Below are 70,091 nucleotides of genomic sequence, written 5' to 3'. Positions count from 1 at the left end.
AATGGCTGGCACGGACACCTGCAGGTGGTCACCGCCAGCCCTCGGTTCGGATGGGACAGAGGAGATGCAATTCCCCGGCACGGAGCTGCAGGGGATGGCGCGGGCACCCGGAGCCGCCGGTGCAGGGGCAGGCGCCGCATCCCCTCCAGCCTCGGGGCACCGCCCTGCTCAGGAAATCCCTGGCCACGGAGCCGGGCGCCGGGAAGGACGGCCGTGCTATTCTTACGCTCGCCCCTCGCCTCCCTCCCGGCTGGCTGCGGGAGACAGGATGGGCTGGATGGCTCCGGCTCCGCGCTGCGCACCGTCCGCGGCGGCGAAGGCGTGAGGAGCTCGGCTCCGGGGTGTCCGCCCAATCCCACCCCTAAAATTAGCTCGAACCGTCCCGCAGGCAGCTGTTTCCAGCACAGCCCCAGCTCCCTCCGGGGGTTGCTGCAGCCCTCCCCCACCTCCCCGTTTCCCCCATCATCGCCGCGTTTCTCCTCTTTTCCCAGCCAGCCCATGATTCATGCGCACAGCTCATGGAGCCTCCCTGGAAAGCCCCGAGGAGCGGCTCAGGGACACATCTGGGGGCCGGCACTGTCGCCAGCGCCACTCGCGCCGCCGGGCCGGCCAGCACCTGCCCCGGGGCAGCATCGTCACCTTCCTGCGCCCACGCCATCGCAGCTTCCACCCTGCGAAGCCGTGCCAGCCGGAGGCACCGTGCCGGGCGGGATGCTGGCAGGAAGGGTTTGACTCATGCTGGAGTTAATGAAAACAAAACTGCAAATAAATAGCATTCGCACCGTTTCCTTACCGGAACGGGCCCCTGTTTCCTATGCCGGTGCTCCTCGGGGTGTTTCACCTACAGGGACTGACCCTGCTGCCATGGAACTGCCTCTGGCGCCAGGGCTGTGCCAGCAAAAGCCCTTTCCAAGTTTATCCTCGGCTGAAGGAAGTGAAGGTAGCGGCTGTGTTGGGGGCCCTGTGAGCTGTGAGCAGCCCCCAGACCCGAAGGGTTTAATCACAAACCTGAACCCCAGTCTGGCTTGATATTCTGGCAACCTCCAGCCATGCTCAGTGGAAACCTGGGTGCCATTAGGGGCTTACCTGGGCTGAGTTTTGAGCGAGATAGGCTGTTCCTTGGGCAAGCATTTTGATTTTCAGTTGGAGGGAAGCATATAGGTTTTACAGTGTGGGTTACATCCCTGCTCCACACTGTGCTTCCACAGCTGGGGCCGAGCTTTGCTCCACAGCATTCACACCCAGCACCTCCCACTGCTCGCGCTGGGCCCTGTCAGTCCAGCCAGTCTCTGTCCTTTTGGCAGCCTGTAATCCATGTCCGCAGCTCCCTGGGGAGCGGGCGGGGCTGGGGGATGCTGAGGTGCTTGCGGCAGGGCCGGCAGCTCCACACCCTCAGCAGGATGCTGCTTTTCCCCAGAATCGCATCACAGTGTGGATGGAGAACAGGAATCAGGATTCAGTGTCGGCTTTTCCCATCCTTTGCCCTAATTTCCCGGCTAATTTATTTACCACTTATAAAAGACTGAATGAGACTCTGATGGCAGAAATCCCCATGGTGTGCTGTGAGAGCAGCCTGGCCCAGGGTGGGGTGTCCTGCATCCAGGCTCCTTCCAGGTGCCTTTCTCTTACCCGCGTGAGAAATCAGGTGACTGGGCGTGCGGTGTCCGCGGGTGTGCCACAGCCAGCCCTATTGCCCAAAGCCCCTGCCGAGGATGCTCTCGGTCAGGGCTTCTCTGAGCCTCTTCCCAGGGCCGCGCAGCAGCTGCCAGCGGTCCTGGGGAGCAGCAGCCCCCAGGAGAGGCTGGAGAGCCCCAGGCGTTTCCTGCTGAGGCAGCACATTCCCGGAGGGAGGAAAGGTCGTGGCGCTGGGGCTGTCCTGGTTTCCGCTCCCGCTCCCAGCACGGTTGTCAGCTGCCGCAGCTTCCTCTGGCTCCTGCCCAGTCTTTGCAAGGTGCAGCCCAAACCTGGCACCAGCGGTGGTCCTGCTCACCGGCCCCTCACCCACAGTGTCCCACCCGCGCCAGCAGCCGCGTCTGATCCTTTCTCTCGTGGGTGATTCGGGGGCTGGTCAGGCACAGCTGGACAGGGCGAGCAGTGCCGGCCGCTCGCCGGGCCGGACGCAGGTGGCCTCCCGGCTTCTCCGGTGACACACAGCCTGGCGGTGACAGACACGAGTCACTTCCCTTCGCTTCCCCCCTCTGTTCTTAGTGAAGGCCCTCAAACACCTTTCCCATTCACCCTCAGCTCCCACAGTAGGGGAGCAGGGCCAGGGCTGGCAGGTGATGGGAATGAGGGAGGGAATGAGGTCTCCATGTGGCACCACAGGGATGCTCTCTTCTTCTCATTCCTAGATTGCCATTTTTATAAAATTGAATTTTGTACCATCCAAATGACCATGTCCATGTAATATATTGCATGCACAATGTATTTAGCACATCATTTAAAGGAAAATGTGAAGCAGAAGTATCTAGCACAGTTCTAAGTATAAAAATTGAAGCAAAATTAACCAAAACAATCATGTGGAAATGAAACTTTGAAGCTTATTTAAAAAATCAGGCACGGACCTCATTGTGCCAAAACCCCCATTAGCATGAGTCATTTCAACTCTCCTCCAGGGAAAAAGCACCGAAATGCTCATGTCCTGGTTAAGTGTTTCACTTCTGACTGCCTAGGCAGGTGGGTCCCAGCACCTCAGAATTTCCCCTCAAGGCCCAGGTGATGCTTATTTAGCACCAAGGGAGAAGAAACCCAGGTCAGACCCACTTATCATCCCTGTCCAGTGATTGAATCAGCCACAGGTTTTTCTTGTGTTTCCAAGTACTGAACTTCCCTGGAGCTCAATTTACTCTCAAAGTTCATTCGTGTCATAGGTTTTAATCATAATTTTATAAGAGGTTACAGTAAAGTAGGGGCTGATAGTCCCTCGTGGTCCTTGCAGGGGGGTGTGTGCAGGGGCTGCCACAGGACCCCTGGCTGCTGCTGGGGCTGGCAGGAGGGTTTATCTCCCTGCTGTTATCACCCGCCTGTCTCACGGGCAATCAGCCAGTAGCCCGACCTTCTGCAAACGGGGGGATTTAATAATCTCTGCAAGCAGAGAGGGCTGAGGTGGGAGGGCTGGTGGGTGCCCACAGCACACATCCTCTGGGGCAGGTGAGCAATGGCAGCCAGAGGCTCTGGAGTGGGGGCCCAGGATGAACCCACTGGGGAGGGTCCCATCCCCTTCCCAGGCAGGGAAACTGAGGCACACAGAGCCCCTTGTCCCAGGTGAGCCTGTGCCAGGAGCTGGTCTGGGACCACACGGCTGCCCCCAGCCAGGGCTTCAGCTCCATCTTCCTGGAGGGAGAAAAGGACTTACCTGAGCCTCTTCAGCACTCAGAATGTGTTTACTTTGGCTGCAGGTTAATATATATGGGTTTACTCATCTGATAGAGAGATCAATGGGCAGAGCTGGCCCTGGACAAAGATGTGATAGGCCTATTTCCTGCCTGTTTCAAAGCCTTCAGCCCCGGCAGCAGCACGAGGCTGCCCCTCATTATCAGCGGCCAATTAAAGCATCTGAAATTCAGGCTGAACATTTTTGCACATTTTCCCATCAAACCTCCTGCCTGCTTTGGGAGGAGGTGCTGATGCTGTGTCTTTCCCAGCATTCCTGCCCGAGCACACAGGAGCAGGACGAGCAGCTCCGTGGGCAGGTTGGAGAGGAGGGAAGGAGCTGCCACCCCCACAGCCAGGTCAGGGCTGCACCTGGAGGGAAGGACAAACTTTGCCCAGAACATCCTGCCCAGCTGTGCCTGGCAGTGGCTGCGCCAAGTTCAAGCTCCTGGCTGTCCCCAGCCACACTGCAGCCTGACCAGCCCCCCCCGCTCCTCTCCCTGTCCCCATCATCCTCCCCTGATAACACAGGGAACAATAGCGGCGGCAGCAAACCCAGGGCCAGGGCTTAGGGGGCCGAACGGGTAAACCAGGGGAGGGATGAAAACAAACACAGCCAAAAGGGCTCCTCCAGGCCCAAGGCCAGGGCCCTTCCAGGGATTAGGTCCCCTGGTGCTGGGGTGAAGCAAGTGTTTTCCAAAGCCCTTGCTATCAGTCCCAGCAGCCCTGCTTGCAAGAAGGAGCTGTGTGCGCCCCACGTGTGCTGTGGGGCTGTGGACAGGGCCTCTCCCTGCCCTTGTGTCCTGGGGTGATGTTATGAAGCCGCTTTATTCCTTACCCGTCTGCTCAACGCCCAAGGACGCAGTGCCTTTAGGATGGACCCAGGGCCGGAGCCACGGACCCGAGGGGCAGCTTAACGGGGCCCAGGGGCTCGGGGGGCTCAGCAGGGCTCAGGAGGGAGTGTGCTGGGAGCACTGTGCTGCTTTTTGGGTTCCTTTGTGTTCCAGCTAGCTGGGAAAAGGTTCTGTTGGTTTTTTCCTTGTTCTTTTTCCCCTTTCCTTCCCCTTGCCTCACTGCCTCCCTTTCCTCCTTGCTGGTCCGGGCAGCCCATGGGGTGGCCCCAGCTGGTCCGAGCCCGCATGTCTGTTCCCTCTCCGGGGATGTGTTGTATTTTGAGTTGTTTTTTTTTTATCCTGTTCTACCCTGTTTTGTTCATGTGTTAATAAACACTTTGGTTTCTTTTTCCCACTTTCACTTCTTGTGACCCATTTGTCTCATCGACGGAGGAAATGGGGAGGCCCTTTTCCCTTTGGAGGGAACACTCACTCCAGGGTGTTTCCTCCTGAAGTTTTGTCTCAAAACCGAGACACCTTGCTCCCCACCTGCACCCAGGTGCCAACTGTCCCCCACCCCAGCAGGACCTGGCTTTACTCCTGGGCCAGGACAGTGCTTCACCTGCTCCGGTGGGAGCTGGGGGGGCCCGGGGGTGGCACCCCATGAAGAAGGACTTGCCTAGCCCTCCAGTTGCTGGCCATGGCTGCACTCGTCACCGTGCCCACCCAGCAACTCGCCTGCTGGTGGGGAGTGAGGTGGGAGTGGGGAGCATCCGTCACACAGCCTGGCAGCTCCGGCCCTGGCTCACACTCCGAGGGGCCGAGCATCCCTTTCCTGCACAGCCCATCACCTCCACCCACCCTTCATCCCCATCAAGACACAGGCTGGCTCTGTGCTCTCCCCCTGCTCTCTCTTGGCAGATAGTTTGCTGACGTCTTGTAGCCAAAAAGCAGGTTGATTTGAATTTTCCATGGATGGCTCAGAGTCACGGATAATTCATTATTCACACCTCTCTAATTAAGCTGCTGCCCAGCAGGCGAGGCAAGGCTGAGAGCAGCCACATGTCCCCTGGCCAGGGCAGGTCAGCAAGGTCCAATGTGGCTTGAATTTGGGCTGTGGTGTTGCTCACCCTTTGCTGCACAGGGGACACAGGGCTGCTTTGATAAGCAAGATGCCGGAGGTGGGAGGTCTGAGAGCAGCGCAGAGGGAAGGGCAGCAGCCTTTTGGGAGTGTTTTTACAAACCCGGAGCCCAGCTCAAAGTCCTGCCGGAGCCTTTCTGCTCCCGAGGAAGGGCTGGATGTGGCACCAGTCCTGCAGCAGTGACTTGGAGCTGTGCAGTCATTCATTGCCTGCAGAAGGAGCTCATGAAGCTCGCAGCCAGTTCACTGGGGTTCACACTCGCTGCCTTTGGCACTGAGGCTCGTCCCGCTGAAATCACAGTCACGAGTGCTACTGCACGTTGTCATTCCAGCCAGCCATGGAAGCAGAGGAGCACGGCGATGGAGGGATCGATGTGAACGCAGAGCAGCTCCGAGTGGGGAAAGGTGCAGTAGGGTGAGCTGGATTGGCACCTTCCCCCAGAGCATCCCTGAGCCGCCGGCCCGCGGGGCTCCGGGCGGGGTGCCGGGGGGGACGTGCGTTCCCAGCCCTGCTGATGAGAACTCCAAATGCAGTCGGTGGGCTGCTCTGCAGGCAGCTCTGCGCCGCGAAGGCAGCCAGGGCCATTTTAATCATTTCCAGATTTGTGTGGGAGGTCAGGGCCCTGGGGTGCTGCTCCATGTCAGTTTTATAAACACGGCAGTTTTTCCAGATGGTCTCTGGCTCCAGCCTGGCTAGCAGGTTGATTGGGCCAGACCAAAATAACAACAGGTGGAGAACAGGCCATGACTGCCTGACGCTATCTCCTTTTTCCATCTATTCCCCAAATGATTTTTTTCTTTGCAGAAAACAATTAAGTTTTGCAGGGGCAGGGCGGGAGCAGTGCTGGGCTGTGAGCTGAGGCCCCACGCCTTCACTGCATGTGTGAGAGCAGCATCTGCCTCGGCTGGTGAAGCCAGGACAGGGCCAGGACCGGGCTGGATCCCTGCTCACCACCGGCAGAGACACCACCGGGCTTCCAAGCACTCGGCAGTTCTGTAGCGGGAGGATTTTCCTCCATCCTCCCGAGGGCTGCCTGAGTCAGCAGATCAATTGCACACCAGCAGGCTCTTGCATTCCCCCCCCTTTTTTCTTCCGAGTTTTACAGCAAGATGAATTTTTTTATCTTTTCCATAAACTCCCAAGGAAATTTAGTGCCAAATGGGCATTGTGGGAGCGTGCTGCCTGCACCCCTCACTTCCAGGGCCAAGAGGGAGCCCTGCATCCCAAGGTGCTCTGTGGGTGGCCAGGGTCCCTCTGAGGCTGCTGGACCTGGTGCTTTCCTGACACTGCCAATCCACCAGGACCGCTCAGAGCAGGGCCAGCTCCATCCCCTCCAGCTGAGAACTGTGGGTGCTCAGAGCCCCAGGGCTGAAAAACCAAATAGCACAGATCCCAGCTTTGGCTTTGCACAGGAGCACGGCCGTGGCAGCTCCAATGGCCCCTGTCCCTCCCTCACCATCACCCCTGCAGCAATGGGACCAGCACTGGCTCACTGGGCACTGCTGCCCAGCCACAGGCAGTGCTCGGGGCAGCCCAGGCAGAGCTCATGGCATGGAGACGTCTCCGAGCCCAAACGATGGAAAAACCACGGCTGTGCACTGGCAACGAAGGGAGCTGCTTGCACACAGAGAGCTCTTTCACATTTCCCACTCGCCTTCGTGCTAATGTCTCTCCGCAGGCCAAATCTTCCCATACAGGGGATGAAGCTTTGGCCAGAGGTTGTAAACTGGTTGTGGGCGTAAATAAAACAGTTGCATGTGCAGCCCTGCACGCCAAGCCCAGCACATGACCCTGCCTGCATCTGTGCCTCGCCCCACGCACGCCGCGGCCCTGCACGTGCATGGGGCTGAGCTGAGCACACACAGGACTGGGGGGAGGGAGAGGGAGATTTCCAAGGGCTCTGCTCACAGGGAGGTTTCACACGGCCAAGGGGACATAGCCCATCATCCCATCTGTGCTCGTGGTGCAGGTCTGTCTCCACCTCCAGCATCCAAAATCCTCAGCAGCATCCCTTCCTCGCTCCATAGCACCAATCTGGCATCACACATCTTTATTTCCTAAACTCAGGCCAAACCTTAATTGGCCCAGCCCTGTCGCTGTGTGACAGCTGGCTCTGACACCTTTCCTCAGCCTGCCCTGATTCCTTCCTATGGAAGGAATTTGTTCCCGCACACCAAGGATTGCATGTCCCCCTCTGCTAATCGCACAATCCCAAAGTAAATCTGTATCAAAGGCCTGCCGTGCTGCAATTTAGCATTTAAGTCCAATTTATTCCATGGCTATTAATGGAGAAGAGGCTCCATCCCATGACCAGCACAAAGCACTGGCAGGCAAAGGACGTGGCTGAAATGCAGCCAGGCAGGGGAAGCAGCTTGGGCACGTGCTGGAGGCTTGGCCAGCATGGCCATCGTGACGTGCTCGAGGTGGGGGATCCCGCTGCAGGAATCAGGGCCGGGTTTGTTACTGTGGCACTCGGTGTGTGCCCAGCGGGGCTGGGCGAGTTGGGCCCGGAGCAGGCAGCAGCTCTGGTAAGAAAGCAGGGGATTAGAAAGGCCTCACCCTGTTTCCACCAGCTCCTAAAATGGAAGTTTGGAGCACTGGGCAGTGGGTCTGGACAGTTTTACTCTTGCAGGCAGGTAGGCAGTGAATCTGGAAACCCTCTGCGTGGTGGGAACGGTGGCAGCAGCGCAGGGACTCACCTCCCCCAGCCCTTTGTTTAGGAATCCCATTTCTGCCATGTCTAAATATGCCCTAATCCTACAAACACTTCCCCTCCAGGAGAAGGAACAGACCTTAGGCTGATTTTTCTCTGCAGCCCTTTGAACACACCTGAAACCTTGGGATAAAAAGGAATGACTTGGCTCTGGCACGGCACCTTTTCCCCTTGGATCTTACCTTCCTTTCCATAGCTTGAAGGTGTTATCAGCCCTGTTTACAGGTGGAAAACTGGAATTGTGTTTCAGTGATGGAGGAAGCCTTGTCTGAGCACTGTCGCTGCACGATGCCAAGCACCAGGGTGTTGGGCACAATCATGTGCACTCAAAATGTTTTGACAGGTTAATTTTGTCCAGATGTTTTTTTGCCAGTGAATATATAGAGAGAGGTCCCACTGGTGTCAGCCCAGCTCTTGCCTGGCCTCCACTGCCTGCAGATGGTGGCAAAACCCCCCACAACCCCCAGCCTGGAGCCCTGGAGCCCAGGGAGGTGTGGCTCTGGCTCACCTTGGGCTGCACCTCTGCAGGGCACAGCGTGTTTGCCCCAACAATTCCTTCTCCTGTTGGCACTGACATCCTCCTGGATGCTGACACCCAGAAAGAGCTCTGGCAAATCCTGTATTTTCAGGCACAAGGAAATTTTTTGTATAAAATCATTGGGTTTCTTTGGAGGATTTGGAAGTTCAGTAACCTGACAGGCTACAGCCAGCACTACAGGAGTTCCAGTTCCAGGAAGAGACATGCTGTAGATCTTTATCCAGAACAGTGTTGGGTGGAAATTGCATCACTTGGGAAAAAGAAATGGGGGGGATAGGGAAGGGAAAAAAACCACTCTATTGGTAATAGGGACATTGGATAGAAAAGGACTCCAAGGCCATATGAAGCCAGGAGCAGCTCAGGCATCTTCAGCTGCCCGGCAGTGCTGCTCCCACAGTCTGGCATGGGAACAGGGACCAAGGGCCAGCGAGCACCACGGCACTGCTGTGCCCTGGCCCAGAACTGGGTACATCACGTTAATATTTCTGCCTTCAGGAACACTCCCTCCTGGGCCCTGTGCTCCCATGGATATGTCACGCTCCAGAAGAGCAAAGTCTTTAACTTGGCAGTTTCTGGACAGTCTCTCTCCCTGGCATCCACTTTTTATTATCGTCTACGCAGGCAGTTTGTTTCTAAAATTAATGCACTAAAACTGCACACATACGTACTAGGGGACGGGCCTCAAACACCAGCAGACATGCTTGGAAGTGCCAGGATGGAAAAATGTCTCGGATGCCACGTGAAGATCCTGCCGCGGGAGTGCCGGGAGCAGGGAGGGCTCCTGCCCCTTGGCTGTGCCAGGAGGGCACAGGGGGTGTGAGCTGCCCACAGAACGTGGTCATGCACACGCTGCACACACGGAACCTGCCCCGTGCAGGCCCAGCTGTGCCTGTGTCCATGCCCGTGTCCATGCCCATGTCCATGCCCCTGTCTGTGTCCATGCCCGTGTCCATGCTCGTGTCCATGCCCGTGTCCATGCCCATGTCCATGCCCCTGTCCATGTCCATGCCCATGTCCATGTCCGTGTCCATGTCCGTGTCCATGTCCGTGTCCATGCCCATGTCCATGCCCATGTCCATGCCCGTGTCCATGCCTGTGTCCATGCCCGTGTCCATGTCTGTGTCCATGCCCATGTCCATGCCCCTGTCCATGCCCCTGTCCATGTCCATGCCCATGTCCATGCCCGTGTCCATGCCCGTGTCCATGTCCGTGTCCATGCCCCTGTCTGTGTCCATGCCCGTGTCCATGCCCGTGTCCATGCCCATGTCCATGCCCCTGTCCATGTCCATGCCCATGTCCATGTCCGTGTCCATGCCCCTGTCTGTGTCCATGCCCGTGTCCATGCCCGTGTCCATGCCCATGTCCATGCCCCTGTCCATGTCCATGCCCATGTCCATGTCCGTGTCCATGTCCGTGTCCATGCCCATGTCCATGCCCATGTCCATGCCCATGTCCATGTCCATGCCCATGTCCATGTCCGTGTCCATGTCCGTGTCCATGCCCATGTCCATGCCCATGTCCATGCCCGTGTCCATGCCTGTGTCCATGCCCGTGTCCATGTCCGTGTCCATGCCCATGTCCATGCCCCTGTCCATGTCCATGCCCATGTCCATGCCCGTGTCCATGCCCGTGTCCATGTCCGTGTCCATGCCCATGTCCATGCCCATGTCCGTGCCCCTGTCCATGTCCATGCCTGTGTCCATGCCTGTGTCCATGCCCGTGTCCGTGCCTGTGTCTGTGCCTGTGTCCATGCCCGTGTCCATGTCCGTGTCCATGCCCATGTCCATGCCCATGTCCGTGCCCCTGTCCATGTCCATGCCTGTGTCCATGCCCGTGCCCATGCCTGTGTCTGTGCCCACGCTCCCGCACACCCGACAGCCCGAGCTCTGTTTGTGCACTCACACACACAGACACACACACACATAGATGCACATGTGTGCATCTCCTGAGCCGGTTCAGCGCCGAGGGAAGGAAACAAAGGCTGGGATCCCTGTGGATAAGCGGGGAGGCAGAGGAAGGGCAGGAGCAGCCCACACACCGAGCCGCCCGTGGGCTGCCCCACCGCCCAGCGTTCCCAGGCTGCTTCCAGAGGAGCAGGCGAGCGTCCCGTATTGCCTGCACCTGGCTGCTATTAAGTATTCAATCAAAAAGGGATCACAAGCCAGATATAACTAATTTGGAGGAACTTTTTTGCACAACAAGCCCCTTTCAGTTTGCTTGTTTGGTTTTATATCTAAGGCTAACTCCGGCAGGTTTGAAAATGAGCAGGGCTCTTGGCTGCGGGGGACACACCACATTTCCAGCAGACAGAGGTGGGAGTTCTCCTTTGGTGTTTTAAAAATAGCACTACAAAGAGAGGCGGGCTGGGAGCCTGGCGGTGTGCAGAGGGGGTGACACGGTGGGGCCGTGCCTCAGGCCAGTGCTGGGGACAGAAGCCACAGAGCTGGAGGGTGCCTGTCCCCCAGAGCTGGTCCTCAGGTCCTCTGCACTTGTCTTCCATGGTGGTGAGGATCTGGGGCTGCCCAGGATGCTAAAGAAGAGACAGGCTGGTGCACAAGGCAGTGCCCTCAGCAAGTTTCCCTTTGACCTGCTCTTGGACCCTTCCCAAAATTGCATCTGTGTAGGGCAGACCATGACCTGGGTCTTAGCACCGGGCGCTCCCTGAGGAAGCAGCTGGGACGCAGTCCTGGAGCACATGGCTGGCTTGAGCTACACGGGCATCACCAGAGCCTGCCAAACTTCCCGTGCTGAGCTGATGGGAGCAGAAGAAATCTTGGAGGACACCTGCAGATGAGGTTGTGACTCCCCAGCAGCTCTGTGCCAGACTCAGGCCCCAGAGAACACTGGGCAGGTGGCAGAACTGGCCCCAAATGTCTCCTACACAATGGCTTTGACCCTACTTCAACAAGGCGCTCACAACATCATTAATCCCTAGTGACACTTCTTTCTGCCATGGCAAAAGAGACTCATCTTCTTATTTTTTTCTCAACTATGAAAAATCCACATTAAGAAATTTCTTTTCTTCCACCTTCACAGAGCCCAGTGGCAAACACTGCCAGCTCCTCCACAGCCACCTCTAGATCCCCATCCTAAGGGCAACTACTTTTCTGAAATACAAAAAATGAAGGGAATGACAATAATAATCACACATGTCCTGTAGCCGTGTCCAGCAAAGCCTCTGGGGGTGCAAGCGCCTTAACCCTTGCACACCCACACGGGGAGAGCACAGAAGCCCCCGCACCAGCTCCTTGCTGAGTGCCAGGGACGTGTCACTACTGGTCCGTCCTGGTCACCCACGCTAAGAGCAGAGCGCGGTCGCGCTGCTCTGGCAGCTGCAGAGCCGGTCCCTCAGTTCCACACCATCTCCAGCGCGTGGGTGTCCAGGGATTTACTCACACGGCGGGCAGAAGCCAAAGGCTTCCCGCAGTTTGGAGGCTTCCCATGCCGCCAGCCCCAGGAATTGTGCCCAACACGTGCTTAAAGGGACCGTACACCGGCATTCCCGAAGGCGCCCCTCCGCCCATGGCCACACTCGGATGTTGCCCGGGACACGCTGGCTTTTAGGGGAAGGCTCCAAGGAGGTTTTCATTTAATGCTGGCGCTTACCCTGGGAAGAATTTCCCAAGTAGGTGGAAATTCATGATCTCCATCAGCCCAGGGAGAAAGGAGGAGCAGGGAAGGCATCGTCCTTGTGCACTAATATTCCTCCTTTTGGGGACAGTTCTGGATGTCTATTCCCCAGACACTGATATCACTCGTTCCCAGGAATAGTAGCTGGTTTAAAATTTTAGCCAGTATTTGCATGTTATTTACACCAGCTTTTGGCTCCCCACCCGCCTGGCTCCCGGTGGTGAGGGGACCCGAAGGACCGCAGGGGCTTTTCAGGCTCGGCTCAGGCTCGGGCTCCGCTCCGGCGGGAGCCCGCTCGCTCGCTGGCCAGATGGTTTGTTTTCGCTCAAGATCAAACTCGCTGCTTGTCTCGGTGGCTCCCGACAGCTCATCCTCCCACGGCCGCCTCCGGGAGGGCACAGGCGGTGCCTCGGCTGGGGGCGTCCCCAGGAGCCCAAGGTCGCTGTGGCCGCGGCTGAGGGACCCCGGCCCCACCACAGCCCTTGTTCCGCGGCCCCACGGGGGAACGCGGCTTCCCGGCTCCTCGGGAGGATGCCGGCAGAATCCCTCTCGCTGGCCCCAGCCCCTGATGGAGGGAATTAAGGAGCGGATTTGGCTGGGAACAGCCCCCAGGTTCTCTCACAGGGAAAGGGGGAAGGCAGATGTACAGTTTTGTCCTAGGAAGGACATTAAAGACCTTGCCCTAGAGAAGCACCGCCGTGTTGGGTTATGGCCAACGTGACTAAGTCTCCTCTTCCTCTCTGCTCACCCTTCTCTCTGCCGTGTCAGACTTTGTAAAAAGCACCTTTAGTTTTGCAACGCTCTTGCTCAGAGCCTCATTACTCAGGCTGAGCTGGCCCCGTTTCCTCGGGAGCGCTGCATCCCTGCCTGATAAGATAAGCTCCCAAAAGAAAGGTTTTGGGATCCTGACTCACTGGAGAAACTTTCTGCAGTGCATTCATACAGCCCCTAACACACTCAACTATTTGATGGGCTTATCAGTGAAATTCAAATGTTCATCTATGGTCACTGGAGGACAGCCCTGATCCAGGAGCAAGGTCATCCCAATCAGGTGCTAAGCCTGGAGACTCATCCTATCTGCACCTCCCTACATATTCACAGCCCTTTCTCTGTCCTGTCCCCAAAACCCTCTTGCCCTGGGCTCCCGCAGGGACTCAGAGACCCACTGGTGCTGGAGCCCTATTCAGCTGGGGCTCTGGACGGAGGGTGACATCCCCGCTGGCAGGAGCCCTGTGCCCCCTGCCAGCTCCCAGCCCTCCCGGGCAGTGCTGGGGGTCTGTGCTCAGTGCCCACAAGCTGCAGCCAGGGCAGCTCCAGGCCGTGGTTCCCCATTACCAGCAGGATCTGGCTCCAGGTTATCGCTCGGGCTGCTTCTGGCAGCCCATGTCTGGTTTTACAGACGGGCAATAAATCCCCAAGGAGAAGCAGCTACAAAGTCTCCATCCACGGACCCCCCAAGAGAAAGCAGACCCAGACCCCAAATGTTTGCCCTGGTCAGCCCCCTTGTGAAGGCACCCATGGCTTTCTTTTCCAGGTACAGTGAACTCTCAGCCCAAAGGATGCCACTCCTGATTGCATCAGCAGGGCTGCAGATGCAGCTGATACTGGGTGGGGGGAGAAATCCTCTTCTGGGGCAATAAACCCAGGACAACTTTGGGAGCAGTTGCTTGGTTCTCGGTGAGTCCATTCAGGGCACGCTGCTAAGATAGAAGGGGCTCCATGGATGCCTTCCACCAGCATCCATATCCAACTCCCTGGGTTTCCCCTGGGCTGGCCCCAAAGCACCCCATCCCTGGGGGGGGCTGCCTTGGCACCGGCCCCACTGGGGCGATGAGTGTGTCAGGGCTCTGTGTGCCCAGCTGTGCCCAGCTGTGCCTCTGGCAGCAGGACCCAGCAGGTTATCGGGCGGCTCTGGAAGCCCCCAACAACTGCAAATGATCAACCCCGGGGGAATTTTTTTCCTCCCTTCGGCTCTGGAGTCAATTGTCAGCCCTGCTTTTAAAGACACCCTTGTCGGCAGCCCGGCTATGCTTTTCTGCTTCGGAGGAATTCCTCTAAAACAATAATAGTGACATTGTTCCTCACTTTGCTGGCGGTTTTATAGGGCTCACGTTGGAGAAAGGTGACCATGGCTGCCTTTTGGCCACATGTGTTTACACAAGGAAATGCATGTGGGTTTTGGGGTGGCGCCTGGAGTCAGCAGCCGCTCTCTGTACTCCTGACCCTTACAGAGCTGCTTTCTTGCTTCTGGGTACGTTTACTGCACTCCAGATGTGAGCTGGCTCCAGCAAGGCTGCGGAGCGCCAGGGATCTGGCATCCCCAGACTCATCAGTCCGTGGGGTAGAATGCCATGGTGGTTGTTTTAAAAGCTGTAATGCGTCTTGGTAACACATCATGATTTATTCAGCCCTTGTTTGACAGGGCGCCTTTATCAAAAGCCGATGCGAGCCTGGGCTCGGCGGCGCTGCTGAGGGTGGCTGGGAGCCGCTCCTTCCCCAGGGATGGGCTTTTGCCTGGGATCCCGGCAAGGTGGGTCCCCACCGTGCCACCCACCCTAAGGGACTGCATTTGGGGACACCTGTGCTGTGGGTGCACCTCCACCCCCGGGGTGGATTGAGCCACGGAACAGACGAGCCCTGAGGAGTTTCGAGCAGTGGAATGTCCCTGCTGCTGGCACCAGGAGCCCCGGGGCTGCAGGACCATGGGGCAGCCCGGGGTGACACTGCCACAGTCTCTCCTGGCAGAAGCCAGGCTCACTTTGGCCTCACTCTCAGGCAAACCAGAGTTGATGGAAGGAGAGAAAAGAAGTGAAAATGGAGCTTGGGGAAAACCAGCCAAAACCAGAGCAGAGTGTGGGCAGTGAGGGAGCCCTGGGAAGGCAGAGCAGTGGCAGGGCTGGGGAGTCCCTGCCCACAGCTCCCAATGCCTCAACAAGTGCCCTTCTGCTGAAACCCCTGCTCTGTTCCACTTTTCTGCCCTCTCACCAGATAAACCACAAAACACAGTTTCAGGGAAAAGGGGAGGGTCAGGGGGTTCACAACCTGAGAACAGCTTCCTGCTGGCCTGGGCTGGAGGCAGAGAGGAGAGCAAGCCCTTCCCTGGGCCAGGGCTGACAGGCACTGGGAGAGCTTTGGGGGAGCAGCCCAGAATAGGGGGTCGGCCCCAGCCCTGTATCCCTGCTCCAGCCTCCTCACTTGGTGCCTCTGAGGTGCCATTCCCATGGGCACAGATGGATGCAGGACACTATAGCCCTGGATTAGCAATGAGCCTCTGGTTTAGAGATATTTATTTGCTTTCTATCATAATGGGAAAAAAATGCAACAGCAGATAGAAGAGGAAGGAAAAAACCCCAATCTGGGTCAGGATCTCACACTGGCTAGTTCACTTCACAGTTTAAGTAAATAGTTCTCATCCCAAAACCCTTCAGGGTCATATAAATGTGCCTCTTCACATGGAAGAGACTATTTTGATAGTAGCTGGGTGCCTGATGAATTTGCAACTTTCCCAAACTGTCGGTGTCTAGAATGTGACTCAGTTTTTCACAGTGAGATATAAAATCCTATCAATTAATCTAACTTTTATTGCACCTCTGGGGCATGAACGTGATGTTATTTAAACAAATGGTTCCCATTACCTTCAATTATTTTATAAATGTTTTTCAGTGATTTATAGGCTTCTATTAAATGGACAATATACTTCTGTGCTCCTCGAGGGGGTAAACAGTAATGTAACAGCTTGGGTTTGCTGATCCTTTTTTCTTTCTCTCCTTCCTTTTCCACATGCATCGGACGCTGCCGTTTAATTACCGGGGAGGTGGGGAAGAGCCCGGCCAGACGCGCCCCTGACGGCCGCCCCGCCCCGCTCCGGCACCCACAGCCCGCTCGCACCGCACCCGAGGGTGCTGCTGCCCTCGCTGGGGCCCCTCCACCCTCCGGGGGCATCTCCCGCCTCCCGGCCGAAACCCCCGTGCTGTGACAGCGATGGTTATCCGGGATTCTTTCCGCAGTGTCTGTGCCCACCAGCTGTGCTCGTGCTGACTCCAGCAGCGTGTGAACGGGCTGGAGCTGGCTCCGGCAGGGCTGGGATTTGCCTGGGGGGTCAGGATTGTTCGCAAGGCAGGGGGACACAGCAAGGCACGAGGGTTACAGCAAAGCACGAGGGTTACAGCTCTGCTGCTGCTCAGGAGGGGACAGGGGATGCATCTCTTGCTCCTCTCATGTATGACTGAAGGATGGAGATATCCCTGCAGTGCTCCATGCTTTGGGGACACATGACACTGCCACCAGCAGACACCACTCCCCTGTTCTCCTCTCAATCCGTGGAGACCAGCAGCCCTGAGCCCCAGAAAGGCTGGCACAAAGCCTGGACAACAGATCATTTTTGCCAGCCCAGGCCCTTCTCCCACTGCTTTCATTCCAGGCTGGATTTTGGGGAAGGCCAGGGAAGGGTCAGAGCAGCAGGACTCGGTGATGGGTACGGCACAGAGCCCGCTTATCTGAGCGGGGTCACGCCGGGACGTGGTTCCTGGAGCAGTGACCCCGGCTGCCACCCCGGCGCAGGACCCCATCCATCTCCCTGCCACGGCCTCCCCTGCTAACCCTCAGCGCCGCACGCTGACAGACAGGACAGCAATTAAGTCCTCGCTGAACTAATTCACTTGAGCCTGTCTACATTTCAAACAGCTCTGGAGATAGGCTCTGTTTACAGAGCCTGCCGCCGTTTATTATTTTTTGGGGGTTGTTGCATGGAGTGGGGAGGGGAGATGACATTTGGGGAAGATAAATAGGGCAGAAGACCCCGTAAAGACAAAGGGCTGAGCACGGCCCACTTGGACAGGGCTGCAGAGGAGCAGGGAGAGCACCTCCCGGCTCCGGCTGAGGACGGGCACAGCTCGGTGCACGCCCCAGGGCTGCTCCGGGCCTCGGCAGGGCCTGCTCCAGCACAGGGGTTCTTGGACGGGCTCCATCTCTGCTAATGAGGACTGTGATCATTTATAGGCAATCCCCAGCACAGCAGGGCCCCATCCCACGGGCACCCCTTTCCTCCCCATCCCGTGGCACACCAGATACACACGGAGGGAGCCGCAGATGCCCCACACTCCCCTCCCTGCTGGGACCTGGCATCTCTGCCAGGGAAACCCGGCAGCCCTGAGCGAGCAGGAGAGCCCTGGCTGTCCCCTGCACAGGGAGGGAAGCACAGCATGTGCCCTGTGGACATGGGAGAGGGAGACGGGACAGGCTGCTGGGGCTGGGGCTCACAGAACGGGCCTGTCCCCGCTCCCCAGGGCTCCTGGCGTGACCCTCAGCCCCTCAGAGCCCTGCCAGGGTCCCCAGGGGCAGCGTTTCCATCCCGTGCTCTCCAGAATCAAGCCCTTGTCTTCCCGAAAGGCTGATCCCTGCCTCCCAGCCTGGGCAGCGTTTTTCCAGCAGCCATCCCTGACTTCTGCTGGGCACCGGAGGCACGCGCAGCCCCTCGGCCGCCGGCACACCCACCCGGGTATTTTTGTTGGCAAACAACGACTCCCTCAAAGTTGTTACACCATTGAAAATAGCTAATAAGGTTTTACTTAATTAAACAGCACGAGGCCTCACAATGCTGATCGTCACTTTTTCCCTTTGCCGTGCGCTGCTGCCACATCCCAGCTGGGAATTACCCGGCCCTGCTCCGGATAGGCCGTGTGCCGAGGGGGGCTGCAGAGGCGCTGATAAATAATAACAATAAAAATATATCTGTACCTACCCCCTTGTCTTTCCTTTGCTTAAATCAGGCCATGTCTGGAAGACAAAAACACTGCTTGGGAGTCAGGGTTTGGAGCGATACAAAGGGGAGTGTTGTCTGGAAGGCCTGGCCGGGAGTCAGAGCGGCGCGGCGGTCGCTGTCCGCTGTTTGCACAGCAGCCACTCCGAAATCGGATTTCACTGCAGCAGCAGTCTTCATCAGGTTTCTCCAGATCTGGGCTCGGGTCTATTTCTCGCTGCAAGCTTATTAAAAACACTTGAACCTGAAACAGACTCATTGTGTCCACACGTTTGCTGTTTATTATTATAAACAAGGGTGTCAGGGCCATTAAAAATAAATCAAAATGGGTAAAAAATGAGCAAGAAATACAAGGAAATGGAATGATTGAAAACACCCATCCCATCATCCAGGGCTGACAATTCCTGCTCGCAGGAATTCCTCTGTGCCAGGGAGAGGGGAAAATAGCTTCTCATTTTTCTATTCAAAAAACTGCATCCCTTTCTCAGCTGGGGATGCCAAGCTGTGGGGAATGGAAAGAGGAACAGATCCAACACACAGCCTTGGGTTTGATGGCTCCTGGATCCTGACTGGGATCTGTGCTGGCACATATTCACTCCCACCAAGGGATGTGAGTTCTTGGTTATGACTGAACTGTGGGAGCTGCAAACACGGACAGGGCCCAGGCAGGGGCACACCCAAGGGCTGAACGGCTTGGAAAAGCCACTTCATCCCACCACCCCCTTCAGAGCATCTCAACTACTTGACATTCTTAAAAATCATTGAAAGGCAATCAGAGAAGCTGCATCCTGCTCTCGTTCACACCAGGATACATCAAGAACATAGGTGTTACTGTACACAACACTAAAAGCTGTCCTTGTGGAATTACAATTGTTCCCCGAAGTCAGACCTCTGGGCTCTGCCATGGGAAGACACCAGTCAAGTGCCAGTCCAAGGCCTTGCTGATGGCGGGACAGCTGAGACTCTCAGGCAAGAAATGGCACGAGCCAAGGCACATGTCAGCACAGCTGCTGTCCCAGCTGATGCCATTATCTCATTAAAAACATCCCTGGGAGACTTCCCTCTCCACACCCCTGGCAGTTCCCACAGCCAGGTCTGGCGGAACCAAGGCACTAAAATCTGATGAAAATGGGAAGTGTTAGAAGGGTCTTGTTCCATGGCATTGGGAGACCACAGGGGGTCATTTCTTGTCACTCTTATTTGAACACCAAAGCTCATGGGTGGTATTAGGAATATTTCAGGAGAAGAACCACACACCAAAAACCAACTGTTTTTTTTTAATGCATGTAATAATTTCAAGCATGGCTCTGCATGTTGGAGTTAATGAAATCGTCTCCTGCTAGGCTTGCACAGACCAAAACCAAGCCTAAAACAAGTGGGCAGTGACCCTGCACAAGAAGAGACATTGAAACGGTTTTTGTGTTACTTTTGGGGCAAGGGGAGGGGAAGGGACACAGGACCCGGGACTGTGTTTCACTGGGAAGCATGACGACATCCAGGGAAGGAAGGGAACACTCTCAGCCTTCTGGCCTAAATTATCTGCTAACACAAATAATCAAATTCCAGGGACCACACTGCTCTGGCGCCACTAAAACAAGGGGGAGGCCCGGCCCCGGTGCTGCGCGAGCAGGTGGCAGCCGAGCCTGACCCGCTCGGGATACTCAAGTGCGAGATACAAAATTCTGATGCTCTCCAAGGAAGCAGCATCGCTCACAGGATCGTGGGAAGTTTTTAATGGCTCACTCAAGGCAAGGCCTCTAAAATGTTTATATTAATACGTACATGTTGGATAGCCACTCATTTGGTCTCAGCTGGAAACCAGTCCAAACAGCTGAGAAACATCTGGCCGCTAACCTTGGACAGCATCTAATCTGGTAGCCCAGGGATTTAAGAGGTCTCTTTGGAGGGACAGAAGTTTGGCAGATCCTTGCTGAGATCTCCGTCCTGCTGCGGCTGTTCCTCACTCCCACTCCCTGCTCCAGGCAGACACGTACAGACCCTACCTACAGCATCCAGAATGACTGCACACAGCTGCAATTAGGCACTACCACTCATTTTCAGGAACACTCCTGAAGCTGTGGGACTGTTTGTGCTCCCCTGTCTCAAGGGGACATACAGCAGCTCGTTGCCAGCACACCAAACCAGGCACTTCTCCCTCTCTGCCCCAGCCCATGTGCACAGGACTGGGGCAGCCTCCAGCCTCCCCTCGGCTTCTCTTCCCTCTGCCTCACTTACAGCAAATCACTCCCAGAAAGCCTCCAGCACCAGGCAAACAAAAATCCTCTTCTCTACAGATCTGCAGACCATGATCAAGGCAATTAGGAACAGGTGGTTTTAAAGCAGAGCGAGTAGGAGGGAAAACAGCCCCATCATTTCTGATGAAGATGGCTCAAAAGTTTGCCTCACTTTTCTTTCCAAAACTCCTGCTTGGTTGGTTTTTTCCTCCCAAAGAATCTTCAGCTTTGGCTATCCTGAAACATCCTTTGGCAAGTGGAAATACAAAAGTAAGACAACATAAAAGAATAGATGCTGAGCAGTAGAGAGGAGAAGAGACTTTTAGACCATTTGGCATTTACTCTCCCCTCCGATCACCCATCAAGGTTCTGCAGGGCTTTCCAGACATGTCAGGGCAAAGCCACCAACAACCTGGCTCAAGAGGCAGAAAATTAGGACAGGACCCACATTTCTGAAAATCCTTTTTAGGCTTTATTTAAAAGGAGATAAGGATGAAAAAAGGTGACAAGATGCTTGACAGATAAAAATGATGAGCATCCAGCTTATCTCCCTATCCTCCACATCATCTTCTGCTCTTTACTTTTTTGTGACAGCAAATATGGGAGACATCAGGGAAAATGTAAAGGCACAAGCACCAGGGGTGTAGCACCAAGAAGGGAGGACAAGGAAGAAGATGCTCAACAAAGGCTAAAAAAGCCTCTTTCCTGGCAGAGGCTGAACACGCTGGCTCTGGTCCAACAAAGCACTTAAGCATGTGCCTAAATTAAATTTGCCTTTACTGGGGCTCTTCGCAGGCTTCAGCACACTCTCCAGCAATCTGCTACAGCACAACCAGGGAAAATGAGGAGCTATTAAGGGACCCGAATTTCAGTCAGCAGCCAGGTTAGCGAGCATTGGGAGAGCACGTTAGGCAAGATTAATGCAACATGGCAATTCCACTGACAGGAAAACTCTTAGCTGTCAGAAAAACCTTCTTAAATATAAAATAGTAAGTAAAAATAGTAAGTAAAAAAGTTTAGATATTATCAGTATCAATTTCTCTTCAGCTTCTTTCAGCTCAGGGTAGGTAAAGCTTGATGCACACATATTTACAGGTACCTGCAGAACCGGAACTCCCCTGTTGCAGGGCATGTTGGCGCCAGCTTGAAAAAACACATTGAACCCCCCGTGCTGTTCCTTGGTGTAGCAAAGACTGTCCTGTAGGCAAAGCACTGACCTCAGATGCTGAACGGCCAATGCCCACAAACACCAAGGTAAGCCACAAACAGCTCCCACAGCCCTGGCAATGCTCTGCAAAGCACCTGGCAAAAGAGCACATCCCCTGCACATCCCTGTGGGGTTTGGTTCCACAGCTCAGCGCTGTTCCTCTGCTTGCACCCACCCCGCAGGGATATAGGGTCAGGGCTCTGAGACAGAGCCCCCGGAGCAGCCCTTGGTCAGGGTCTGCCCAGGGCTGAGGGGCACGGCTGCTCCTCCTGCTCCATCCTTGTCCCACGCCGGGATGAGCCACAGACAACACCATGTCTCACAGAACGGCTGATGACATGCTCTGGCTTCAGAATTGTTACTATGATAGTGGGAGAAAAATTTTAAATACAAAGCACTGCATGGGGTTGTAAGAGAGCAGAGAGGGCACATACAAGCACATACTCCCTACGTACACACACAGAGCTTAATTCCAACACACCAAGAAGCAAACAACCATTAGTCTTTATTAACAATTAAGGTCTCACTGCGGGGCTGGTGTTCCCCCAGCAAGTTAATGCCTGTACAGTGGGACAGTCACGATACACAGGCTTTTCAAATTGAAACCGATTCCGGATAAATACGAAAAGTGGTTCCCACACGAGGACGGACCATTTAACTCGAGCAGCAGCTGAGGCCCGGCCGGCACAGCCTTGGGAAGCTTTCTGGCTCCCTCTGCCGTCCCCGTGGCCGAGGCGAGGCAGATGCTGCTCCACATCCCCGGGAAGCACGGGCAGGTGGGGCTTTGCTGGGAGAGTCCAGCACATGGGGCACAGGGATGGCTCAGGGACCCTCTGCGGGCACAGCGCAGGGTGAAGTCCGGCTCAGAGCAACCTCGTCCGAGTGCTGCTCAGCCACCTCCAGCAGCACCTGCTCCAAGCACACCATTTATTTAATGGCCAATCCCCTTATTTTATTTATTATCCCTTCACAGCTTTCTCTAGAGATACTAGTTCGGGACACAGACAGAAGGCTGGCAGGCATCACCTGAGCTGCCAGAGTTTGGATAAGCACAGGTGTGACACAGCTTCGTTTCCACACCTCATTTCCGAAGCATCAAGCACCAGCCTGGGGGTGAATTGTCCCTTCCCCTGCACAGGTGACACACACTGATAGAGCCACCATGCAGCTCCACCGGCAGCTGACTCCCAAGGTGTTATTTTTCCACACCGCTCTTACTCGGTTGTGGGAACAGCAATGGAGCACTGAGGTGTCCGGAGAGTGCAGCTCCTGGGGGAGAACAGCCACAGTGAACCCTTTTGTTTAAAGCAGCATCCAACTTTGGCAGATGCTGTGAACAGGTGGCTCCTGCCAGCACAGCTCCCAGCCAGGGTGGGATGCTCTCACCTGTACAATTTGCAAAGCAAACCAGAGGCTTTTCACGGTTTTAAAATCATTACTCGAAGTAGGAAGGTTCAGGGAAGTCCCAAACATGCACCAACCATAACCTCCTAAACAGGGCAAGGGCACTCTGAAAAAGAGACAATCAAGCAGCCCACTGTAATTATCACCTTGTTCCAATGCCCATTTACCATCTTTGACACGAAGCTCTTTTAAATAAACACACACACACACACACACACAGAGTATTAGTCCCATTGTCTTCACAGACACCCTCGGGGCTGCCCCAGGAGCGAGTGAGCACTATTCATTCCAGGCCAGAAACCAACAGCAAGTTTCACAAAGCTTCACAAGGTCATTCCCTTTCTCATTCCCAACTCAGGAAGAACCTTGTTGCAGCCCATCACTGCAGTGAATGCATCAGGACCTTCCAGCAATCCTCTGGAGACACTTTACACTAGGAAAAGCCCAAAATTTCACAGCCTTGTTTTTACCCAGATCTGAAGAAAAGCTCAGCTTGTTACTCTTCACTATCTGAGGAAAACACTTAGAATTTCAGGTTGTGAAATAGTCCTTGACTTGACAGACAGTGTAACATGCAGCTGTACAGGGATTCCATTTTCTCGCTACTCCAGCACAGCAAGGCCACGGCACTGACTGCACAGGGATCCAGGAACCCTTTGGCAGCTCCTGGGCCTCACCTGATGCTACCAACGGCCAAGTCTGGGGCAGCCTGAGGCTTAAACCAAAACTACAGATGCTCCTTGGCACAGCAGCAGCAGCTGGATAGAGACAATTGCCAGTTTACATTCTGTCAGCTAAACGTGATCTGTAGGAAGATACTTCCAACAAATCAAGAATTCCTTAAGGGATCAAAATTCTAAACATAAATACAATTAAAGCCTTCTAATATTAATGCACACTTTTTATTATATTAAAATCAGGCAATGGTCTGATACAATAAAAAGGCTGCTTATGGAATACTGTTATGTTAAACTTTCAGTACAGAGGATGTTAAATCCTTACAACTAATATTTTCCTCAGAAGTTAATGGAAACATCAATTGTTCATTGACTTGACAGCTGCTGCTTTAAAATGTGTTTATTTTTACTCTTTTCTTTTTTTTTCCTTTTTTTTTCCTTTTTTTTTTTACACAAACACTGAATTTTTCATAAAACTTAGGACACACTAGGTTGGTTTCCTGTAAGCTTGCATCCACATTGCAGCAGTTAGTGGTCCGGAACAGTAAACCAGAAAAGGCAGTGATTTGCCAGGATGCAAAGCCAATCAAGGTCCTTAATCTGCTGTGCCACCGCTTCCCCAAAATCTTCACTGAAGAGATTTCTAAGACTTACAGAACCCTAATGAAATCTACCACCCAGATTTGATTTGTCTGTGGTTGTCACATCTTTAGAAGGGGCAAATGCAAGTGCAACATTTTGTTAATTAACATTCTTGGGTCAATCCAAAGCACCAAAACACAACGATTTGAGTGTACCTGGAGTGCGTTCAGAATCTCTACGTGCAGAGTCTCCCCCACTGAAGTTTGGCAGCAGAAGGTTTGGGCAATCCTGGTAAATTACTGCTCTTTTCCCCACGTCAAAGCCTATCTAAGAGCACGGCCGTGGCCAGCTTGGCGGTGTGGCAGCAGTGCTGGAGGGAAGGGAAAACCCACGTTTGCCAGCAGAACAGATACTCTTGTTTCCCAGGCTGGTGAAGACTAAATTTGTTGCAAAACCAAAATGATAAGCAGGAGGGAATAGGTCAAGTTGTTGCCCCGATGCTCACCCCTGGGCCAGGGGTGAGAAGAGTCACCAAAAGGGGCAAAAAGAAAGCAGCACCCCCACTAAAAAGAGGGGAAGAGGGAAGAGATTAAAAGAACCCTGAATCCCTCACCCAAAGCTCACATCACTGGTGGGGGGGACCAGGAAGAGAAATACAATCTATGCCTTGGCCAAAGGAAAGAAGGAAAGCTTGCCCCAGATTATCAGGGCATTTAAAAAAATAATAAAAACCCAAAAACGACCACAGTCACATTCAGCCTTTACTAGAGCGAGCACAAAGGGAGGGATGACTGAGGTTAGCACACATCCCCAGTAGTAGTCCATACAGCCCAGTGTAGTACTGGAAGCAAAAACCTTTGTGTCTACTCTAATAAATAGCCCTGAGCTTCGACTCTATTGCAAAAGACAGAGAAAGAAAAAAAAATAACCCAGGCCAGACACACAGCAAGGTGATTGTGGGATGGATCCTTTCACAGTTAAGTTGGATGTGCCACACTGGTCTTGACAGTAATAAATTTAAATAGACTTTTCCTGATACCAGAAGTTCAGCTATGTGGACAGTGGTTACACGACAGGATTATTTGTTATAGCACAACTTATATTTCAAATGAAAAAAAAAAATTAGTATCATTTACAGTATCTCAAGAAAAACTTCCTTTGAATGGGAACTTCCTTTCCAGTATTTTGAGGTCTACAAGATGCATCTAGAAAATTTACTACTGTGGAAAATGAAGACAGCTTAAATTGAATAAGGGGGGCATGTTGGTTTTTTTTTTTTAATTAATTGCTGTAACATTGTCCTTCAGGTGGCTGAGGAAGTTTCATATTTTCTTTAGACATCATTAGACGCCGAAGCTCTTGCAGAACAACTTTGATACTATAAGAATTCTGCCATTTTGCTAGGACTGATATGGCTCTGGGGTCCACCTAAAATAGACAAAAAGACCATTCCTGTCAGAATTGGTGCACTGGTTACAGTTGACTCCCTCCCACCCCCAACTAAAGATCCCACATGAAATCTGAGTGGGAGAAATCAAAAGCAAGTATATTCCTAAAAGCATAATAAATCTCCACTTGTCCACTTCCCTTCTACCCCCTTTCCTTCTCCAACAAACAGCACCACAAGCAATGAGTAGCTAAGCAAGCTACAAGTACAAGCAAAGCACTGAAGCTGCACAAAAAAACATTAAAATGAATAAAAGCAGAAAACTTACCACTCCATTAGAACTATTTACTCCATTCATATTAATTTTTGTTACAAATCTTACAAATGGAGGTGCTTCTGGATACTTAGGCCCACATTCTATTTTAAGGCTGTATATTCTGTTTTCATAAATTGTCTGAGGGGGAAAAGAAAGGGGGAAAACAATTACATCAGGCAGTTCAATAAGCATTTGGTTAAAGCAGTGGCTACTTTAGGAACATGGGAACTGTGTGTGGGCAAGTGTGGGCAGCCATGTAGATACTATGCTGGCTACTGGATTTTAGTTCATTTTGTAATATTCAGAGTATCAAATGCTTCTTCAGGGTAATAAATTCTGCTGGTCTCTGTGCATGGAGCAGGGAACAGCCCTGAGGTCCGTGCAGGGCTTCGGGGTCTCTGGAACACCTGCCCCACACGGGGAGCAGGCAGTGGGAAGCCCTGGCTGTGCACAGCCAGTACAGAACGTGTGCAGATAAAGCTGAGGCTCTGACAGTGGCACTGGTTTTGAACAGTCTGTGTCAACAAGGTGACTCCCTGACTGTGGGACATCGCCCAGCCTGGGAATGACACACCCGTGCACGGACACTCGGGGCAGCAGCACACAGGGAACTCCAGCTTTGCACAGCTGGTCATTTTTCTCACTGGAATCCAGCATAAGATCCTTCCACCTCCTACAAGTGTGACTGTTTCCCACCTAGAGGGAAATAGGACTTAGCTTTATTCTTCAGCCAGTACTCCCACATTCTACTAAGAACCAAAATGGTAATCACTGAATATGAACAGCGTTAAAAGGAGAACAGCAAACAGGAATGGCTGCAAGTCCCCAGAATCTCTGACAGTACAGTCTGCTGCCTTCAAGCAAGAAGCTCAAAAGAAGTCACAACACTCCTGGCAAGAAGATCTACATTCCTAAATGTGTCAGAAAAACGGGAGAGGCAGAGCTGACTCCTCTGCTGTGATGGCCCTGTAGCCTTGGTTTGCAGCATGACAAGAACTGCAAACTTCCATCACTGCTGGCAAGGCTGCACGCTCCTGTTTGCACATTTCAATTCCTATTTAATTTTCTAAATTAGATTTCAAGGTTGTTTAAATTTTCCATAAAGCCTATGCACACAGCGAGCTTTCTTCACAGCCTTAATGCAGGCTCATTAGCACTCTCCTAATGCTCTAAAATCAAATGCTGTTCTAGAAAACAATTTGGGTAGATCATAAACAAATGAAATGCTCGTGACTGGGGAGAGATTAACAAAGGCAGACAACAAGTAAACAACACTTCGGGATGAGACAGAAAACACTGCATGTATAATGCCTTTATAATGCACGTTCTTGTACAACCTCACTGTATGTCAAAAAAGGCAACCGACAGAATGGGAACAGAGAGCAGTAACATGATTAAAGACATGTAAAGATTTTCATATAATGACCCCTGTAATTACTGAGAAATGATACTGAGGCCAGATGTAGAAGACATGTGCTATTGCAGGAAGGAGAACTGGCTACTTGCACTCCATCAAAGGATATCAAGGAAACAGAACAGTGAAACTGGAGACGACAGACAAGTTCTGGTTTTAGAACACGTGCACACATTCAACACACAATTAAGTCCTCAAGTTCACTACTAGAGTGTAAACCCACAGTTTAGTAGGGTTGGGGGGAGAAGAGAGAACACAGCAATATTCCCACAAAGACCAGCTGCATTTTAAGATGCTGCTTTGGGAGAGGACATTCAGAGAAGAGACTGAAATCACTAAAATTTGAGTTTCCTCAGTCAGCTGAAACTCTCACCCCTCAGTCCTGCTGCAATTAACAGCACCCCAAAAACTGAACAGGAGCAGCAGAAAGACCAGCAGTGCTGCACAGAGCATCCCCTGGCACCTGCAGCAGCTCCATTGGTAACCTCACTAGCTGAAGGATTTTAAACCTTGCTGGATTCAAAGGTACAGGACGTTAGAATTCTGGGATCTCAAAAGTTATGTCTTACTGAATCTGCAAATGTAAAGCAGACGTGTAACCAAACTGACCAGAGAAAGGCACTAAAATGTTCCAAATTATAAGCAAAAAGCCATATAGATACATGAAACCCACTATTATACAGAACTTGAACTTCAACATAGATCACTTCCTGAAGTTTTTTCAGTCATTTGTCTTTTGTTAAGTGTCTACTTCAGTGGTTAGGTTAGGACAAGGGGGAAGAAAAAATGTTAACAGTACAATTTTAGTATTTAAGTGGATACTTACTCTTGGAGGCCCAATAATCATTCCTGTCCATCTTGTAAGTGTCATATCTTCATCATCTTCAAGGCCCCAGCTAACTGTTCCATCCCCTACTCCTTTCTGACCTTCTTCAAGTTCTTCCAAAAGACGAAAATTACGAGGAACTTTTACTCCTGAAACAATCAGAAAAATATTTTCAGTTAAGAAATCCAGTAAAGAAAAAAACCCTAGAATAATTTCCCTGATGCTTTTGGTCATTCTACAGATCACATTTTGGGCAAAACCATAAAAATAGCACTACTTTTTGAATGACAGTATTTCAACATTACAAAAAAGCTATTCCCATATTCACCTTGGATTTTATAAGCAAAATAAAGGTATCCCCAAATAAGTATTTTAGAAGGCTGACAGGCCACATATTACAGCAGGCAGTAAAATGAAAGGAAATCTCTGTTCCCTCAAAGGTAGACCCAGTACTATGGAGTTCTAATTAGCACTTGTCTATATGATTTATAGTATAAAAATTTAGAAGTTTCTACAAAATGACACCATGAGAGGCTTGACAGCAGTCAACTCAGAGCTTTAAAAATACCTTTCAAAACAAATAAAACTCTTTCATAACATTAGTAGGTTAATCTGAAGTTAATTGAAGTGGGCTTTGTCAGCAGCAATAGCATCCTTTGAACTTGTGACCTCCACCACCAAGGAATTTCAGCACTTCATAATTGCTGGCACATTTCTCCTCAAAATAGCAAAACAGGGAGATTTCCTTCTCCCCAATACATCAACGGAAAACAATGGCACAGAGAGCTTAGGTGACACAGCCAAGGTCACACACTGAGTCCGTGGTGAAGGAGGATCCTGAAGCCAGGCCACAGTGGTCTTCTCTGCTCTTCGAGGTATCTGCACCCCAGGCATCACGGAGCAGAACCGCACACTCCCGACCACTGCTGCTCCTTTGCCTTGGGTCTGAGGGCCTGGTTTTGGTGGGGCGGGGCTACAGGGCTGGTTCCTGTGAGAAGCTGCTGGAAGCTCCCCCCTCGTGTGTTGGAGCCAGTCCTGGGCAGCTCCAGGACAGACCCACTGCTGGCCAAGGCCCAGCCCATCAGCACTGATGGGATAAAGTGTTTGGGAAGGGACAAGGTTGCTGCACAGGAGCAGCTGCAGCTGGAGAGAGGAGTGAGATTACGCCAGGGAACAGCTGTGCAGACACCAAGGTCAGTGAAGGAGAGGCAGAGATGCCCCTGCAGCCTGTGGAGGTCCCTAGGGAAGCAGTGATCCACCTGCAGCCCACGGAGCATTCCTTGGCCATGTGCAAAATACAGAGGATCCAGTAGTTTTAAACTCTCTTTTAAATATAGTAATGACCTAAGAACACTAAATGGCAGAGATGATTTTGCTGCACAATCAGAGGTGTCCATATTTCATTCACTACAAAGCATGCATAAAAGAAACTAAACCAGCAAATGACTAAAGAAAGTAGTTTGTTGGCCAGTTGGATACACATCTAACGTGATCACATCCAAGAACATCCTGGGCAGCAGAACTCAGTCACAGCTGCAGCAGCAGCACAGGAACCCAGATCCAGCAGAGCGGTGCCAGAAAACACCAGACCTGCACTGGCAGAACCAAACCCCCCATCCGGGGTCTGCCGAGCACAGCTCTCTGCCAAATCCCAAATCCCATCCCAGCCAGACTGTGCTTCTACCATAGCTGCTGAGCAAAACAAACCTTTGGCTGTGAAAGGAAAGGAGTCAGTTGGGGCTGGTAAAGCCATTGCCATGAGACTGCCTGAGCACCAGACCCTAGGTGGCAACAGGACCTCCTGGGCACCACTGTCACATCCCCTGCATGACAAACTCCAGCACTTACTCTCCCACAAAATCTTTAAATTATGAAGTGTGTATCCTGTGTATCTCAGACACGAGGGTTCAAGTCTGCAAGTCACACCTGAGCCATGACAGACGACCACCACATGTTTAATTCTGTTCCCAACGCTGTCCATGCTGCAGTTTGGGGAGGCAGAGCAGCCCAGCTCCAACACCCAGGGTAAGAGAGCTGGGGGACACGAGACACAGATGGAGCACGAGTTGAAGGAGAAGGTGAAACCTTCGTTTGCACACACCCCCACCTATTTCCCTGTTTTTGCTGCACTGGATGCACAGGAGAGCTGCTGATGGGGAATGACTCACAGCTAAATCACTGTCTGGGCTGCAGCCCTGCCTGCTGGTGCCCCAGGAAACACAGGGCCAGGGGAGAAGGGCAAACAGAACGTCCTTCTGGAGGAGGCCCAGCAGCTCTTTTCTGAGGGCAGGGGATGCCACAGAGGAAACCCTGTGGCTGTTATCAGAACCCCAGCCCGAGCAGCCATTAGCCGGAGGCAGCAGAAGACCCACCTTGAATGAGTCACAGTGCCAAAAAATGCTCTCATTTCCACACCACAGTGCTTAACAAGCATCATCTGTGTGTCTGTGCCTCGCTCCTTGATAACATTCCTTCATAGTTATCAGTGGTGCAAAGACAATTTACTGGTATTTACTTAGGCCAAACTAAATAACCCAGGAGCAATCAGCTTTATGGTAGACACAGGCCACACACCAAAGAAGAAAACCAAAAATGCTGCCTTGTCCACCCTTCCTCTGAGCATCAGCTCTGAGTGATCCCTCTGAGCATCACACCCTGTTCACTGAGCCAGGCAGGAATCTTTAAGTGAGCATGTAATTAAAAATGACATCATCATGTACATATTCGAGCAGGCCACAACCAAGACTGAAAGGCAGCCTTAGATCTGACATTTGCTACCCAGAGCTGGGCTTGGCTTTACAACCTTCTGGGAAGAGAAGGCAACTTAATTGCTGAGCTCTCCCCAGATACAGCTGCTCTGATTCAGCATGAATCCAGCATGAATCAGAGCCATAAAAGAGTCACACAGATTTCAGAGTTCTTTGGCAAGTTCGAGGTCTCCAGAGAGCTGGCGAGTCATATTGTGCACTGACTCCTGTCACACGGAAATCGTTACCAGGAATGAGTGTTCACTGCACAGGAACTGCTCCTTGTGAGCACTGCAGGGACATCGTGGCAAAGGGGGTGCCCAAAGCGAAGAACACAGATTTGAGTTTTATGCACTTCATGGAAAATAAAGTGATCATGGGAGAGAATTGGTAATTTTACAACAGATGACCCTGCCCAACAGCATTGCTGCTTTCTGAACATGTTTTACCCCCTATTCTAAAGCTCAGGGTGTAACATGAAGGACCATCGCTTCAGCTACCACAGAAGGTGGCAATTCAGCTCCCTCCTTGACACATTCTCAGGAAATTCATTCAATAGAAAGAGAATCACACAGATTAATAAAAAAGATTATGCCCATATGACCATAAATGCTTTATATAAATAAACTTCCCTTAAGCAAGGCAGAATAAATACCAGATCTGTCCTTCTGGTCAGTCTGGAAAGATGCACAAGGCCATTTAGCCAACCCCATCTCCTCCTGATTTGCAATGGCCTGGAGCGCTCGTGGTCTGCTACCATGTCCTGCTGCGACCCAAACCTCAGAAGCCATACGACCTTTATCACTTGTGATGATACACAAACACATAACCATCATGTTTGCTGTCCACCAAGATTCCTAAAAAGTGGTCAGATCTGTCCTATGCATACACAGTATCTGCCAAATAATGTCCATGGCTGAAGCATGGCAGCTGCAGAGTCAGGTGATGCCCTGTGCCCCCTGACAGCAGCAGCAGTCCCTGGTGTTTCCTCCTCCCACCCCCCAATAAATACCTTGCATAACCCTCTCAGTGTAGCAATGGATATTTCCAGGGCAGTAACCGAACCAACCCGTTTTTCTGAGAGCCCTTCATTTAACACAAGAAAGGCTAAAGAAAGTGAGAGGCAATTAAAAAGTCATCCGCTTGTCTAAAGTACTTTCAGTTATGCATTTTAATTCAGCCTTCACTGTGGTTGAAGACAACTCTCAAATAGCAGCTTCATTTGAAACATATAGTAATATCTCAGTAATTGCTTCACTTGCAGCTTGCCTAACCTCACAGAAATACTCCCAGAAATGGAACTGAAAACATATTTTAGAGCAAAAGGAGATATTCACTATTAATCACAATGGCAAACCTGTGAAAGCTAAATCATAACTGTATTGACTTGGTGAGATCTCCAGCGACAGATTTGAACAATCCTTCTCAAAGCACACCTTTTAGCAACGTGTATTTGGGAAGCCTCAAACCCACACACGAGTTCACCAGCTACAAAACGTTAATGAAATAATTTTATGGCAACCAGAGAGGAGAACCAAACCACAGACTGTACTTCACGGAGCTCAGAGTTGCAGTTAAGAAGCTGGGTGACCTCGTGACATCCTGTTCAGCCTTCAAGTGTATCAGGACCTTCTGTTTTCCTTGTCAGAAATTTCCCTGGCACCTCATGACCCAGCTGTTTGTAAACCAGTAAGTTGCAGGACAGAGCCAGCATGCTGAAAGCGTGAAAAAAGGAAACTGACCTGGTCAGAATCTCACTAAAGGAAGAACAGAATTACCCTGAATGACAGTTAAATGTCAGCTTGGACTTTTAAAGATCTTAAAGCACTCTCAGATTTACCTTTTAATGCAGCACTACTAAAGACAGATAAACGACTGAATGTGTCTTGCAACAACTTCAAGAGGGATCTTATCAGGCTGAGATTTTTCTCATCTTACTCACAGACTACACCTTCCCATCTCCCATTTTCCTCAGTTATGCAGCCGAAGCAATTTCACACCCAGAGACCTTATGGAGCTGAGAACAGCACTGTGAAACCAGGCAGGCCATGTGCCCTTGGGGGTAGATCTTCTCCCCCAATCTTTTTGGATCAGTGGCAGTAGAACAAAACATACATTTCAAAAATTTCAACAACACATTTCCCTCTCCTTTCTAAAGTGAGATCCAGTTACAAGCATTTCTCTTCAGGACTAAAGCACAGACACAGGGCACAGCACACCTCAGCAAAGCACCCAGAAAATGGGGCTCCAAGGAGAGGAACTGTCTTTTGCTGAAGGCTTTTCCACATGTTCACTGGTAACAAGGAACTTACCAAACTGGCCTTTCTGGACAATTTAAACTCCGCTTTCTCTACTAGTTCCTGATTTACAGTAACTCGAGCTGAAATCCAACAACTTCAAACATCTCTGTTGCTCAATACATTAAAGTGCTTTCTGTTGCTTGTTTCTGTGTATTTGATATTCAGCCTTAATTTCCAGTCTAAGTTTCGTGCCTTTGTAGTGACTGCAGACAATGAATTGGACAGCTTATCCTTGCAGCACTGGGACTGTAAAAAATACACAAGCCATTCCTTGTCACAATGGTATATAAAGTTTCTGAAGTGATGGAATAATTAAAACCAAATAGAATGCTTTCAGCAATTGTCACAAAAGCTTTCAGGAGACAGAACTTTGGATTTCCTGCATCGTCTTTAGAGTCACAATTTCCACTCTGATGATGCAGACAGGTACTGAAATATTTTGCAGACACAAAAATAACTTCCTGTGCACTTCAACAATCTGAAGTGTTCTCTGTTCTGTGCAAGCTTCAGTGCTGGTTCTACCTTTCAATATTTCAGGCAGGTTCCTTGGAAAGAGGTCACTACTGAAACATTAGTCTGAGGCAGGCTGAGGCCAAGCACAGCTTTCCAGCATCTGCAGAGTTAAAATCAGACGATTTCTGCGCTTGTATCACAACTGAAAAGCAAAACATTTCCAGCTGAGGTACAAGTTATTCTAGAGAAAAAGTCACCCTGAACTGGCGTCCTGGGCCACACCTTTACACCAAACCTCACGAGGGAAACCCCCACCATTTCCTTTTGTACTGTGAAAAGTTTGTGACTGAGCAAAACCTGCTCTCCTCTGTGCCCCTCCTCCCCACCCAGGAGCACTGGGTTTTCCTACACCCACCCCCCAGAGGTGAAGGCACAGGCAGGCTCAGACACAGGCCCCGGGGAGCAGAGGCCACCCCGACACACACACGGTGTCCCTGCAGGCCCAGCTCACACCCGGGGGACGGGGCACAAACCATCAGTAACTGCAGCTCCGCTTGCAGAAGCTGAACAGCACCCTCAACCTGAAAATCCCAACCTTCACACCCTCACCAATCTGTCAGTGTTACACCTGCCAGGATCCTTACCTGCTGACGTATTTAATACACTAATTAGTACTGTTCTCAGACAGAATGCTGCTTTTCAAACATATTATGTCATTTATGTCATTGAAGATGAAAATACTCAATTCAGTAGCATCTTGTAGGAGTGTTGAACTATTTACCTTTCTATTCAATCTACTGCATCCTTCTACTACAGTACACAAAGCTCTGCAATCAACTCCTCTAGCACTATTTCATGTGCTCTCACAGTACATCTTATTTAAGAAGGCACAGTTTATCCTCCATTTTCTCTTCAGTTATTTTTCCCCTATCTTTGAGTCTTTTACTTACAGTCCCAGAGAGCACTTGGTGCTGGCATGTTTCCTTTGAGATAAGGATGCCTGTTGTCACTCCACGGAGCCATCGTGGGGCACTTGCAAGGCAGGTGCACCTGTATTGTACAATACCCACATTGTGCCTCTCCTGTGCTTTTCACAAGCATCACTTTGAGTTTACAGGGATGTTACAGGTCCCCCAACAGTTAGAAATAGATACTTGTAATACACTGTACTAGCCCCAATGTGTGCTCTTCTCTGTTAGCAGCATTAAGCCACATGTACCAGCACTATCACGGCCATACACCCAATGAATGGTTCTTCTGTAGTTCTTCACATTCCTCACACTTGGAAAAACTTAAATCTGGGCAAACCATTTTACTATTCAGTACTTCCAGGCTGTTGGAAAACACAGTGCCTCACAGCCCTGCGACAGACCCACTAAACTGAACTGTGAGAGAAAAGCAGGTTAAGTGAGGTCATTAAACCTTTCCCAGGGTGAAAGTTAGGAAAACAATCCCCCAGGCCAGCACGGCTGGGTTTTGGCTCATTATAAAACCTGAATCTGCAGGACAGCAACGTGGAGCAAGGTCTATAGTGTAACTGCAGCCCAGCAAGTGCAGGATCCTCTGAGGAACCCTTGGACCCCTGCTAGATCACCTCTGGTAGCTGAGCATTCCTGCAGGACACCTCAGTCTGAAGGATGGACACAGAGTGGGGTCTCCTAGGAACAGCCTTATTAAAATGATTAAAGTCAATCCTTTCTTTTTATTCATATAGTAATGGGGTGTGTGGGAAACCCCCATCATCAGCAACACAGGATTCCCCACTCTCAATGGTACAGATGGACCTCACATCCTAACATTCCTTCCAGGCCAAGGATTGGGTTTTTCCCCTTGTTAATTACTCCTACCCGTTTAATAGATACAAATATCTAATCTATCTGCTTGTCTAATTGCCAGGACCAGCCCTATGACCTTTTTAGGTTACAGGGACATTTGTTACCACTTCTTCCTCTGGGTCAGTAGCTGCTTTTGAAGACAGATGAGCATTTTTCATCTTCAATATGTGTTTAAGCTCCACTGCTAAACTACCATGAACTCAAGATATCACAAATACTGCAGTGTTTTACAGACAAATATGAACACATGGATTCCATGAAACAAGTCTCCGCAAACTGTGTTTCCCAGATGAGTGAAGGCAGTACTGAGGCACTTCCCCAAGCCCCCTAGCGAGGGGTCAGCAGTGGGGAGCGAGGAGGTGTCACCTCCAGCCCGTGTCAGGCCATGCCTTCACTGCAGGGCAGCAGGGACCCACACAGCCTGCACTGCAGCGCCCCTGCCAGCGCCTGGGCACCGGGCTGCCCTTGCCACAGCAGAGGAGAATCGCCATCCCTTCCTAACACAACAGAACGCTGCGAGGGCAGCCCTCGAGTTACAGCTGAAGCTCCCATCCACGGAGCCTCCCAGCCTGAAGTTTGGGTTTACTGCACAAACGCAGTGCTCCCGCAGCACAGATTTGTAAGTCACCCCTGGAGCAGCTGAAGAGCCGTGTGCCCACACTGCACACAGGACACTGAGGGCCCTGCTCCCAGCACTGGGGACACGAGACAGCTGTCACAAACCCAGGGGACAACAGGCAGAATCCATCAGACACATCGTGGCCAGCAGATGCTGGGTAACAACAGCCTGTCCCAAAGGCTGTGCTGGGACTGTCGCTGCAGCCCAGCCCCTGCCCACACGTGCCCCTCCATGACCACCTAACAACTCGCTCACAGAGCTGCACAGGCTTGAAAAGAAAAGTATTTGCCTTGTTCTTCCAGCCAAACACAAAATGCAAAGTCAGCAGCTTGAAGGGTTCACTGAGAACGCAGAGCAGGCAGGAGAGTGTGACATAACAGGGGAAGAAGGGTTCCTTCTTCCGAGCTACAGCTTTTGTGTCTTTAGTCAATGCCTCGACACGTTCAAACACGGAGCTGTAACACAATTCTAACGACAGCAACCACTGCACTTCAAAAGTGTTTTTATTAACTTGATTAACATGAATTATGTGCATTATGATGGTTACCCTTAAGATCTGAGAGTAGTCATTGATAGAGAACTACCTGTGAAGAAAGAACTCTGAAATACTTCTACTACATCCCCACCAGTCACGTTCTGGTGAGCACACAGTCAAACTTCAGAGCGTGCAATTTGAAAACAAGCAGTACAGGGGCACATGTGAAACCCTCCATCCACTGAGGAAAACAGGAAAATGAAACTGGCTCAGCAGAAGTGACTCTGATTTACTCGATCTGTTGAAGTTCATAAAAGGATGTCAACAGAAAAAAAACCCACTCCAAATCTAGTTGCAGTATTTTTGTTTAATGTATAATGATAAACGCAAAGGAAGAGCGTGTGTAACTACTCAAAGCTGGTGTGGAGCAGCTTTGAAGGGAATAAAAAATTCACTCCCTTCTCGGAGCACACAAGTCCTGACTCGGGAGTTACACACTTCTCACGGAACAGAGAGAGGTTATTAGGGCAAAAGGCTTTTAAAGCGGCTGACTTCACTCACGTAGCTCCAGCCACGGCTTGGGGACTACCGAGAGGAGAGCACCGAGGTCAGCCCTGGCCACACGGAGCTGGCCAGGAGAGGAGCACGGCAGGAAAAGCGCCTGAACGGCGGCGCCGGCCTCGCCGTGCTGCGGGCGCTGTCAGGGCCTCAGCCCCGCCGAGGGCCGCGGGCCCGCCCGGCGCCCCGGCCCAGCGCCCGGCCCGGTTCCGGCGCGCCGGGACACGCGTCCCGCAGGGCCCAAGCGGCCCCTCTCGCCCTCCGGACCCGCACCGGGGCCGCTCCCACCGCGAGGCCCCGGCAGCGCCTGGGGAGGCGCGAACGGGCCCGCCGGGACCCGCGGACAGGAGCGGGGACGGCTCCGGCTCCACCCCCGCCCCACCGGGCCCCGCTCGGGCCGCGCCGCCGCCCCGTCCCCCCGGTCGCGGCCACCCCCCCGCCGGGCGCCTCCCGCCCCGCCGTCCCCGGCCGCGGCCCCGCGGGTGCCCCGGGGCGAGGCGGCCCCAGCGCGGCCCCGCCGCCCGGCCCGGCCCGGCCCCGCTCACCCGCGCCCGTGGTCGCCGCCATCTTGCGCCGCCGCCGCCGGCCCCGCCCCCGCCTGACGTCACCGCAACGCGGGAACTGCGGCCGCGGCGCGGTGCGGGCGGGCGCGCTAAGGGGAGCTCGCGGTGGGCGGGGCGGGGCGTCCGCGCGGGGAGCTCTGTGGTGCACGCGCGGCGCTCCCACAGCTCCGCGGCGCGGGCGGGCGTTATCGCTGCTCGGTGCAGTCCCGAACACCGGCCCGGGGGCTCCGGGACACCGGCGCCATGTCGGGCGTGTAACACCCCGTACTCTCCGGCCCAGTTTGCCCCCCCCCCCCCCTCCGCTTCGTGCATAATATATATAAAAAAAAAAAGTTAAAAGAAATAGGAAGGAAATTAGTTCTGCTTCGCTTCGCCTTACAACACATGTTCCAAAAAGTGAGCCCCAAGACACGCTATGAAAATATCCAGAAAAAATTACGAAGCAAAACGTTTTGGAGACTCGTGGCAGCTTAAGCCCCGTTCTGCAGTGAGCCCTCCCAGACTCAGCTCTGAGCAGCGACGGGCGCCGCGGTGCTGCGCCCATCAATTGTTCTTGGAAGCTGCTTTAAAACAGCAACGCTGGTCTTACTGGTCGGCTTTTATTTCACTCAGTAACACTTCATTTCAGCCGCGGCTGAGCATGGACTGGCTGAAGGCAGCAGGGAAAGGCAGCAGGAAGAAAGGAGAAAAAGGCAGCAGGGCAAGGCAGCAGGAAAAGGCAGCAGAAAGAAAAAAGGCAGCAGGACAAGGCAGCTAGATGGCACGAGAGCCCAGCTCAGCCGGCTGGGGCCGTGGCCAGGGTGTGCAGCACAGCAGGAGAGCCGGGGCTGGTGCCGAGCAGCCAGAGCCCAGCTCATCCAGCAGGATTGTTCTCCCAATGGCTTTGGGGTGGGTGGCTCATTTCACACCCTTCCAACCAGCGTTCCCCTCCACCTCTTAGGCTGCTAAGTCAAGTCCCGGGAGGATCACAGAGACAGGCACCACATCTGAGCCAAAACCTCCAAGTGGGATTTCGAGACACTTTACAGTAATTCTTCTCACTTTACTAGTGCAACACTTCCCTGACAGCTCTGTCTGGGGGGGCTTCTGCAGTTCCACCGCTGCACATAAGGAATCGCTCCTGCTCCTGGGACATACACAAGGAATCAGTCCTGCTCCTGGGATGCATATAAGGGATCACTTCTGCTCCTCCAAGGCCCTTGTGACCACGAGAATCCGCTTACGGAGGGCAACCGCAGCCCTGGCAAAAGTTGGAGGCCTGAGAGTCCTTCTGAGGGTCCAGAGAGCAGCAGCCTGACCAGAGTTCTCTGTGGAGCTGAGACTGAAATCAGAGAGCTTTTAAAAGCATTTAAAAGCATTGAACTGAAATGCAGGCCATCCATCCCTGTGGAGTTTAACAGGAGTGCCTTATTCTGATTCAGCTCTAATCTGTTCCTAATCAACTTAAGATAAATTTATCTTAAGCCAGATTTACAGCTGGTAAGAAGGATCCACACAGCCTTTTGCTCCAGAATTGCCGTATTCATTTTGTGTGAGCATCCATGTCTTTAAACAGGTGGAACAGAGACCTTGGGAGCTGCAGCCACGTCGGGTGTGGGGAGTCACGGAGCCACCTCTGCCTCAGGAGCCCGGCACAGCATCCACGTGGAAAATGCATCCGGAGATTAACTCTGTCCCAGTTTCTCATAATTAAGCAAGATTAACAGATAAATAGTCCCAGCAGCCACCAGTATGAGTAGCTCAGATTTGTTTCCAGTAAGGCAACAGCAGCCAAGAGAGGTTTGGGCAGCAGCAATGCCTTGAGCAGCACTTTGGAAGTACAAATTCTGGTGATTTGTGTCCCAAGCCCATTCATTCCATCCACTGCTACTCACCTGGCATTTAAACACGCAGTGAAAAGAGCTCAGAGGACTGAGTGCTTCAGGCTGATTTACATGGGTGCCCTGAGCATCCACCCAGTTCTCTCTAGGGCTCTCCAGTATCAACTGAAAGCATTTTGGGACTCCTACTGAAGTGGAAGAATTCTTTAATGTCAAAGCTGCATGGAGACCCGATACTGACTGAGGCAATGGGAACAGACAGCAGTTTCATGTAATGGCATAAAGTTCTCCAACGGTCTGAACACTTAAATGAAATATTTTGTGACCAAGGTACCAACTGTGATTTTAATCTGCAGAACCCAGCTCAGAGGCATCTGCATTCAGTACTTCCCACTGAAGGGAGAGTTACCAGGTCCCAACTCTTTCAGAAGCCATCCACCATATCTGAAGAAGTGGAGATCATAAACCTATGACTCAATATCATCATACCCTGCTCTTCAGGAAGAGGCAGTTTGAATTTAACACAATTTACAACTAGAGGAGGGAAAATACCTTACATTTGACCATCAGTAAGTTTTCAGTCAGGCAAGAACTAAACAAGATCCAAATCACATTAACTTCTTCACCCTAAGTCAGTTGGGGTTACTCCTTTGCATCCAGAGCAGAATTAATTATTTACACTTCTTGAAAGGTGTAGAAGTTGGTGAAACATAGTGCCAGGCTCCTAAAATGCCGGCAGATGATCACTCCAAGCCAAACAAGCTGTGACAGGCTGCCAGGTGTCTCAGGTGTGGGACTGCACAGGGTGTTATGCAACCAACCACTGATCGAGCCCTTGCACTCAGTGCTGCCAGTGCAGCAATGAAGAACAGCAACAAGACTTGAACATGATTAGTATTATCCAACTGCTTTGTTATAAATATATTATATACATTCAAACATCACATTAAAATATTATTCCATTACACCAGAAGAGATTAAGGCTTTATATTATTTACAGAAACAAGCAAGCACCTTAAAAAAAAAAAAACAAAACAAAACACCAGTCATTGACATTTCCGTTCTAACATTATGAGTTTGATACCTTGAGCTCTTGAATACAGCTATTTGCAATGTGCCCAATGCTAGAACTATTTCAAACATTTATTGTCAGGGTAGGAAACACTTAATAGAAGACTCAGCAGTGAGCACTCCACACAAACAGACACATGTGTTGTAGGGTGCCCTCCCTCTTCTCAGAGGCTCCTGAAGTTGAAGGCTTATGCAGAAACTGCTCAATTCCACGTGGAGAGTCGAAGAGATTTGTTTTAAGGGAAACTGAAGACACTTGAGGATTGGTGGCCCCCCGGAGGAGCGGGATTCTCAAAGTCTGTTCCACGTGACGTCAATCAGGCTGAATATGATAGTGAAGACAGAGCTGTACGTTGATCAATCACTGAGTGCACTGAACAGTCATGATTTTATAGGCTTCCATTGCCCCCCCACTGTTCTCATGCAGTGCCCTTGCACTCCAACACCAAGTGACAAACTTGTCACCATTCTCCCTGTAGGTCTTAGGCAACAAGCTGTTTTGGAAGTGTTCAATAATGTTGATACAACACATGTTTCCTACGCCCCCACGTCCCCCTGGCATGCCTGTGCTGCCTCTGGCGTGCCCGGTACCTCACAGATACAGTGATGAAGCATGTTCTAAGGTGAAAGCAGACATGGCTAAACAAAAAGGTGCTCAGTGAGAGTAATCATCTTCATTTCAAGTATTGTTTTAAGAATTAGTTCTTTTCATTGTAGTCTGTGTTAACACTTTTTAGTTTGTGCTTTAGAGTCTGTTATTTCTTTGCAGGTCTTGAATTTGGCTGATGGCTTTATTTTTTTTTTTTTTTTTAAAACAACATTGGCAACAAATTATGGATTGCAGAAGGCTGGCAAAAGTTACTTGATTTTCTGAGCCCATTTCATGTCATCTGCTCTTGGCTTCTCCCCAGTAAGTCCTTGGATGATGTTCTCCAAACACCTCCAAAATCTTATCTTCTCTAACGGATAATTCAGCCAACCTAAGGGATTGCAAAGGAAAAAGAGGATTAGTTTGTGATAGTGTCCAAAGTTCAATGAGAAAAAAAAACCAACCAGCCCAATACTGCTAATAATGGTCAGGCTTAAACTTTCAGGACATAGTAGGACTGAAAGAATAGCTCTTTGGGAGGCAAGATTTTTGCCACCATCTGTCAAGTCAGGCTTCTTAACTGTACCATGTTTCTACATGACATTCTGCTAATGAGAATTAGATTTGTTTCTTGGCAGAGGTTTCAAAACCCACATGAACTGTTTGTGGAAGCCAATGACAGAATGAAGAACCAGAGTGGTTTATTTCCAGCTGTCTAATTAACTTGATAATTTATTTAGGATCGTGCAACACTGGTGACTGAGCATTTCCACCTGGACAGATATAATAGGAAGCTAACATTTTCTGCAAACCTGTCCACTCCTCTGTGTCAGAATGAGTGGATGCTGAAAATCCAGAAGCCTGGCTTTAGAATTGAGCATTCCAGACCAGCTGCAGACATTCTGCTCTTCTGAAGGAAGAGCAGCTTTAATGAACAAACCCCATTAGTGGCCTGAGCTCACCAACACCCCATACAATCGGATCTCAGCACCACTGACTGCTCCCTCAGGCTCCAAGTTCCCTGCAGCTGATCACAAACCTTCCCCCCCACTTTTGATGCAAAAACCCAGCTGCAGTTTTCCCAAGAGCTTGTGCAGCCAGAGCACAGTTAACTGCACGACTCTGCAGGTGTCTCACAGCTGTCCTGGGCAGGGTGGCCCTGCAGGGTGGCAGTACCTGTGGTGATGCAGAAGTAGGTCTCGTGCGGGGACACGTGGTGGATCCTGTGGTGCTTCCGGGGCAGGATGATGTGCCAGTCCTGGAGGAATACGACCCAGCCTGGAAGGCCAAAGTACGTGTGGGACCACTTGTGGATCTGGTTCGTCATGGTAATGAAGATGATGAGGGCAAAGACGTAACACTCCCAGGGACAGGTCTCACACAGCGCCTCTGCAAAACACCACAGGCAGCTGAGAACACCAGTTATGGAACAGCACATTTCTACCAGGACAACGTCCTGCCCAGCCAGAGCTGCCTGCTGCTGCAGGAACTGACAAAGGCCTCACCAAAGCTGCTTTGGCAGAAGTGTCACAGGAGCCAGCGAGCCATAAGCAATTCCCAAATGTAACAAGACAGGCTGGGAAGTGCCAGAGTCTGTCAACACACCATAAACAGGAAGTCAAGCTGAGTTTACCATCTATAAAATTAATTTGATCCTTTAATTCTTGACTTTTAGTTTGCACATAAAGTATTTGTGCACAGAGATGAAGCACTGTTTTGTGTTACACACTTTGGAACAACGAGTCTCCCTAGATGTTCACAGCTTGGTCCCTCTTACAAAGAGTATTTAGCATAACTTCTAATCTTCCTTGCACAACTCTCCAGCCCCAGATTCTCTGATGAGCTAGAGAACCTCGCTGTGCCACCTTCTGCCACCACACCTGAAAGGAAAGTGTCACAGGTTAGCAAGCCTAGTCCCGGAAGGGACGTCCTTGCTAAGGGGTGCTTACAGTTTCCTCTGGGAACTGATAGAACCTATCAGCTGGCCAGTTTGAATATGGACAATTCTCTAAGCCACTTAAAGTTGTGACCACCTCTGTGATCCACATTTAAGAATAGGCAAATTCCCCCTCCAAGCTCTCTCTCGTTTCCGGCGCTGGGACAGGTGGCTGCGGGCCCCGTGTGGGGGCCAGCGGGCCCGGCCAGGCCCTGCTTGGGCCAGGCCAGGCCGGGCCACGGCCATCCTGGAGCCGATGGGCCTGTTCCAGCCGTGGAACTCCCCCCACTGCCTTGCCGTGGGCAGCCGGAGCGGCTCGGCTCTCCCCCCTCTCCACTGCGATAAGAAAAATTCAACATTCCAGCTGCAAAGCTGCAAGGCCGAGGTGAGATTAACCCTTTTATTGCTGTGAAGAGCTGAAAACCTGAGGGAAGAGAGAGAGGAGATGCTTAAAGCTGAAATTCTGTTGTGAAGCTATGATATATCAGAGTATCCCGTTGTAATTCCATGAAGATCTGGGGGTGGAGTGTTCAACTCGTGAGCAAAAGCACCTGCGCTGAGATAGGCAGATGCTGACACAGCTGTAATTTCATGAGAAGTTTGGACAGGGAGAGATGAACCAGATGAGGACTTTTACTCCAAACGGGAAAGGAGAAAACCTCAGTCCCTAGAGATGCTCCCAGAGATAGTCCTAATGATGAAGATGATGAAGACCCTTTGCTCCCAGGGAAGGAGAAGGGCCTCTGTTTTTGTTTCTGAACGGCTCAACCTTAAAATTGTACCCCAAAAAACTTCAAGAGTGGACCCTCGAAAGCAGTTGCAGGAAAAGCTGCAAGTCGGGGGAAAGGACTCACACGCAGGCAGAGAGACTCCTCTTCCTGAATGGACTGAACAATATTTGGAAGTGGGCGGCTGTCTCGCTGTGATAATGTTTTCATAGCACGAGCAAGAAGAGACTTCTCTTTCTAAATGGACTGAACAAGGTTATTATGGAAGTGGTAACAGACTGAACATCTTAAGGGTTGTCTTTCTACATTGTCAGTGGGAGGAGGAGAGTTCTGAAGGTGCTATAATTTTTTTTTCTTCTTTTAGGTCTGTTAATAAACTTCTTTATATTCTTTCAAGTTTGGTGCCTGTTTTGCATTTCTCCTAATTCTTATCTCACAGCAGATAAACAGTAATGAGTATTTTGGACCAAACCACTACAGAAAGTTTCTCTCCTTCCTTCCAGGAACACCATGCTTCCAACAGCTATTCCTTGTCATATCACATCCATGGATTTCTCCAAACTTCACACAGACAGATGTTCATTTCAATAGGAACAAGAACGCTAAACCACAGCAGTCAGAAGTAACAGCTTACCTGGGGAAAAAGAAACAAATTTGTATGCCATGTTTGCCAAGGGGACCAGTGTCATGAAGCAGTTGTCTCCATTGGTCTCTATGAAGTCATGCCTGGTGATTGCTGTGGGGTCAATATGATGCTCCCGAAAGGGTCTGATGAAAGCCTGGGAAAAGAATTGGATAAACACAATATCGCACTCAATAATGGTCTCGGAAAGAAAAATATTACAAAAAAGTAACCCCAACAAACCCCCAAAACCCTCTCATAAATTCAGACCTGATGACTGAGTTGAAGAGAATTCCATAGTACAAAGCATGTAAGCAGGATTCAAACTTTTGTCATGACAACACTTCAGATCATTTGATTTACGTTTGCAAAACAATTCAGTTCCCACACCCAAATCCAGGGTTTTTTTTGCTTTTCATTTTTATTATTCTTAATTTTCACTTAGAACCTTTAGTATGTAATCTTAAAAACAAAGCATCAGCACCTAAATTTCACAGGCAAAACAAGCCTGTGAAATTCACTCGCTAAGCAGAATCAACCAAGGGGAAAAAAATCCACTAAAAAAATTAGAATTCAGCCTACCATATTTATGGGTGACAGATGCCAGCACTAACATACTAAATGCAAATTAAGTGACTGGAAAAAGCAGTGGAAGACAAACAGACTATAGAGAAGTCACCTCTAGGAGCAGAAATCACATCTGAACACACAGAGCAATTGTTTCATTGTGTGGGACAGTCAAACCACTGATTTGCCCTTAACACTTCCAGCATGTACAGCCTGTGCAAAGGTGTCCTGAGCAGTCTCAACTCGTGGTTATTTAGTGCAGAGTCTCTGGCAGGGATTTTTAAAAATTATTTAATCTGTGCTCCAGAGAAACAGGGATTGAAAAGACTATGAAGTCTATTGGAGGTGAACAAAAATTAGCCAAACCAAACAGTTTTAATTCTGCTGTTGTAGTTCATGTAACTCTGGATAATAACAAGGAACAGCCCACAATTTTTTTTTTAAAATAATGATCTTTCTAATATTGCACTGTGAGGAGTAATTAATGGTAGCTATTAAGAAATTTAATTAAGAAAACAGATTGTTGCTTACTACAGAAGCCAGTGAACCTTCCACCAAGCAACTGGCATTTGTAGCTGCAGGTGTATAATACATCTCAAATTAAATCTTCAGTCACCACCATTCTAATATTACTGTGTTACAACAGGGGCCCATAGAAGAGGGAACTGGGAAGATTCTTCCTGGAGCATCCTCCTGTTTCACAAGTTTTTAGGAGTTCAGCTGCAGGGACAACGCTCCAAATCTGTGTTCCTGACCTTTTAAACATCCACAATGCCCAGCCAGGTTCCAACACTTGTGGTGTCACAGGCCATTCCCACAGAGCCTGGGGAGGTCTGCAAACACCGGTATTGCAGCTCTGCCAGCCTCAAGGCAGGTGACCAAATGGAGCAGTGCCACCTCGCAGTGTCCCCCAGGCCAGGTGCAAACCTGGGGCCGCTCCCTGGGCTGGGCGTGGAGCTGCTCACGCTGGCAGGGCTGAGCCCAGAGCCCAGCTCAGCCGGGAGCACTGGCAGTGCTGCAGAAAGGGACTTGAGAACTTTTTCAAGCTGAAGAATGACAATCCCAAACCTTTCCAACGATGGGTAGCTCCACAGATCCCCAGGTGTCTGCTCCCCAGTGGAACAGTCCTGAGAGGAAGTCGGCTGTAATAACTCCTGCAACTTGAATGAGAGAGAGAGAGAGTCAGACAAACACAGCGTTTTTACTGACTCAGTCACATCTTACTCTTGTTTTACAAGTTTACTTGTTTATCTGTCTCTAACTTAGATACTTACAACCACATGAGATCTACCCAGTCTGAATACACATACAGTCAGGCAATTAGCAAAAAGAGGTTAGCAAGACATCATTTGGACAGTAACAATCTTCATTAAATCTATATTTGTGCTTATCCCATCTCCTACAGAACAGGAATACCTCCCCTAGTGGGTACATTTTGCTCGGCTGACCCCTCACCTCTGCAGTCCTTCCCCTCACCTTTCATTTTCAAAAAGGCAGAAGAAATAAAAAAGCTCTTTTCATATTATAAATCACCCCCCACCATTGAATTCATTATCCAGTTGGCCCAAACTCTTGAATGCAGCAGGAGACACTTCATTCTTTATGTACCCCCTTATTATACTGAAGACAGCTTATTTTATAAGCAGTAAATCCTGTACATTTGTTTTTGTTCCAGACCACACATGCAGGCTACAGCAAGACTGGGTGGGACACAATAGCGTTTAGATCTGCTCCTAGCAGCTGAAAGGGCAAGCAGCCTGGGTTCAGGGGAAGATATCCAAACAACACTTCTCTTTGCAACAACTCAAATGCCATTCTCGCTGAGGTAATGCCCCCATTAGCCCGCCTCGCCTCCAGCTGCTGCATCATCCGAGTGAAATAACTGCAGGAACAGCAACACAAATTGAGGCAAATACTGACAGCTCAATAGATGTTCCTCGTGTTGTTTTGATGTCAGCTGGTAAAGAGAAGAATGGAGGGTGCCTGAAGCAGTGCATTATACTCAAGCAATTGGGAAAAAAAATCTAACTACCAGCAATCTTGTTCCAGTTGTATGGCAGCAGGGTGTGCTCACTCCTCTGCAGTTGTGGAGGATGAGTTGCAATAAAGAGCAAGAGCTGTGCTGAGGTTACACATGACCAGCACAGTAACACTTGGGGGGTGTGTGTGTCCTGTCCCCGGGCTCAGAGGGCACAGCCCAGTGATGAACTGAGCTCAGCACCCTCACACAGAGTAAAGCACTGGCTTTACTGAAAATGGCAAGGCCAAGGCACAGGAGTACAGCCGACGCTCAAAGGTGGTAAGAAATCTTGATGCTCTGTCATCGAGGCTGTGAGGGTGAGAGGAGATCAACAGCCCTGAGCACGAGTTAAGTGCCAACCACTCAGTCAGAAAAAGCAAGGTAACCCCAGCTGAGGTATAGAACTGCAAACAGTGGATTCAACACTCACCAGAAGGCAGCTCGGTGCAGCATTAGGGAAGTCCTGACCCACACACATTAGCTTTCCTCCAGCTCATTGAGAGAGGGGTGGAGGATCGGCCCATCCAGGGGTTATTCCCAAGGAGAAGGAGATGCTTGGAGCATGCAGGAGGAGGGCAGAGGGCAACGAGCTGCAGGACTTGCTCAGAACAGTGGGATTCTTTGGTTTGCAAGTAGACTGCAGAATAAGGAGGAAGGAAGGCAGCCCAGCACACAGCGAGCCCAAAGGTGCACAAATGCACTCCAACCAGTATGCAAGTGAACACTCGACTGCCACACACATTTCCTCGAACTGCTGCTCTGTCTCATTTCCCCACACTCGTGATCCTCTAGCGTGGGCACCTCCCAGGCACAGTGGGGCCCTCGAACACCAGGTGCCTCTCCCCAGAGCCTGGACACACCGGAGCAGGACATGGGGCTGGACAAGCAACTGCCCCAAAGACACCATGGACACAGGGCAGCTCTGTCCCGCTTGTGTCCTGCTCAGAAACCAGGGAATGTGTAGGGTTTGTGACCCCGGAAAGGCTCCACTCCACCTCTTCACTGCTTCAGAGTCAAACTGAGAGATAACCTGCAACCTCTGCTCTTGTGGGTGACTCTCAAACCACTTCCCGTGGCCAGGCTGCTCCTGGGGCCTGCAGAAGGAGGAGGCCCCATGAGAGCTTCGAGAGAGAAAACTGCTGTGCATATTTACAATTAGAAGTTGTACCTCACCAAAATTTTATGAGCCAAGCTTAAGCTTGGCTTTGCAAAGATAGAACGATCAAATTGTAACCTGGAAGTCTTACATCAAAGTATACAAAGTTTCATATTTACTGTAAAAATTCAATTAGAGTCTCTGAAGAGGACAAAACCAAGATAAGATGTTATTAAATAACTTGATGCTATTGTGTAACATCACTGAGAAGTACTCATGTTTAATCAGCGACTGTATTAACTGGTTGAACAGCACTAAAGGGTCGGCGTGGCTAATTCCACACAGAAAAAAATCTTGTCTAAATATCGATATGCCAAAGCACCCGTTGTTTGTCACTTCTATGCTTACGAAAATAAAATGCCTTAGTCACCTGCAGTCCCCACACAGTGACTCTCAGTACAGAGAAGGCAGGGGTTTGATACTATGGCAAGTTACAAGGCTAAAGTAATAATCCCTGGACATTTCAACAAGTGTAACAGCTTGGAAACAAAAGAGTTCATAATTTTGGCTAATAAAGCTGAGAAACTTTCAGTCAGAACTCAACCTCAGAGTGCACACGAGAGGGTCTGGGACAGCAAATGTATTCCTGTGAATAGCAGTTATATCACACTGTAACCAGGGTTTCCAACAAGTCCTGTCTGCAGTGTCCGCACTCCAGGGACAGGAAAAGCCTGGGCTCCGTCACAGGAGCTCCCCTGGCAAGTCACTCACGGAGCAGACATCTCTCCTTGGGGCTACTCCCTGCTCGGGAATGCCTTGTGACCAATGTCCTGCCTCCAGCGATGCCTCCCGAGCACGGGCACACCTCGCCCCGCACCTCTCACCGGCACACCCCAAACAGCCTCGGGGAACAGCCACCGCAGCTTGGACACTGCAGCGAAAGGCAGATTCCCCAAAGAATCGGGGTCCTGTCTCCCCCAGGGCTGAACAGCAGCAGATCTTAAAGCAAATAGTCATCTACAAAAGCACAGCTTGGCTCAGAACCACCACCTGATAAACTAAATCCTCCGGCCAAACTCCCCTGTGACTTTAAGGGAGCCCCTGACAACCGGGCAGGCACACAGAGCTGTCTTTGTCCCCTGTGCACACCCATGGGGACACAGATGGGGCCGTGCCACCAGCGTCCCTGCAGTGCCAGGGCAGGAGCCCCGGCAGACCCTGCCCAACAGCAGCTGCCAGCACGCCCAGGAGCCCACCCCCAATCCCACTGACATGAAGAACAGATAACGGTGGCAGCACCGCCTGCCCAGTGCCAACCAGCACTAGTAGGAGGTCACTCCACTTCCAAGAGCAACACCCTCCTCCTCCTCGTGCCGGGGCTCCATGGGAAAACACCGCAGTTCTGCCCATGGGATCCACAGCAGACACCGCACAAACCCTGCTCCTGCAACACAAAGGTATCTGTGAAACGGTTACAGAATCAAAGCTCGGCTACCCGATTGCAACTGGCAGAGTTTCCCTCTTTAAGAGATGTCGCACCGGAGAGGGAAATACGAAGTTACCCGCAGCTACCAAGTAACCGATGGTAACTTCATGTAGGGTAAGACAGCAGGTGACAAAGAACCAAATTGTTTGGACCAGCACTGAAGTAAAGGATCATTTTCCTTTGCTAACTGAGGTTTCTGGTGTAATTTCAAGAGCCTTTAAAAACAAAATTTCAAGTGGAAACTCATTTTAATGCACATAGTAAATCCAAGATGAAGTGACATCCTTGGAGCTGTGAGGCAGCAGGATGTGGATGCCTGACCCACATGCCCAGCACTCACTTCAGTCAGCACTGACGTCCCTGGAGTGTTTTTTCTCCAACGTGTGCCACAGCTTTCGTGTGTTACACACTCATTGTCTGGCTCTGCAATGCAGCTCACCAAGGGCAGCCCTGCAGAGCTGCTGGAGCTTGAAACAAAGAGGTTCTGGGCCTTGATGAGATCCAGTTTCTATTTTGAAACTGCACTAAGTGATTTCTTCCTCTGTGCTCTCTCTGTCTAACCCACAACCTCTGCAATAATGAAACGTACTTCAGATGGGTTAAAAAAAATCAGTTGCCCATCTTTCAAGAAAGCAGTAATTAATTGTAACTTCTATCATGTCACAAGATGTTCCTAAAGATATCTGTCCTATGTGGGGCAGTTCTTACGAATATAAACAGGTTACAACACAAAGTTAACTCTTCATTTTTTTGTAAGACTGCAATGAACAGTCCCTGTCACAAACAAATGTGGCTGCAGATAAAAGCCAAATGTCTGAAACAAGTCAACCAACTTGGAAAAATGGGGTTTAAAACCCTAGACAAAATAGAAGGAAGGAGAGGAAAATGAAAACCAAGATTCATGCTGTAACTTGCCAAACTTTTTATCTAGATGCTACTAATATATGAATTATATACTCCACTCATGTACATTGGATAATATGCTGGACACCACAAGCTCACCTGAAGGTGTAAGGGCTTTCAAGCCTGATACTACATGTTTTGGTGAGGCTTTTCTGCTTACCACACAATAATACCTTTGCCAGCCTTGTCCCTGGCACTACCAACCTTCAATTACAGTGGCAGAGGCTGCTCTGGTTCTGTGGCACTGCTGGGATTGTGTCCCGCTGCAGTGGGAAAAGTGGGGGTGTTCAGGCTCCCTCACAGCCCCATTCCCAGCCAGGGCTGCCTGAGTTAACTGGGTGCTTGTGTGCATGCAAATAAAACACCAAACTCAAATGTGCGCTACTCTCAGCTTGCAGAAAGAGGAACAGTTCCATGGCTGCCCAGCAGCTGAGGATATCCAGAACAGGGCATGAGTGCAGTTAGCACAAACCACAACAGAAATCCATCCTCTGCCCACTCTTCTTTTTTTTTTTTTGACAGTGAGGAGGGGAAGGAAATTGTCTCATCTCTGCTAAACCAGCCTGGAAGACGAGAGAGTCCCATGGCTCTTCCTGTCCAGCAAGCTCATCCTCAGTGAGCAGGACACAGCCCAGTGCAAGAGCCACTGAGCCAAGGCCACGGAGGTGTCCCCTCAGTGCTGCGCTCCCTTGCAGACAGTGAGTGACTCAGCACGGCCACGGCACCTGCCTCCCACACCCCCACAGCACACAGGGAGGGACGTGCTGCCTGACTGCCAGCCACAGGAGCAGATCTCTTCTGTCCCAAGAATCGCCAGGTTAAGGTATTTACAGTATTACTCATGTTACAATTCCATGTGCCCTTAAAGGCACAAAGAAAGAAGCTATGACACGGCTTTTAATTGCAGACACAGGGTTTAGGCTCAGTGACATGATGCAGAATGTTCAAACCACTTCATTTCCTAAAAGAAAATATGCATTTACGTGAGAGTACACAGGAGTCCTGACCCACTGTACAGGTCTGTGCAGAACAGATCCAGCCCACTGGATCAGTGACCCCTTTCAGATTCCCAAAGACCTGGCAGGAACTTGATCTAGAGCTACGTCTTCATTAGCAGAATGTTTATTTTGTGACTTCAGCTCGAAGGTCAATATTCCAAGCCAAGCCTGAGGGAAGCTGTGAATGGAACACACCTCACCCTGCAGGTGACTCAGGATTCCCAACTGTGCCCGTGGAGCTGCTCACGTATTTAGGAATCAGGACTTTTATGGATATGACTTTCACAATATGCAATAAAACCTAATAATCACTGTTAATTAGATATCATTCATGCTTCACCTGGAGAAATAATGTATTGAAGGCAGCAAAACAAGATAGATAGCCTGAAGCACTTACTACTTTATGGCACTCATTTTTGTACACACTATCAGTTATTTCCACACCACTTTATTTACACAGAATCCAGATTCTGCTATTTTAATCATTCACTACTACTTAAATAATACTATCAGTGAATTGGCAGCTTTATCAGTTAAACTGGTAACCAGGATATCAGAGAACTCAAGCTTTTATCAATATTAACTTTGAGATGAAAGCCAGCTGCAAACAGATTGCACCACAGGTTAACCATCATTGCTGATTCTCTTGTCTGGCTCTGCCCTCATTCCTAAGGAGCAGTTCCCATGCCATGTTCTTCTCCATTCCTCCCAACACCTCCACCTAATCAGATGAGAGCAGGCAAGACTGAATTAGGCCAAGAGAGATGGTGTGACTCACAGTGGAGGACACTGCTCCCCCTCAGCCCCAACACAGCCAATAACCTCTACACAGACATCAGGAATTACCACATACCAGATTTGGCAGAAATTCAGAGCTTCTATCATGTACCACTGCTTGAACCTGGTGCAGTGCTTTGGGTGGGCTTTGTTTGTTTGTTTGAACTCATTAGCAATGCACAGCACTGATTATGAACAAGTACCATTCTCTTCTAAAACAGACACCTCACACAGTTTATAGGGAAGCTATTTTTTTCTAAAGCACAGGGGCTGAACATTCTTCCTCTCCTCCACAGAAGAGGTGGAATCAGCTTTTCTTATATTCCTGGAAAAAGTCATCATTCAGGATAAAGGCCAAACATCACATCCTGACATGAAAGCACAATTCTCCAAAATTCTCGTGTTCAGTCTGCAGTTCCCAGAAATGAAGCCAGTTTGATGCCTGAAGCACCTTTTATAACATTTCTCTTGAGCTTTTGCATTCTGAAAAGTTCTTGTGAATATTTTTGTTGATCAATGTATTTTGTTTCCACCTCTGACCATTTTGACAGCTCTTTTCCTTCTCAATAGTCCTTACACTTGCGGTGACTACCCAAGAACACCAAACTTACCCAGCTACATCAAAACTTCCCCTCTGAGATACTGAGAAGCCACTGAAATGTAAAGACGAAGCAGTAACACATTTTGCAGATGGTCTCAGTTTCAGAGGCTCACACACAAATGTCCCTCTCCCTTTCCAATAGCAAGTCAAGCCTTAAGGATCCCACATTTGCTTCCCACACCACAACAGTCTTCCCTTGAGCAGGGCAGCAAATAGTTCCTACTTACATATCCCAACGAGAACTGAGGGTGTGTGTTCCAGTCGCAAGTAGAAGAGGAGATTGTAAAAATTGAAACAGATCAGAGAGAAGCATAAGATGACAGAGATCCATTCTTGTAGTCTTTTTCCTGTTGGTAAAAAAAGGAAAAAAGCATGTTTTACTTTTATCTGAGAGGACATTTTGAAGCCTAAAATAACAGAGACAGACCATTCTACTGCCTGGATGACTTGCTCCATTTGTCTGACAGGGAACTGAAACAGAAACTTATTTATCCATGGGAGGTGCACACATTTTGTTTAATGACATTCCTCTTCCCCAAGCCACTACTAACCTCTTCCCTCTGCCCTTGTCCAAATAATGGGGCCAAATCAGGCATCATCTCACACTGTCCTAGTTTCCCTCTCCCTGAGATTGCTGGCATAAAGTTCCTCCATGTCACATCTTTTCTCAATTTGCATTCATCCAATATTCAGTGTTACTGGAAGGGCTGAATCTGGGAACAAATTTCTGGCCTCGAACATATTTAAATCACCTTGTGATCCGTAATATTTACAAGCTCTGAGATTTTAAATAAAGCTGTTGTACTAACAGGAAAAAGCACCATTCTCACCATTCTGCATTTTGGTGGCCCTGGAATGGCTTGTCTAACGTCACAAGCATTCCCCCGAAGCTTCTCCCTGAACTGTTGTCTTGTCTGTGCCCTCCATCTCCCAGGCAAAGGCTGTGAACTCTCAGCCCTTCTGAGATGACAAGGGACAGAACAAGAGAAGAGAAAGAACTGGCATAAATTCTCTCCTGCACCTTGCTGTACCACTTTGTACCTCAATAAAAAAATCATTTACTGCCTACAAAAAGGGAACAGGCACATCAGAGTACAGTAACACTTTGAGTATCACACTAGCAGCAGAAAGCTGTTCCCTGTTCTTCACTGCTGGATCCCCACAAGGCACCGAGGCAGAGTGCAGGGAACACTCAGGCTGAGACCTGCATGGATTAGGGCACAGAACAGACCTTTAACAGCCAAGGCCAAGAAGATCTGAGCTGCCACCATGGCCAGAAGGGCCAGGGCTGCAGGCAGCTCTTAATGCCCTCTGGAGATGCCAGGTCAGTCCCTGCCTGTGTGAGGGGTCAGCCAGCACAGCCTCCTCTTGCCCAAGGCTCCCTGGAGCAGCTACCCCGCAGCCCCTTCCCCAGTCCCTCTGGCAAAGCAGAGCACAAGGAGGGCTCAGGGAGGACTCCAGTGAGGTGCCTGTGCTCTCCCACGAGCAGAGGCACACTCAGGCCTGGCATGTGTCCAGGACAAGAGCTTCTGTCCTACTCCTCCTCTCTGCTGACCTAATGCCTGATCAAATTTCTCCTCCTAAATGCTAAATCAAGTCCTCCTTCTCAACTGTACCATGCAATGAGCAGGGAAAGTAGGAACATAAATGGAGGGAGGATCAGTCTTATCTCCAATGTGCCTACAAGGCAATATTTGAAAGTATGAACAAAGACTTTGACAGGTCAATTTTAGAAGTTCTAGAAGGGCCATGGGTATATAAATTAACATCCTCTGCAGTACCAGAGGAGAGAATAATAAAATTAAATTAAGACACAAGAACACCCATATTTGACAGCAGCATCAGGTCACAATGTGGGTGATTCTATAAAGAGATCCCTGGAGTAATGAAAATAAGAGTTAATTAACACTCATTTCCTGCATAAGAAAACCACACCCTGATTAGAGGAGCTAAGTGGGTAGATCCTCATGGAACAATTAGCTTACTGCTGGAAAGGAGGCTGGCAAGTCCCCCGAGTTCAGTGTGTGCAAACACCTCTGTACTCCGAACACAGGGATCCAGGATGGCTGTCAAATATCCAGGTTCAAATACGCAGCCTCAGGTCTGCACTGGGAAGGCAAATCAGTCAAGGAACTGAGTCAGCGCTGATAACGTATGTTTAAAGGGCACTCAAATCCCAAAGTGTGTCCTGTGTGAAGGAATGAAGTGCCAAAGCCACAAAGTACGTGCTTAAAGAAATCAGGGGAATATTCCAGTCATGTTCACTCTGCACAATTCAATGTAATCCCTGTTCTTATGAATTCAGAATTTGAACATGATATGCTACCACCACAAAACATATTCTGGCATTGCTTATGTAAATTTTTTATGGAATGCCAGAAGAAACCTGCATATCTAATACACCCTCAGCTCTCTGATATATCACTGTACATGTGTACAGCCAGCGAGAAGGACAGCAAGCTCTTTGGGGAGGAAAATCTTTTCCTTATGAGCCAGACCAGTGGTAAAGTCAGTGACCACTTTTATGTGCAGCACAGGCATCAGTCCTGGATGGACCAGAGCAACTGAAAGGTGTCACACAGGACCTTCTCAAAGGCAAGCAGGAGGTGAGCAAAAGAAACTGAAATGGGCAGACTTGCCCCAGTCACACAAACCAACAAAGGCCTTGGATTTCCTATCATCACATGGCTCTGTGCGAGTAAGAACACCCACTTGTGCAGGAATTGCCTTGGATGTGCAAGCTGGGCTCAGCTGATCTGCTGGAAACCACAAGATGCTGAAAACACATCTTCCCTTCCCTAATTCTTCACCAGAGAATGGATTCACTAGGAATAGCAGGAATACCCAGCACTGCTCACACCATGAGCTAAAAACAAATCATGTTTTTTTTTACAAGGACTTTGCAATTATTTCCACAGCATAGTCAAACAGTCATTTACTGAGCACTCCAATGAAAAACTGAAGCTTGTTTGACAAGTTCCAAGCTTCAGGAAGAGCGAAACAGGAATTCAAGCATCCCTCTGCCCCTTTCTGAGGTGCCAGGCCTGGAGATCACAGGGTAGCCCACTGAACAGATGTTCTGAAGGCAAAGCTTCTGTTGTTACCTCGTGTTGCGACCACATCTGCCCACCTGCGTCTAGAGCGAAAGGTTCGCTCTACGCTTTGGAGAGCAGAACGTCCATTCTGGGCAGTTTCTGCTGGAAACGCTCCCGCCCGCAGCCCGGCCCGTGCCGCAGCCCCGCTCGGAGCCCCGCGCTGCCCCCGCCGGGCCGAGGGACGGCAGCCCCGGGCCCTGCCCGCTCTTCCGGGGGAACGGAGCCGCGCGGGAGCGGCCGGGGCCCGGAGCGGCGGGGGAGCCGGGCCGGGGGAACCGGGCCCGACAGGAACCGGGCACAGGAGAACCGGGCCCGGGGAGAACCGGGCTCGAGGGGAACGGGTCCTGCGGGAGCCACCTCGAGCACCCGGCCCGAGGGCCCCGCCCGTCCGCGCCGCCTCACCTGGCGAGTAGAGCTCGGCCAGCTCGCGGGCCCCGGCGTGCTGAGCGCCCCAGCGCCGCCCGCCGCCCTCGGGCTCCTCCGCGGCCTCGTCCCGCGGCGCCGCCGGCCCCGGGCCGCTCTCGGCCATGGCGCGGCCGCTCTCGGCCACGGCCCGGCCGGGGATGGGCGCGCAGAACCCGCGGGCGCGCCCGGCAGCGACGGGAACGGGCCGCGCAGCGGCGGGGGGGGGGCGGGCGAGCCGGGCCCCGCCCCCGCCGCCTCCCGCCAATCGCCGGCGCCGCCGCGCGCCCGCCCGGCCAATGGGCAGCGCCGCCCGGCGCGCAGCAGCCAATGGCGAGGCGGCACGGCCGGCGGCGCAGCGCGGGGCGGGGCCGGGCGGCGGCCGGGTCGGGCGCGGGGCCGGGGCGGGACCGGGGCGGGGCGGGACCGGGGCGGGCCGGGCCGGGGCGGGGCCGGGCGGGGCGGGGCCGGGCAGGGTGGGGCGGTGGGCGCCGTCCGGTCCGGTTCGGGGCGGGGGCGGAAGCGCGGCCGGGGCGGGGCCGGGGCGGTTCCGGGCGTTCCCGTTCGCACCGCCCCCTCCGCCCCGTGCCTCGCGCGCCCTCTGCCGGTGCGGGGCGCTGTTCCCGCGGTACCGCCCGCGCGTGCCCGCGACCCGCCGCAACGGCGACAGGGAAGCCGCCGTCGGTGCCTTCGGTGACCCCGCCGCGGCCCTGAGCAGCTGCGGGGAAAGGCACGCGCCGTGCTCTCGGTTCGGGAGAGGTTAAATTATAACAGCTCGCTGCTCACACAGACGTTGTTAACCGGCGGTGCCGGGACACTCCCGGAGGGTCTGAGACAGGCGGCCACGCGTGCCCGTTACGAACGTGTAAGTTAGAGGAGGATGTAACTGGTTCCGGTTGAAGCACGTTCCCGGGAGCGGTTCCCAAGTGTGTGTTGGTGATCCCGGTTTGTCAAGGCCAGAGGGCGGTCGGGAGGAAGAAACGCCGGCAAATTGCTACCAAAGTTTGGCTTGGCATGGGCTATCAAGCTTCCTTGGAAAACGGCTTAGGATCGGCGGGACCAAAGCCGCACCTGTCCGTACAACGGCACGGCCCGAGCGGCGGCGCGGCCCCGGCCCCGGTAACGCCCGGCCCACGGCAAGGCACGGCCCGCCCGCTAGGTGGCGCTCCAAGCCCGCTGCCGGGCCGGGCGCGGGGCGGGGATCGGGGTCGGGATCGGGATCGGGATCGGGACCGGGATAGGGATCGGGATCGGGATAGGGATCGGGATCGGGGTCGGGACCGGGATCGGGATCGGGATCGGGACCGGGATAGGGATCGGGATCGGGGTCGGGACCGGGATCGGGATAGGGATCGGGATCGGGGTCGGGATCGGGATCGGGATCGGGACCGGGATAGGGATCGGGATCGGGACCGGGATAGGGATCGGGGTTGGGGTCGGGATCGGGATCGGGATCGGGGTCGGGACCGGGATAGGGATCGGGATCGGGACCGGGATAGGGATCGGGGTTGGGGTCGGGATCGAGATCTGGCCCAGGGCGGGGCTCGGGGGTCTCCTTGCCGGGGCAGCCTCGCCGGGTCCCCGCGCCCTCGACACGGCCCTGCTGCGCCTCAGCCCCGCCGGGACCGGACGGACCCGGACGGGACACGGGGAAACCTCCCCCGGCTGAGGAGCCCGTTTGCCCGGAGCCCTCCCCGTACAGCGACTCCACACTGAACTCCTCCCCTGACCCCACACCGGAGCGGCGGGAGCTGACATTGGTTCTACTGGTGCACCTGGCGCTGTCCCGGCTCCGGTCGCATCCCCCCGGCTGAGAGCAGCCCCCGCGGGCGCTCGGCCCCGCACCTGCCCGCTCCCCGCTGCCGCTCCGTCCGCCCGAGGCATGGGGGGAGCAGGAACTGGCTGAGGTTCCTCGCTGGACTCTCTCTGGCATGGGAAAATGTCAGTGGGTGGCAGAGCTGGAACAGCCAGCTCCCGTCCAAAGCCGTAAATGCAAAGGTGGGGAGATGACAAGAACCGAGGAGCGCGGTGTGTGGAGGACAGAACAAACACCCTGGATACCCCCACCTGGCAGCCCGTCCGTTCAGCCAGCTGCCAGGTGACACAAACAGCCCCGGCGTGGTTCCGAGTGCCAGGACTCGCGAACAACAAGTCCAAACCGATTCCCTGGCAGCCCAGGTTTCCCTGTGGTGCTGAACACAGGATAAGAGCAGATGAAAAACAAGTATTTGTATAGTCTAGAGCACAGACTTTTAATACTTTTAATAAAGAAAAAATCTTCTAATTCTTCACCTAAGCCCATTCTCCTGCTACCTCCTCTCAGACTTCCCTTGTTTTATGTTCCCCCTGGCCATACACCCCGTGGAGTTCAAGTTACCTGTCCCACAGCCTCAGGACCTCAGAAGAGTTCTCCTCTTTTAGAAATTTCCTAAATGATCTACCAGGTGCTGTTACTAGGAACTTCTGACACTTTGCAGGGTACCCTGGAATGGTAGAAATCTTTTTCCTTTGGTGGATCTTTTGAAAGCTTGGATACACTAGAGATCACTAATACATGATCTGTAACAAATTCATCAAAGCAGGAGGCTGCAATTACCCAGGAAATGTCAGGCAACTACAGAGAACTTCTGGAAAGTTAGTGGACAGCAACTTCTCTGCCATTTTTATTGGAGCACAAGGAAATGGGCTACTCATAAAACACAAAGTCACTTCTCACTGTCCCTGTTCAGACTGACAGCCCACATGCTTCCAGCCAGACAGCTCCAGCAGGGACTTTCTCTGCCATGCAGGATGGAGATTGCGGTTTATGCTTTGTCACTGCTCCCTTCCATGGGCCTTTGTGTGCTCTGACTCTTCCTCCTTCCTTTGTTTCTCAGAGCCACAGAGTGCGTGCTCCGACCTCAAATTTGCTCTGGAAAATTTTCTGTCTGGCCAGGGAAGGTATTTCGCTGATGTTGTCCCACCAGTGTCAATCTCCAGGTGTCGTCTCCGCGCGCCCGGTAGGGCAAAGAGTAACGTGGAGATAAAGGGGGATTGAGCAATGCAAGGCTGCAAAGGCCAAGCCTGCTGGGTCAGAGGTGAGCAGAAAATCAGCAGAAGACCAACAAAAACCATGTCACAGCCCATCACCATGTCACACGGGAACAGGGTGAGGGAGCGCTCTGGGGGGAGTACTCTGGTCTGTAACAAAAGAAGCGAAGGAGGCCAGGAGACACAGCCTGCGACCGCCCGGGGAGCTCCCTGCCCCTGGGACTGCCAGCACAGCATCCAGCTGCGGGGGCAGGAGGGGGAAAGCATGTGGCAATCACTTTCTGTGTTAAAATGAAGCAAAGTCTCGAGCCTGGTCTAAGAGTTGGGGCAGACAGAAGGAGAGCCAGCCTCTCTGTGAGTTGAGACATTGCCCGTCTGACATTTCGTAAGTGCTGTTTTTACAGCAGAGAACAGCAAGTGGAGAGCAATAGTTTCAAACCTGTGCTCTGCCAGGTACAGCTCGTGAGTTGTTGTTGGCATATGGTGTGCGGCTGAATAAAGACAGACCTGGGGCTAGGGAGAAGGGAAAAAAAGTGCTCAACACTCTCAGAAATAAATTTCAATGTTACTTCTCTATTTTATAGCCTTTATTGCAACATTGCTCTACTTAAGTCAGTCTTTTAGGCAAGGTCCCCTCCTACCCCCCAGAGACCTTCCCACACCAGCTCCGTGCTCTTCCCAGCCTGCTTGCTTGCAGGGACACTGTTCTGGGATCCCTCACATTCTCCTCTAGCTCACCTCCAGCACACTGCCCACAGCATCTCAGGCACCGCTACAGCTGCCAGCTGCTGGCATGACCTTCCTACCCCGCTGCCCCTGCTCTGCCCCTCTGCTGGTCCAGACCACAGCTCTGGAGGGGTGGGCGAGCAGCTCCGGTGTGATGCAGCTCTGATCTTACTGACCTGCTAAGAGTTATTGCCAGGGAAATAATAAATGGGACAAAACTGCAGCAAGAATCATCAGAAATGTCAGCCAGCCTCTTTCTAGGGTATGACCTTCAGTCCAGAGACCTTCTGATAAACACTTCATTGTTTGAGCCATCACCACTAAACTAACAGCATCTCCCCAAAGCTCGTGTCATTCCAGAGACAACTGCTGTAGACCTGGAGCACGTGAACTGGAAAGCTTGTAAGAAATCCTGGAAAAGAAGACAATTTCCAGGAAGAAAATTCCTCTGCAATGCTTTACTGTAGGTCTGAGCCCAGAGCTGCAAAGCTGTGGCTCCAAAGTGCAAAGAGAGAGCAGAGTTTAATTCATGAGGGAGATGAACAGTGAGGATGAGATTCTTCCCTCCACCTTTCCACGATGCTGGTCTCCTCCTGTTCCCCTCCCCGTGTCTCTATTGTTTCACATATGAATGTAGAGGAATCTGGATGCTATTGCATCAGATTTTTTTTTCCAAAATGTTATGCTCTTACTAAGTAATTTGGGACTTTTGCTGTCTCCTCCCTCAGCTGAATAGTTCCGAAAAAAAAGGAAATAATGAAATCACTAGAAGGAAGGTGCTTCTCACAGAAGCGCTGCTTTTCTAACGAATATTGCTCTGTTGGGAGACAAGCTGAAGAAGGTCTGCTGCCAGTGCCTGCATCCCTTTACCAGGAATGTCTGCATCTCCCTGCCTGAAACATCTCTGAGGAGCTTTTCCAGGACAATTACTAGCAACCTCTGCACATCTGGCAAGGCCAAGCCAGGCACTCTCAGGGACAGAGCTCTGTGTGCCCAGACCTCGGCTCAATCCTGTGATGTGAGCCTCATTCTGCACCTGTTCCCATTTCAAAACCCCCACTTCTGGCCATGCATTTGTTGTGACAAGTGCAGAAATAACTTAAAAGAGACCAGAGTTAGCTCAAAACCTGCTTGCCGAATGCTGGGGTTTTGGATAAGTGGTTAGTCCCGCCAACAAGGTTCCCATGAGAAGCTGAGAATGGATGTTGGCTCTATGAGAGTGGATATTGGGATTTGAGGTGAGCTGGAGGAAGTTGAAAGAGATCCAGGTAGAGCAGGGAGGTGAGGGGGAGAAGGGAAGGAGGGGACAAGCTGGGCATCCAACCTGAATTACCACCCCAGCTGACGTGATCGGGGTGACTGCGGGATTACTCAGCACTGGCCGGGAGAGCAGGTGTGGGCCACGCCAGCCCTGATAGAATCTGTTTCACATGACAGTTGCACAGACATTTTATTTTGTTAGGGAAGATTAACCCCAGGCAGGAATACAACTTTCTGCTGCAGAGCAGCAGAGAATAGGGCAGAAATTTGAAGAGGGCAAACTAAGATCTCCAAAAACATCTTGAAAATCTGTTCAGGAATTTTACCAGGCAGCTTTAGCATTTGACTTTAGCTGAGGAGCACGGCAAGCTGGAGACCTGTCACGGTGATGCCAAGGCAGACCAGCCGTGCCTGTAGCAGGTCACCATGCAGGAGACCTCCTGCCTCTGGGGCCCTGAGATGGTTCGGGGTAGGAAACACGAGACGGATTTTTAAGAGTTCGGTTGGAAGGGCCAGTTAGGGCAGCCGCTGCATGTATTCTGCCAGATCAGAATGCAGGATAAAGGCACAGGATGAGGGAGTAAACAGCCAGAAGAACAAGCCCTGGCCCACTGCAACTTGCCAGTATTTGCACCCAATACAGATGTTTGTATTTATGAAGGTATGGGCTCCAACTACAATCTCCAGACCCACCTCTCTGGCCAGGCCCAGCTCCAATTTAATCTCTAGTGCATTCACCAAAGATTAACTTGGTAGATAAAGATGGAACTAGAAATATTTGAAGCCTGAAAACCTGTTAGGGAGCTTTTGTTATGGAAACAAACAAAAAAATCCTATTAAAATGTGAAAAGAAAGATAAAACAGAAAAAGAAAAAAAGAAAAAGTCTGATGATCCACTGACTGATTCTTGAATTCTTCCTCTTTTCCGAGTTCTGAGGTTTGAACATTAAGAACAGTTGACTGTTTGAATCATATAATGCAATACCTGTTCCTCTGGCTTAACGTTACAATATTTCCCACACCGCAGGATTGCTTCACATTATTCTAAGAGGCAGTGTCATTTTCCCTGCAGTGCTAGGTCTTCTTTACTGAGGGAGGACACTCCTACTTCCTTTAATTATATGTTTTGTTTTAAATTAATGTCCTTTATTCTGGGGATGAATCATCAGCTTGTAGACAGGTAAATGTGGGAGTAAGAGAGTGAAAATATAAGTTTGATTCCCAAGGTGGGTGTCTTTAATTAAAACGGACATCAGGATTCAGTCTGCCATCCCAAACTTACCCCGCAAATCTAAAAAGCTTTTGGATTCCACGTTCCTATGCACAAATCTCACTCTCCTCTGACCCCGTTCCGTACGCTCGGTCCCCTTCGGCTCCAGCCCCGATTCCCTGTCCCTTGTGTGCTCTGACAGTTGCCCCATATCATGCAAAGTAAATATGCCAAGACAAACTTTAAGGCCCCCGTCGGTGCTTGAAGCGCTGGGGAGGGAGCGCCGACTTTGCTGGGCTCTGGCTGCTCGCAGCGGCCAGGAGGAAGCTGGGGCAGTGCCGTGCCCTGCTCCAACTCCTCCTTGCTCGGAGCTGGACTCGCCACTGGAAAGTGGCTCTAGTCACGTCCCTGTGGACACTTCTGCTTGCCAGTGGGATTCACCAAAGCAACCACGGGATGGAGAGTAACGGGAATCCGTCTTTGGTGCGCAGATTTCCCCCTGCTTTGCCAAAAGAACTTTGAAAAATCTCTCCTGCCTTGATTTCCCCAAGGGTGAAACCGGACCCAGGGCGATCTGTGCCCAGCCCCGTGCGGCGCTGCCAGCCGCGGGCACTGCCTCGCTCTCCGGTGCCAAAGCAGAGCCCAGGCGGGCACGGGGCAGCAGCAGCAGCGCCCCAGCGCACGCGTGTCCCCGAGGCCCCGGGGCCGAGCGCTGCCCGCTGCCGTCCTGGCCGGCCGTGGCCGCGGCCAGCCCCGACCTCCCGCACCTGCGGGCCCGCAGCCCGGCCGCTCCCTCCGTCCCTGCCCGGGTTTGTTGTGGGCGGCCCGGCGGGCACCGCACCGCACCGGCGCACCCGCCCCGGGAGCCTCCTCCGGGGCCGGGACCAGCAGTTGCCGAGCGTGCGGAGTGGCAGGCGGCCAGGCGGTGACGCGCCTGTTGCTATGGGATCCACCGCCCCTATAAATAACTGAGGAAAGGAACTTTCCTAAGTCAGAGACTTTGGGACACGGGACCCAGAACCAGATGGTCCGGAGGAGACGCGCCAGCCCCCGCCGCAGCTGCCGGAGCGGTGAAGCCCCGCCGCGCCGCAGGGACTGATCCAGCCCGGGTGGGCAGCGCCGCGGGGCCGTGCCCAGGCCAGAGACTGCGGCAGGGTCTGGAGCCCCCCACCCCGACGGCGGCAGCTTGACCCTCTGCCGGGGGGGGCCCCCTGCGTCGTTTCCTCCTCCCCGCATCCCCCTTTGCTTTCATGCAACGCCTGGTGGCCTGGGACGCAGCATGCCTCCCCATCCAGCCGCCCGCCTTTAAATCCATGGAAGTGGCTAATTTCTATTACGAGGCGGACTGTCTGGCTGCTCTCAACAAGCTGCACCCGCGGGCGGCCGGGGGCCGCTCCATGACCGAGCTCACCGTCGGGGACCACGAGCGAGCCATCGACTTCAGCCCGTACCTGGAGCCTTTGGCATCGCAGCCGCCGCCTCCCGCGGCAGCAGCAGGGGGCAACTTTGAGCCTCCGTGCAGCAGCGGCGCCGGCCAAGATTTCCTTTCCGATCTCTTCGCCGAGGACTATAAAGGCAGCGGCGGCAGCAAGAAGCCCGACTACACCTACATCAGCCTCGCCCGGCACAGCCACCCCTGCGCCAGCCAGAGCCACAAGCCGGGGGGGCTGCCGGGCTGCTTCCCGCCCCAGATCGTGGAAACCAAAGTGGAGCCGGTCTTCGAGACCCTGGACTCTTGCAAAGGGCCCCGTAAGGAAGAAGGGGGCGCGGGGCCGGGACCGGGGGGCATGTCCTCGCCCTACGGCAGCACCGTGCGCTCCTACCTGGGTTACCAGTCGGTGCCGAGCGGCAGCAGCGGGAACCTGTCCACCTCATCCTCCTCCAGCCCCCCCGGCACCCCCAACCCCTCTGAGTCCTCCAAGTCTGCCGCCGCCGGCGGGGGCTACTCCACCGCTCCGGCGGGCAAGAACAAGCCCAAGAAGTGCGTGGACAAGCACAGCGACGAGTACAAGCTCCGCCGGGAGAGGAACAACATCGCGGTGCGCAAGAGCCGCGACAAAGCCAAAATGCGCAACCTGGAGACGCAGCATAAAGTCTTGGAACTGACGGCCGAGAACGAGCGGCTGCAGAAGAAGGTGGAGCAGCTCTCCCGGGAGCTGAGCACCCTCAGGAACTTGTTCAAACAGCTGCCCGAGCCCCTGCTCGCCTCCTCGCCGCGCTGCTGACCCCCGGCCGGGCGGCGGGGCGAGCGGAGCCGCCGGCTCCCGGCCCCGCTCCGCGCTCCTGGGGCCGGGGCGAGGGGGGCGAGAGCCCGCGGAGGGCGGGCGGGTTTGGTTTCAATTTGTGTTGTTGTTGTTTTTGTTGGATTTTTTTTTTTTTCCTTGTCTTTATCGACATGATGGCGGAAGGCTCCGCCGCCGCGCGGGGGTCTGAGCGGGGCCGGGGGCTGCAGCGGGGCGGGCGGCGCGGAGGGGGCGCGGAGGGACCCCGGCCCCGGCCCGGGCGGGCTCTGCTGGGCGCTGGGTTATTTAAAAGAGCGAGAGGAGAGCAAGGGCAAAGTGATGCAATCCTTTAAGCATGGCTGGGAATGCTGTGTACATGATGCAATCTCGTGTAACTGTCAGTCATGGATTGAGTAATCTGTTAAAGATGTTCCTACAGTTTTTTTATTATAAAGAATAATCTATTTCTATAAGAAAATACATATGTATATTTTGGGATCTATGCATTCTTGCTACATTTGAAGCATTAATGAACAATTTTAATAAACTTTATGACTAGGTTAAAAAAAAGTAGCTTGTTTTATTTTGAAGGCATGTTTAAAGTTAGATTAAACACAGGGTTGAAATTCCAGCTGATTCTGGCTCAATGCTGTGATCAGGGATAGGGATTTTTGTTGGTCTTTTAGCTTTCTCTGACTCAGAGAAAGGGAAAAAAACCCAAAAACCAAAACCAAACCCCAAAACCCCCAGGAGAAACTCAGCAAAGAGCAGAGCTGGAAGCCTTAGCCAGTTCTTGTTGCCTCATTTTATTTCCTCTAATCACCTGCTTTAGCTGCTGCTTGGGTGTTGTTTGGGGAGGAGGTGTTTGTGTTGGGGTTTTTTCTGCACTTCATGCTGTTTTGAACGTGTAGAGCAAGATGTGCTATCCAAACCATGACCAATGCTTGGCAAATAACGCCAAGTCTGAAGTGGGAGGGAAGAAGAAAAAGTAAGGGAGGAAGCCTAAAATGAGGTTTTGTTTGTGTTTGTTTTTTCTTTTTTTTTCTTTACAGAGTTTCTATTCTCTATGATTCAGCATTTCTTATGTTTGTAGTTTACAGGAATAAACATGAGAAAGTAGCATTTCTGTTGGATGTCGGTAATTTCAGGCATTGCTCGGGAAGCTCCCATGAGACCCAACCAGGTGAGAGGCTCATGAACCACCCCCTTCCCTTTGCTCCGGAGACATTTTTCTAAAAACTGCAGATACAATTCTCTGATGAGAGGTGTTTGTTGGGGGTGAGTGACAGATGAGGGGGGGGTGGCAGAGGAGGAGGAGGTTTGTAGCAGGCCAGAACTTTGTTTTGGGGAGATCCAAGGCTCTGCCCGCTGCTGGGACAGGCCAGCCTTGCCAGAGCTCCCGGCTGTGTTATCCCTGCTGCGCCGAGGTCTGTAAGGAGTGAACAGTCTCAGGCTGGTTACGTGGAGGGAGTTGGGCAAAAGATCAGGTCTTAGTCAGCATCTTCCGTTTTCCTGCTAGGCCAAATTTAAGCATGAAGTTTTTAGATCCAGATTCTCAGTGCCCCGGGAAAGAAACTCCTTTACTGCCTGTGCTCTGACAGTTGAGCACAAAGGAGGGTTTCAGCATAGACACAGTGGCCTTGGATTTGTTCCTATACATTCCACACAAACAGCCGTGGGCTGCAGGACAAATCTGAAGTTTGTTGCTTATTTCTAGTGTCTCTTTAAGCAAAACATGTTTTCTATTGAAAGAGCTGTTCCGCTGTTTTTGAGTGTTAAGATCCGAGCCTCCTGCGGGTCCATCAGCTGGAGCTCTCCCTGACATTCCCTGCACATTCCCTGCTCTCCCCAGAGCTGTGCAGTAGCGAGCAGGGCAGGGTTAGCCCTGATACAGATTTCCCCCTTTGCTTTTTCATATGTACAGTGCAGTTCAGTTGTTTTTACGAGCCCCTAAAATAGATTTCTTGGGTGAGCTAGCTCCTGCACTAGCATGACTCAAGTTCTTGCAGGCAGGATAGACGTTAGATCTTGTCTTGGCTGTCCCTCGTGACGATGATTACTCCAGCCTCCTGTGGCTGTTTATTCTACTATTTGTATCATTACGAAACTTATCCACATCATTAGATCCTATTTTTTTGTTGTGCTGGAGGCCACACAATGTCACCCAAACTCACAAGCAGTGCTCCCAGTCAGCGCCGAGCACTGCCGAGGGTGGAATTGCTGGAGGACTGGAGACGTCCTCAGATACGTTTTTTGTTTCTTTCTAAATAACAAAGCTTCCAACAAGAGTTCAGTTTGTGGGGGCTGGAAGGCAGGGTAGATTGAAAGATAAGAAGTACTGGAGGTATTTATATCTGTTTAAATAATAGTCCAGTTTTGGAGATAGAGCTCTACCAGGCATGAAGGAGCTAATCCCCATCCTTAAACCCTGCCTGCCCCAGTGCAGGAGAGCCAGGGCGGCGTTGCTGCAATTTAAAGAATGATGTTTAAATTACTGCTGTATTCCAAGGTATCTGATAGAATTCTAGTTCAGGAGAAACCTTGTGCAGCAATGATTTTTTGTACAGATGGGAAAATTGAGGCCATAAATGCACCAATTTTACTCCAACCTCAGAAGAAATCCGTGAAAGACTTGGAAAGAGAATTCCCCAATCCTTCATTCTTAATCTTGTATTACCCTCATAATTTACATTGTAAAAGCTTTGTAGTGCCATTAAATGCATGCAGGTTATGAAATACTCTGCCTTCTAAAACAGCATATGAAAAAGCCCCTGTAATTAAAACATTTCCTAGAAAATAATAGTCTGGAAAAAGTAGTCTGTAAATGTATCTGAGAAAATTCCAAGCACTAAAGTAGACAAAAGATTCCAAATACCTTTTCTAATTGCAGTGGGAGGATTGGAAAATCCCTGTCCAAACAGTATCTCAGCTCCAAATATTGATTTAGTTTCCCATGACAAATAAGATTCTGCTGGCTGAGAACAGGACTTGGAATGTCTCAACTGGCCTCGGACAGGGCTTCCCGAGCTTCTCTTCCTGAAGCTACTCAGGACAACTCGTGGTAGGCAAACCATGCGGAGAGCTCTAGGCACCAGAGAGCTGTTCTCAATTTTACAGAAGTTTATAAGCAGAATTTCATTTGGGCTTTTTATTTTTTCTTTTTTTTTTTTTCAAATGATGTATTACACTGGTTCATTTCTACAGGTCTTTCTTATTGCTGCTAAAATAACAGAGGTTTTTCCTCTGTAGAAGTCAGTCTGTAAATCCTTGGCACTGACATCCCCTTTCCAAAGCACCTAGCACTGGTTTATAAGGTTTGAATTCAGTAGTGCTTAGTTCTGCAAAACAAATTATATGTAGCAGTTTAAAAATATATTTAAAAATACAATTATACTTTTGTGAGCAGTTCTTCATTTATCACTCTCTGTTATCTGCCCAAAGCATGAGTAACCCAGGGCAGCTCTGATCTGACACTGTGGTGTTGCTTTTCCACTTTTCCCACTGCCTTCCATTGGTGACTCTTGGAAGATGCAGGAAAATTTATGCATCTTTCTGTACTAATTGTTCCTCCTCTGTCAAATAGAAATCACCCAAATTGCACACGTGTACCCAGGGGCTGTTGGACGGGAGACTCAACCGCATTTGGTAACAGTTCGGTTTTTCCTCACTGAAATCCTGCAGTAGCCTTTGAATACATAAATTAGAGCCTGGAAAAAGCTTTGTGCACAATGTTTACCTTTGCAGTTTAATTGTGTGAACAACTGTCATCGGTGTGGATGGGTGTAAAAACATGACGTGACTCTCACACAAGTTTTAAGGCAATGTTTCATTAGCTGTGACCAGAATAAAAGTCAAAGCAACTCTGTATCTGCTCTCATAAAGAGAAGAGCTGTACATGAGGCCAAATCACACACGTTCTTCCGTTACTTGTAGTGATAATGCTCAATAGCCATCATCTTGTCTCGCATTTGTCCAGTGACACAACGTGAGTCCAAAGCAGATCTCTGCATTCAATTTGGTCTGGTTAGAGATGGTTATAGGGTAGAAGGGGGGAATGAATTTGGAATAGAATTTGTTTCTAATTCTTTTTGCTCCTGATACCTAATTTAAAAAAAATTATTACTACTCTTGTGAGTGTTTGACTTTTGCTCTTTATGTCTGCACAGATGCTTAACAGTCAGAATTTTAGGCCAAACCTCGAATACTAACATGAAGTGTGAAGAAAAATTTAAACCTATGCATAGATGTTGAAAGGGTCCTAATATGTTAAATAAGAAATCCAAGCAAAACTAGGGATATACTTGCTACTGCCAAGGAAACAGTTACATTCAAACTCTGAACACGTTTTTTCAATCAATCAATAAAGCAAAAATAAAACCATGTGGCTAAACCAATACATTAAATCTGTGAGGAATTAGGTCACTTTTGAGAGACACTTGCTGAACAGACAAGTGAAATCATTAAAAGAACTAAGTTCCTATTTAACACTTCACTGGGACCCAAAACATAGTCTGAAAGTTTATTCTTCACAAAACAAAGCTAACCTTTGGTAGAAACTCTACACTTGGACAGTATCCTGAGGTTTTTCTGAAGTTCCTGATTCTTTCATGTGAGCTGGAGCTGCTTTGCCCCAGCCTGGGCAGACGAGCAGCACAACCTATGGTGAGTGTGTAAAGACCTAAAAAGATTAGATCCAGCCTTGGATTGCCATCAGGATCACGTGAAATTTTGGTGCTGTGTTTGCCTGCTGGGAAACTATGTGAAACCCCAGGAGAGTTTCTCTTTGGAACGGTGCTGGGGGCGGGGGTGGCGCCGGGACAGTCCGTGCCCAGGCGCTGCAGCTCCCAGGGCTGGCAGGGCCCACATTCCCTAAATGTGCTCCATTTGATCTACTGGGAATTGGAAACTCCATTGGAAACCAACTTGCTTTTTGTGATCGTTTCCCCACCTGCTCAGTGGTTCAAATGTTTTGTTTTGAATAAAAGGCTTTTCTTCCCTCCTAGACATGCTGGAGGATAGATCTGCCTGGATGTGAGAAACTACAGGGCTGGAATTCAAAATGAGGGTAAGTGGGTTAATAATTGCTTAAGATAATTGATTTGCATTTACAACAGGGACATATTTAATTCCAAACCTTCTGACAGGTGCCACGATTTCACAAAGTAGTGCCAAATTTAACCCTCATTTGTTATAAACTTGCCCCCAGAATGTATTTGCTGTGGAAATTATTAATATAATAATAAATAATAATAAATTCAAATAATAATTTCTAGCTAATTAAATGCTAAGAAAGACTGTGATCTACATCTGGTTTTCACCTTGTCCTGTCCTATTGGTTCTTGCCTTTGG

General features: G+C 51.1%; 3 protein-coding genes across 4 annotated transcripts; 1 reads left to right on the top strand and 2 right to left on the bottom strand.

Annotated features, from left to right (window-relative positions):
- Positions 1–21,912: 21,912 nt before the first annotated feature.
- UBE2V1 (ubiquitin conjugating enzyme E2 V1) lies at positions 21,913–37,638 on the bottom strand. Of its 2 annotated transcripts, XM_048321590.1 has the most exons (4): positions 37,566–37,638; positions 28,034–28,182; positions 25,806–25,931; positions 21,913–25,518 (listed from the first exon to the last, which is right to left on the bottom strand). In XM_048321590.1, exons 1-4 carry the CDS (start codon positions 37,585–37,587, stop codon positions 25,372–25,374), a joined length of 444 nt encoding a protein of 147 aa, XP_048177547.1. In that variant the 5' UTR covers positions 37,588–37,638; the 3' UTR covers positions 21,913–25,371. The 2 variants fall into 2 exon arrangements, with proteins under 2 accessions (XP_048177547.1, XP_048177546.1); XM_048321589.1 differs by lacking the exon at positions 37,566–37,638 and having other exon boundaries at positions 28,034–28,282.
- Positions 37,639–40,294: 2,656 nt separating this feature from the next.
- PEDS1 (plasmanylethanolamine desaturase 1) lies at positions 40,295–56,436 on the bottom strand. The gene is made up of 6 exons (XM_048321588.1): positions 56,295–56,436; positions 53,025–53,144; positions 45,985–46,076; positions 44,362–44,506; positions 42,240–42,452; positions 40,295–41,454 (listed from the first exon to the last, which is right to left on the bottom strand). The coding sequence occupies exons 1-6, from the start codon at positions 56,419–56,421 to the stop codon at positions 41,333–41,335; spliced, it is 819 nt and encodes a 272-aa protein (XP_048177545.1). The 5' UTR covers positions 56,422–56,436; the 3' UTR covers positions 40,295–41,332.
- A 7,066-nt stretch (positions 56,437–63,502) lies between these two features.
- On the top strand, positions 63,503–65,864 carry CEBPB (CCAAT enhancer binding protein beta). The gene has a single exon (XM_048322173.1). It carries the CDS (start codon positions 63,771–63,773, stop codon positions 64,743–64,745), a length of 975 nt encoding a protein of 324 aa, XP_048178130.1. The 5' UTR covers positions 63,503–63,770; the 3' UTR covers positions 64,746–65,864.
- Positions 65,865–70,091: the final 4,227 nt, after the last annotated feature.

This window comes from Corvus hawaiiensis, chromosome 17 (genome assembly GCF_020740725.1).
Source record: "Corvus hawaiiensis isolate bCorHaw1 chromosome 17, bCorHaw1.pri.cur, whole genome shotgun sequence".
In the NCBI taxonomy this organism is placed as follows: Eukaryota; Metazoa; Chordata; class Aves; order Passeriformes; family Corvidae; genus Corvus; species Corvus hawaiiensis.
This window is presented reverse-complemented; position numbering and strand designations above follow the sequence as displayed.

Coding starts and splice junctions, on each gene's coding strand:
- PEDS1 (XM_048321588.1), bottom strand. CDS start 56,421: ATGGCCGAGAGCGGCCCGGGGCCGGCGGCGCCGCGGGACGAGGCCGCG. Junction 44,507..45,984: donor AGCTACCCATCGTTGGAAAG/GTTTGGGATTGT, acceptor TTCTTTTCCCAG/GCTTTCATCAGACCCTTTCG. Junction 42,453..44,361: donor ATTTGTTTCTTTTTCCCCAG/GTAAGCTGTTAC, acceptor GGTGTTTTGCAG/AGGCGCTGTGTGAGACCTGT.
- CEBPB (XM_048322173.1), top strand. CDS start 63,771: ATGCAACGCCTGGTGGCCTGGGACGCAGCATGCCTCCCCATCCAGCCG.
- UBE2V1 (XM_048321589.1), bottom strand. CDS start 28,267: ATGACCAAAAGCATCAGGGAAATTATTCTAGGGTTTTTTTCTTTACTG. Junction 25,932..28,033: donor TGATTATTGGGCCTCCAAGA/GTAAGTATCCAC, acceptor TTTCCCCCTCAG/ACAATTTATGAAAACAGAAT. Junction 25,519..25,805: donor TAAATAGTTCTAATGGAGTG/GTAAGTTTTCTG, acceptor TGTCTATTTTAG/GTGGACCCCAGAGCCATATC.